This window comes from Pyrus communis, chromosome 1 (genome assembly GCF_963583255.1).
Source record: "Pyrus communis chromosome 1, drPyrComm1.1, whole genome shotgun sequence".
Taxonomy (NCBI): domain Eukaryota; kingdom Viridiplantae; phylum Streptophyta; class Magnoliopsida; order Rosales; family Rosaceae; genus Pyrus; species Pyrus communis.
The window spans coordinates 38,235,882-38,305,399 of record NC_084803.1 but is presented as its reverse complement, the minus strand read 5'-3'; the positions used below and the strand labels follow the sequence as shown (position 1 = coordinate 38,305,399).

The window sequence follows — 69,518 nt, the reverse complement described above, 5'->3', positions numbered from 1 at the left end:
GATTCACGCGAAAAAGATTATAGGCAAATCTCTATGAGGGGAAGAAACTCTACAGAGATGAAATATGCATCACTTACTCTTCCTCAAGGCCGTAGTCAATGGACTCCATGGAAAGGTTCCTCTTTGCCTGGACCCGAATCCCACCACCCATCAAAAGAAAAAGGTAACACAATTAACAAAAACTCTCTGAATGGAAACAGTTAATGGGAAAATTCAAAGTCCGTTCCTGGATAACATAATCTAGGAAGGTATAAATAATGATGAAAGGCCTAATAAGCAAAAGACTGTATCACCAATCCAGTAAACATAGACTTACAGCGGTACGTCCCCAACCAGTACGATTCCTGCCATGCTCAGGTTCATTAGATATAGTTGAAGATTTTTGGATGGATCGGGATGGAACGGGTGGCTGGTTCAGTGAACTTATTTCTCTAGAAACCTCTTCTACTACAGATGACTCATTAGCCTGCTCTAGCGCATTGGTTTTACTTAAGCTCAGTTCATTCTTACTGCTCTCTACAGCATGTTGAGGCTGCAAAACTTTAATTGAGCTTGATGACAATTTCTCGTGAGCTTTGCCATCATTGCCTCCATGAGGAGACTTCACACCTAGTCTTAAACCGTCATCATCCTGCAAACAGTGAATATGTTATACATGAATCTCCAAGTTTTTCTGGCAACGGAAACAAACAGTAAGACATGAACAAAAACCAGATTGCTAATGACTGGCACTTGAAAGCACTAAATCTCAACGACAAGGTCTTGCACTAATATATTGAAGGACTAAGTACGTAGGACTTTTAATCATCACACTGAATGTATAGTTTGATGTAGAAAAGTCATGGAGTATAGTAACGAGCCTTATCATCATGCCGATCCTTGTCTTCAGATTGACCACTCTCACTGCACGTTCCATCTCCATCAGAAACAATTTCCACGTCTTCATCCCCTGTTTCTGCATCAGTTTCATCATCTTCATAGTAATCGTCATCATCAGTTGCCCCCTCGGTCTCACTTTCACTATCTTCTGTGTCACTGTATAGTTCCTGGGACAGGGGTCCACCTTCCTGCAAATACATGGAGAAAGAACCGACTTGGTTCAACTTCCAAATTATGAAATATTCTCAACATCATAACTATACAGAAATCCGGAGTCCCAACTATTCATGTGAAATAATTCACGACTCTAGAGTGAGCTAGTCGAAAATCTTTTTTGAAGAACAACATTATGAATAGAAAATCTTCATAGCTCAAAACCAGACCAGCGCAAAGTAGAAAGTGTTATCATTAAAGTAATGGTATAAGGTAAAAGGCTTCTTGGAGCGTACCCCAAATATGTGATTATACTCCTCCAACAAAGTTATAACAATCGCTTGAGCATGATTAGCGGCAGCAGCTGCTTGCAATAGTTGAACAGAACCATCACCCCCCACATCAATATCATTGTCAACTTCACAATCCCCAGCTAAGAGTGGACGAAGAAGCAAGGGAGCCATACAAGCTGCAACAGCTGAGCAGCTCATCCGGTTCACAGCTTTCTGAGCAGCCACACTTTGCATCATCAAAAGAATTCTGAACGGAAAAATACAAATTAAATTTGAAAAATTATAACCGGGCATTATATGAATGCAAGATAGTAAAGCGAGCGAGATAATACTAGGAACAAAAAGGAAATCTCCCAAAACTGGTTTCCAAAGATAACTGAAGTTTATGCAAGCAAATGGCATAACTACCGCTAGGAATCTTACTAAAAAGATAACTATTTCTAGTAATCTTTGCTAGCACAATAATTTGGCACCGCACAAGCATGTTAAAACTTCTTTTAAGAGAACGCCTGATACTTAAAGAAACGAGGAAAACAAATCTAAAGGTCAAATTATTAACAAACGAAAGCAATAATCTATTCAATCAAACATGGAAAAAGATATCAAAGCTTTAGATCAACTGCACGCGCAAAACACACTCATAGAAAAAATGAACGAAACCAAAACTCAGAAATAATGAAGTAACATAAAATAACCTTTGCAATAAATGGCGATTTGGCTCCGGGAATGTATCACATATTGTTGTGCGCATAGCATTGACTCTACCACCACGATCATTACCTAATCAATGGGAAATTTGTATTAAGAAAGTAGAACAACAGTAATACTAATATAACACTGTAGTCTTATACAACAAATCTTGAGTAGAAGATGGCACGCACAGACTTAAAGGCCAAACTGGAACGGTTGAAAATTTAAAACCTCCCCTCTCAAGAAAAACCCATTGACATTTAGGCATAACTTAAGTCAAACTCTGGGAACTTTTGTGTAAACAAGGATCTCCAATTTATCTTTCTATATCTGAGACGACAACCAGATAGGAAGGGATGGTTCATTCATTCCATTGACAGAAGTCTAACTAGAAAAAGATCTCTCTATTACTTTCAGATGTGGGAAAATGGACCTTCCTTGAGCAAGTAGGGTCAATGGTTTGGCAATAACAAAACATTAACCCAACAAGCGCTCACTGAACCCTCACTAGGTTTCAAATAATTTTCACCATCACACACCACTCCAAATTCACAAAACAAAAACAAAAAAATCCAGGAAAAACTCTCCAGTAACATCGTGCTTTTGAAGCTCGATTTCTCTTTTCTTTGTTTTCCCTGTTAGAAAATAGAAACTCTACTGATTGACTTCAAACATACAGCCAGGCCAAGAAAGAATGTAGATCAAGGTAAATGAGGCTTCATTGAGTTCGCCCTAATAGATAGATAGCATGACAGCATACGTACGTAAAACTTTATATACATATATATCTTATTTTCCGGTATCAGAACAACAAGAATAATTCTATTTAAAACAAATGACAACACCTATGCATATCATAAATTATAAACTGATATTACAAGACTGTTAAAAGAATCAGCGGTTCTATGTGATAGTTTTTTAGCCCAACCTTATGACACAATAAATATCATAAAATTAATTGAAAAAGTACTAAGAAACAGATGATATAGTTTAAATCAGATGTACCGTACCAGATTTACGAAAGGCATCTAGTAGTGCATTACAACAAGACGCAGGGACCGGGGAAGATGGCAACGCCCGGAGGACGTACTGGAAGTTTGCATCAAGAAAGAAAATATAAAACCAACTTTCAGAACATTCTATAATCAACACGAAGAAATCAGCATTTATTATCAAAATAGATACCTTGACACAATCAGCAATAACATGTGCATCCTCCTCAGAAGAAAACTCAGTTTTCCCTGATACATAAAAATACAACCCGAAAATATTATAGATATAAACAAGTCAATGCGCATCATGGAACTATACTATACGTCCCTTGGCTGGATCAAGCAGCGGGGTTCCTTCAGAAGCTCGAAAAAGATCAGTTTTTAGATTTTTTTTTTTTTTTTTCCATTTGTACAGCTCCACAAGCCACCAGTGATAAACTGAATTTAGATTCTAGAAATTAATTTAAAACAGCCAATCCTGAATAAAAATATAAAATTTGGATCATTGAAAAAATTCGGAGATATATAATTCATAACCTTACTTGAGGGATACCTCAATAGAAGGTGACTGTATATATAAATGGTCCATAACAGCTCCATTGAACGATAAATATATAACTTTGAAAAAATGGTGACGAACACCAAATATTATTAAAAATGAAGGTAACACTAACCCTGTTCATACGCTCTTATTCGACTCTCCACATCTTCAACGTCTGCAGCTTGTCGTAAGATCCCTTCTACTTTGACTCCTATTTGTATCAAATGATCAGATACATATTTCGAACAAGAAAAGACATTAATCTATTTCAAAACCAATAATGGAAGAGGTCATACAGACTTAAGATTGCTCATACTCGAATCAAAACCAATAATAATAATAGATCATACGATCATAGCACTGCTGAATAGAACCGTATCCCATATATCGTATAAAAAAGTTTCCAGTTGAACTAAACAACTGAGTCCGGGGAGGACTAAAAATTTTGCAACGGATATGCATTAAAATATAACATCCAAACAGAAGACTAGCTGTCAACTAAGGTTTCTCAGATGGTGCAAGCATCAAAAACGTTCCCAAAAGCACGCGAAAAGCCAATCTACTACAAGAACTGGTATATATGTATATTATTAGACCACCAAGGTAAGTTGAAATGACATCTGATAGCGAGATATGAAGAACCCACCATATTCTTCCACAAACCTAAGGGCTTTTTCCAAGAAGGACGGAGCTCCATCAACATCTTCCAAGGCCAGCAGAACAGGCACTCCAATGACTGTAGATTTCACTGGCTTCTTATCCTTCGCTGTAAAGAAAAACAGACAACAACAATATTTCAATGAGGTGGTACAAGGATAGCAAGAAAAAGTTGAAAAAAAATAAAAAAATCCAATGCAAGACCCGATCATAAGAAAACTTGTCTTACAGATACTAGCTAAACAATCTGACAGTGGCGAAACATTCTACATATAAAAGCACAACTCGTCTCTTTGTATTTTTAACTGGCTAATTGAATTTGTAAAATGGCTTGAAGTTACATCAATACTTGACTAGTTTTGCTATCTTACCATATTGTTTTGCGCTTGAACTCTAAGTTAAATAAATATACTGAAGTTTTCTCCATTTTTCTTACAAAGTACAAAGTTTCGTTTCTGGTATACGGTATACCACATAAAAGAGATATAATAGACGATTAGGTAATGTATGATTTAACACCAAATACTGGTTTAATGAGACTATGGGAACAGCTGTAAGAAAAATGCACACTGGATGGCATAAATATGTGCAGTATTAAACACTATGTCTTGAGAGACACTGTAAGAAGAGCATACACTGATCCGCAGAACCATCAACTGCCTCAGTCTTATCATTCCCTAAGATTCCATTTTGCCCCATAGCATGAACGCCACCACTTGGGGATTGTGACAACGCATTTTCAAGTGCAGTCTTCCACTCATGTAGATCCTCCAATGTTTCAGCCTGCAGAAGAGGTACAAAAAAAAACAAATCAGCAGAAGATAGAAAGATCAACATCGTCCATATATAACTTTTGGTCGAAAGGATTTCTAACAAAACTTTGTTTTTAACCAACTTCTCAATGTTTTCCATAAAAATAAACGCATTTTACTTTTATAGAAAAGAGTATATCAATGAACTCCTATGAAATGGTCTCATGGAATTTCCACACAACCAATGCAGTGTCCCTAACAAGCAGTGCCTCATAAAGTCCTGACTTGGCCACACAACCAATGCAGTGTCCCAACAAGCTTGAAATGTGGTTATGATAGAATACGATGACACCAAATAAGACCTAAAGTCAATTAATCAACAAACATTTACCTTCTTTAAAGGGAATGTATGGAAAAAAATTGTATTCAAAATACCATCAAAACAATAATTCATCACCCTTATAGGAAGACAATTTTATCATGCAAAGAATACAGGACAACGAACACAGAAGATTTTACTGATGGATCATCTTTATCCATGAGCGAACAGCAGATTTATGTGAGGAATTTGTTTTCTGAGTCAGTTGAATATATTCTTTTATGAGGATGTTATCAATAGAAACTGTTGTGACTTGCTAAAATTAACTTTCTTATTTCGGGAAAAGCAGTTGTAAATCTAAAAATTCCACCAAGGAAAAAGGAGCATTTCAAGTTTTCAACCAAGCAAAATAATCGGGATAAAAAGGAAAGCACACCTTAAGTGTGAAGGCTCGTCCATCACGGCCATCTGGAAAGAGCACTGTCAAGAGTTTCTTGTCTGCTTTGACAACCACACTAGAAAAATTGTACAATTAAATGACGTGAGGTTAGCAGTAATACAAGAGCAGAACAGCAGATCATTATAATTCGAATTACAAGCCAACCTGCCTGAATTGTTGAGGTCAATACCACCCAGGGTCAAATTCACTTCACTCCCCTTTAGAGCAGCACTCTGGCAATGTAGAATAATTGTAAATGAAACATTCGGGGAGAGAGGGGGAGAGAGAGAGAGAGAGAGAGAGTAATATTGTCTACAAGAAGAACAGATGCAAGCACATGCACACTCTTTAGCAGAAAAGAATTACTTACTGGATCACTTCTGAAGAAAACGAGTGATGTGCGGGTTAAGATAAACCATCTTTTCTTCCAGGACGTCCATCCAATTCCTTTGGATGATATAAACAACGGCCCACTCTTGAAAATCTGCAAAACAGCTTATACTTCAGAGTGCATAGTTTTACTTTGGTTAACCAAGAGATAACAAACAAGATATTACATGGCAATGAATAGCATAGGACATTATTTCACCCTCTTGCATATAATTACTCACGAGCACTAGAGTCTCGAGTGCGTTTGTCTTTTTGCAAATGGTATAGTTCTATTCTAATTGTCAGTTGAAAAGCTTAGGTTGCAACAACACAAAAAAAAAAGCTACAATTCTCTGGCATTGCAATTTGCAATCATATGTTGTTATTCCTTTTCACAGAACTTTGTCCTTGACATTTTAGCTGCAAGAAATATATGCTTCCTACGAGGTAAATTAGCAGGATCTGCCAAGCATAGGGGCCGAACATGGTATTGTTGAATGATGAAAATGAATATTAGATTTATGTAAACATATTCAGCCACGATGAAGTTATGATTGAATATAAAATAATGACATTACCGTGTTGCCACCACGAGAAGGCTGAGATTCAGGTGGACCAGGGCCACCAGATGGGGGAGGAGGAGGAGGAGCATCGCCTTCTCCCTGAAACACACAACAATCCGATAAATTTCCTTTTCACCACGCCACAATTTATGTACATTCAGATTGAGTCTGCCCTTGTCAATTTGCCTAACAATTAATATGCATGTGCAATATCTATGTGGATTCCTGTAGAGTGAAGCTATTAGAAAAAGGAAAGCGGAATTTGTAATTAAACCAAAATATATATACCTGAGGCGCATCGGTGATTCGGTTAGTCATCCTCTGAGGGATTCCAGAGTCACAGAATCATATCCCACACGGATCAGCACCACCGGTGCCTACATTGATCAAAAACTAAACAATGTAATCCAAACGATCAAACCCAGAAACCAAAACCAACACAACCCCACAAAAGCAACACCATTTCTCATCAAACAATCAAACCCATAATCCATTTTACCAATAAGAAAAAACCCAATTCACCAAAATCACAAAAAAAAAAAAAAAAGTACCTTGTATGGAAAATCGAAATGCGGGTTGTTGTTGTTGGATTGGAAAGAGAAAGGAGACGATGGAATCTCTTTCTTTTTCTTCTGATTTTTTTTTTTTTTTTTTTTTTTTTTTGCTGAGAGATTAGATTAAAGAGAGAGAGAGAGAGAGAGAGAGAGAGAGGGGGGGAGAGATTGTTGTGTTGTTGTTCCCAACAGAAACAGAAAGAGACACAGACACAGAAACAGAAACAGAAAGAAACCTGGGGTGTGGTGGTGGGTGGTCAATCACGAGCCCAAAGAGAACGGGGCAGTTGTACACCGATTCCTGGTCTTTCTTCCTTCCAACGTGTTGGAGGGAAAACGGTGCAGGCCCTCTTTTGGTATTTCACCAATCCTCCTCTCTCTCTCTCTCTCTAAGTTGGTATCATTCCCCTGTTTTTAAGGTTTTCACGGTGCCGACACGTGACATCGTATTTCCCTTAATCATGTCACATTGCCAACTTGCTAAAACACATTGTTGTCCGAACTGTCTGTCTTAACATTTCGGGAATGTGAATATAACGGTTAACGGTTTGATTTGGTTAAACTTTTACAGAGTTAATCTTTAAGGAATGAGAATCAAGAAAGTAAAATGAAACGATTCAAGTTAAAATGTTAATAACATTTCCTTGCTAATTAATAAAGAAAATAAATATTGTTTCAAAAGTTTGCTCTTCTTACTATTTTTCTTTGCTGGGAAATTCATAGTCTAGTTCAAAATATGCCTGTTTCTTTTTATACTAGCGTTATTGTGTGACAGAGGATTTGACCTCATAACTGCAAATGCAAAAAAAAATAATTAGGTTAACTAACTGAACTATAAATTCCTTATTGAAAATATCGAAATTAACTAGATTTGAACAAACTAATAATATATTGAAAGATGACTAACATGCCCGGACAACATTGGAATGTGGGTAAGCAACATTTGAAGAATAGGGACAGTTCAGGTACGAGTCGATAAGTCTCAATAGTCAAATTTGATTTAATGACTCGAATTTTATTTAAGCTAACCACTTAATTTTGTTGACATATATGTTAATTCATAAATATGGTTACTTTCTGAATTTAAAAGGTACCCTATCACATATTGATGACAAATTAATTCTTCTTCTTATGTAATTCTGATTAAAGTGATATCTTATATTCTAAAGAGACTAATTTTGTAGACAAAGTTTTGGAAACTAAAGAACATATAAGTTGATGATTGGTTTATTATTTAAACATTGATAAACGTGTTTATTCCTATAGGTGACATATCATTTAGTTTGCAAATTTAGTTTGCAAATTCATTTGTACCGCATCCATATTAGTTACTTATTTGTTGAGGGAAAAAATAGGGTTTTTATCACTAATGGTCCATCAGATTAATCAAACTCATCATTTTGGTCCTTTACTTTCAAAATCAATCAATACCGTCTCTGACACTTACTAAAGTAGATCAGTTTGTTAATCTACAATAGTAAATGTCATGGAGGGATGACATTGATTGATTTTAAAAGTGAAATACCAAAATGATGAGTTTGATAATTTCATAAACCATTGGTGATAAAGATCCAAAAAAATATTAGTTCCTTATTAGATCGTGTTATATCATCGCATAACATTATATTTAAGATAGAAAAAGAAAATTTTAAAGCTCTTTTAACTATAAATATGTTGGTGCGTTTATGTCATTGTCACTTGTGAGTTGGAAAAGTGACTCCAAATTTGAGGCGCCAGTGCGCAACTTTAAATGACAAATAAATGTTTGCGCTGATTTTGGCAATTGCCCACACCACTAAGTCCAATGGCCCTGATGAGCGGTAAAACCGCATGCTTTGATGCAAAATCCACCGTGTGCCTTTTTTTAGAAACAAAAACCTACGTCCGAATTTAGGATCTCTTCTAATACTATAAAGAAAAATATCATTTACAATAATATCAATAACTTACTAATTTAATATCAACGACACAACAAATAAACATCACCGATATATATTGATTTGATGTTAACTACATTTTACACCTTGGGGGGAGGGTTGATGATGTGGCATAATTTTTACCATCGAATGAGTTTGGAAATATTATGAATGGTTGTGGATGGAAGGAGGGCACTGGAGGGGAGGGAGATACGAAGGAAAAAAAATCTGGAACCCAAATCAAAAGGGTGTAACGTGAAATTAGTCTTAGAAATAATAAATGAATCCTTTCATCTAGCAGAAGCCATTGCCATGAGTGCCCCCTTTCTGCTCATGGTGGTAAATTTGTAATCAATTGGCACGTAAAGAAGTCCGAGCATCATCATTCAAAAAGAGACTCCAAATTGGGGAGTGCACACAAGTACATTATGATCAATTATCAATATCTCCTCTTTAAACACCTATCCAAATTGGGAAGTGATAAACATAAGACTTACCATTAATTAAAATTTGGATGTTTTTTTTATGTGAGACCTTGTCCCACTGCATGTCTCCTCCTCCTCCTCGAGCTCCATAAGATTGTGGGAGAATCGGACTGTTAAGAATGATCAAGTTCTGCAGCTGTGTCTTCCATAGGAAGTTGGGTGGTGTTTTCAGCATGCGACGTGATCGTTACAAAGAAATAAACATAAGATTTACAAATGACTTCTTAACACTAGCACATTCCTTGGCCACACATAGAAAAATTGGCCCGCGACGTGCCTAAACCACCAACCATTTTCTTCCCATGTGCACATAAATGATTCTGTTTATTGTAATTCACTATTTCAGTCTTTTAATAATAATAACTTCGGAATTCACCCAATTTTCTCTCCTCTAGAGCAAGGCACTAAGCTGATTTTGTAGTAAACTTTTGCGAGTTGTGGGGAAAGTAGTTTTGGTTTTACACAATATTGTCCAAACCACACCTACAAAAGTTCCAAACCAGCATGAATAGAAACATGCCTATGCTTTTTTATTTTTTATACAAAGACTATATATACAGTTATAATTGGATTTTTTTTTTCTTTCTCCAAATGAATCTTTTAAGTGTTTGTTTATAATTATACACCAAGGGGTTGGTGTTACTAATGGTCCATTAATTTCCAAATTATGAAATCTGGAACTCTTAAGAATATTGTTAGAAGATCTTAGTATTTCAAAGGTCCTCTAGACTTCCTCTTATCACAGTCCCTTGCTTATTGAAAATCTTAATTTTCCCACGATCGATTTATTTCAACTCTACTACTGTTTCCTTTGGTGTCTTTATAAGAGGAATTTTGCGTTCCTAGTGAATAACTGTGCGTGTGCGTATGTTACGACAGTAAGTAGTCTCAAATATGAACAACTAACTGACCATCTTGTTGAATTACTTTTATTACTAGAGGACATATGAAGGTCCAGTAGCTTTTACGGGCTGAGTGATGGATCAGGTACAAGAACCGATCGATGGATTCAACTCAAGTAGGTTTTTGGTTTGGAACCCAAATGACATCCTCGACTTTAAGAAAATGGTAGATGGGAACGGTTCCTGGCTCAACTTTGAGCTCTTTGAAAGCATAATGATTAGGGTTCCATTCAGATGTGTCTTCATGGCAGGCTACTACTACTTTAGCTCTCGTCCCATCAGTTCCTTGCAGCGGCACCATATAAGTCCTTTTTTTTCAATTGCATGGCAATAGAAGACGGCATACGGATAGCTCATCTTATGGCACACTATAAATTCTTTGCCTGCCAGCTCTTTCACTCCAGGAGTTGTTATAGTGTACTTCTGTATCAGGCCAGCTCCTTTTTTGTCCACCTCCGTCGCGATTGCCAGAGCATTTTTTCCCAACGTGGAGGTGGCAAAGTCAATCATCGACTCTAACGAGGTGGCACACTGTTTTGCTTCATTTCTCGCGCCTTGAAGTTCACAATCTTGAATAGTATTGTTTATCATATCCGCTGCCTCAAACTCCGGTTTCACTGCGAACTTGTTGAGAATTTCTAGCAGTTTGCTTGAGCTGAAAGGGGATTAACTCTACAAATTTGGGGGACATGAAAGGTAGTAGGCCGGTCTAGAGATTTTTGAGATCCGGGGCGACGTAAAAAAATGTGCTCTCATTTCATATAAAAAAAATATTTGTTTTCACACGTAAGACATCGATAAAATTATATTTAGAAAAAAAACTTCAAACTCAATAATTTAGAAACATGGAATAATTAATTTATTTTGTATCAAGAGAAAGAAACTAAAAAACTTCGGGCTTTCAAGTAGATAGATTATGTGTTTTGTTTTCCATCTGAACTTTTAAAGTGTTTTTGTAAAAATCGTGAGTTATTTTTTCTTATTTACTAACCTCGTCAATATAAGACTAAAAAAATATTAATGTTTTTGAGTCTTTAAGGATATGTATAAGTAATGAATGAGCACTAAATTAAACCTTTTGATGACACGTAATATCATTTGCAAATTTGGTCTAAAAATTTAGTCTACTCATCACTCTTTGTTGAAGATTAGACTTGAATTGGAACGGATATTTAAAAATAGCAACCCATATAGCTACTAGCTAGTAAATAAATTACCAACCAAACAAAAATTTGTAAAAATTGAAAAAAATAAACATGCACATAGCATTTCGAACTTAGAACCTCTCGTTAATTTTAAACAACAAAAACCATTGCTTCTAATTAAACTTCTTGATCATTTAGCCAAATTTTATAAATTTATACTGTTATGAAAAGAAATTTGTAAAAATTGGAATGTAAATAAGCACACATGGTGTTTTGAACCTAAGACATCCTCATTCATTTTAAACAACAAAATCACTAGTTCTAGTTAAATTTATTTGTCACTAAACCAAATTTTATAAATTTATACTCTTATAAAAACATATATAAATATATCACCCTAATAATTTTGATGCCCCCAATTTTTTTGGGTCCCGGACGGTCGCCCTGCCCGCACTAGGCCTGTGCCGAGCCTATGGTACTTGAAGAATTTCCTGCTAAGAGGTAATTCATTGTCGTGCCAAGATGAAGGTCTTCTCTAAGAAGAAAATTGCTCGGGTTACATTTTCAAATGCATCCTTTGAGTATTTAAATGGAGGATTCCCATATGCACCATTTGAGTATCTAAATGAAGCATTCTCATCTGCACCTTTTGAGTATTTAAGAGCGTTCTCATCTGCATCTTTTGAATAAACCCAGTTCTCTTCCTTTTGAACTTAGTTGTAAGGATAACTCCCCATTTGCCAACACTAATGAAGTCTGCGGAAATTTTCGCATCATAAATCGAAAACAAGTTAGATATGCAGCAGCCAGCACTCAGTAGGGAGTCAAACATTTTTCGAACTTTACCCTAAGCTCTTTTTAAGAAAAACCAGAAAAAAAATGAAATGAAATTTTCAAACGAAAAGGTGTGCGCGAAAAAGAATGGAAATACATACCAATTTGCTTTACATGCTAAAGTTGAACAAAATTGAACTAACATGACGAAGTTGCAACAAAATTAAAAATGTTGCAAGAGCGAAAATGAAAATTCGTGCAAACGGCAAATATATGTACTAACCGGGCATGACGAGTTGGCTGAGAGATTTCGGCATTGGTGTGTTTGGAAGGACGGAGTTCCAGTAAAGTTGAGGTGGTGGTACAGGTAAGGCAGCAACATGACTTCCCACCATTGCGAGCTGCATGCAACATTTGAGCTCTCATTAGTAAGAGATATATAGCGAAAGTGAGAAAAACTAAAATCATGTACAAAACTACAATTACAGAGCTCACTTACAGTGAGAAAAACAAAGAATCTGGAGAGGAGGAACCCCATTAAGATTGACTCAACAAGTTTTGTGACACAATTGAAAATTATTGGATGACGAAACAATAGCAGATGGTATTTATAGAGGAGAGAAATGCTTACGACACTTTTAGCAGGATTCTTGTCACCTCATAATTTGCATTAATTTTTGTGCTACCATTTTAAAATATTATGTAAAAAACATGAAGTGACATAAAATTCAAAAAGAGTCATTTTTGAAAGAGTTTACGTAACATTTCTCTTATAGGGGAAGTAAGAAATGAACTACTAAAATTGTTGTTACCAAAAAAACTACCAAAATTTAATGGGATTAGGTGTAAAGGGAACCGGATCCCCTCCGAACACAAGAGAACTGAGCATACTCATCAAATGATCCAAGCCATTGAAATTTGATTCAACGGCTACAAACATGAGATCCTCTAAAATGATAATAATTGTAGCCGTTAGATCAAATTTTAATGGTCCGGATTATTTGATCATTAGGTTTAGTTTCTTTGGATCCGAAAGGGATTCGGTTCGGTGTAAACCATGCAAGTCCATTCCATTGCCTCAAGTAAAGTTCCTCCAGTAAGATGAACCCAAAAACGTTGAGCATGCGGTGCCCCGAGGAAACATTTCGTCTTTTTAAATTGTACTTTTATGGGGAAATGGAGAATTTAATTCAGTGCACTAATCTAAGTTGCATTTTTTGCCTTTTAGGTCTTTTACACTTGTTGAAGTGAGTCTGATATTTATATATGCGAATTAGATATCGTAATTCTGATTTGTGTTGCACTACTATCACATTGATGTGAGTTTGATACGAGGTTTTATATATTAAATGAGGACCATCTACTCTTTTTTTTCTTCTTCTTTTTTTTATTTTTTATAATTGACTACTTATTTTCTTTATCTCTCTTATTATTTATTGTATAAATATCGCACTCATACGCAAATATATTGAACTCCAAAATAAGAATCACTCTCATAATACTCAGATTTTTCGACCAATTGTAGGAGTTTGATTCTTATTTTATTAGTATCACACTTCGTTTTTTGGTCTAGTGTGTAAGGCCTTAAGTTGTATTTTTGTAAGAAAAATGAAAATTTAAATTCCGTATTGCTGTAGTAAATAATATATACTTTGGAGAAGGAAAAGAAAGGGACGGATGAGAGAATGGGTTCAATTGTTTAACTTGATTGATTTCCCTTTGGTCTTGCTTTTATTTATACTAATCATGATGAACTTTTCTTGCCCTCCAGATAATACAAATCATACAAGAAAAAAATCTTCTAAATCCTATAGGACTCCTACATCTAGTTCACACAATCACATTCCTATAATAATATTGACTGCAACACTGTTCCTTGAGCATGTAGAACTAGAGAAATGGTCGCATAAGGTCTTCGGGCAAATGTGGAAGTATTTGATGAAGCCTTCTTGTTAGGCACATGCAATGCATATGAGGAAATTTTATTTAAACTCATATAACTTCAGTCTACACCATCAATTTGTGGTTGAGCAAGATTTGCCAAACATTTGATTAGGTGTCCAAATACAACTTTACAATATTTTAATCACCAACGATATTCCAGCTCACCTCATCAAGGACATCTAACTTGACAAACATAAACCTCCGGAAAATAAATATTATTTGATAAAACAAATGAACCACCGTCATTTCGTGTGAGTGGGATGTATTCCCTTCCACGGAACCAAACGCAGCCTTTAGCATTAGTCCTCCTCCTCATGAATGATTCTACATGTCATGAATTTACGGATATATTGTTACGGTAACGAAAATACATTATAATAATAAAATAAAAATATACGTAAATTTAAAAATTTACATATACACCACTAGAGGAACATATCCTCTCCATATTTGAACCATTCGGATCCTGTGGACCTCCCTACCATTGGAATTAGATTCTTTCTAGAGATCCCGCGGATCAATTAATAACAAATGTTTATAAAAAATCGTGTGGCCAGTTTTTTCTTTTTTATATTTTTCATGTAAAATGAGGTTGTCTTACTGTTGAAGATATAAAAAACAAAAAAAAATTGTGGTTGAACAATTTTTGACGAACAGTTTGTATTAATTGATTCCTAGGATCCCAGTGAGGAGATCGGAGAGGATCCAATTCTCCTACCATCACTCACTTTCCCCGACCCAATTCCCACTGCATATTTCCCCGACCTTCAACCCCTCCCATTTTTTTTTTCTTTCTTTCTATTTATTCGGTACTGCTTTGTCGAAAAGAAGGTAAGGATGTTGAGGAGAAAGAGAGATGAGAAAGTTAAAGAAGAAGACTGATCTCAGCCGTACTATTTTAAGCGAGCAGCTGATATTATTTGGTTTGTAAAATTCGAAATGTTCGCATTAGGAGAGGATCTGCTTTGTTTCTACCAAAGTACTTTTCTGATTTTCTGATATTAGAGAGAATAAAAATTCATGTAAATTATTTTATTATTATTAAAGTACGTCGCGTATTGGTATATATATGTAATACAAATTGTATCCCCCTTCCGCTTCGAAAACCATATCCCACAAAAAAAAAATATATATATATATATAATAAACTATTTTAAAAGATAGAAAAACACCGGAAGAAAACAATAATATCAATAACTTACTAATTTAATATCAACAACACAACAAATAAACATTGATGATATATATTGATTTGATGTTAACTACATTTTACACCTTGTGGGGGAGGGTTGATGATGGAGCATAATCTTGACCATCGAATGAGTTTGAAAATATTATGAATGGTTGTGGATGGAAGGAGGGCACTGGAGGGGAGGGAGATACGAAGGGAAAAAAAATCTGGAACCCAAATCAAAAGGGTGTAACGTGAAATTAGTCTTAGAAATAATAAATGAATCGTTTCATCTAGCAGAAGCCATTGCCATGAGTGCCCCCTTTCTGCTCGTGGTTGTAAATTTGTAATCAATTGGCACGTAAAGAAGTCCGAGCATCATCATTCAAAAAGAGACTCCAAATTGGGGAGTGCACACAAGTACATTATGATCATTTATCAATATCTCCTTTCACACACTTATCCAAATTGGGGAGTGATAAACATAAGACTTACCATTAATTAAAATTTGGATGTTTTTTATGTGAGAGACCTTGTCCCACTGCATGTCTCCTCCTCCTCCTCCTCCAGCTCCATAAGATTGTGGGAGAATCGGAATGTTAAGAATGATCAAGTACTGCAGCTGTATCTTCCATAGGAAGTTGGGTGGTGTTTTCAGCACGCGACATGATCGTTACAAAGAAATAAACATAAGATTTACAAATGACTTCTTAACACTAGCATATTTCTTGGTCACACAGAAAAATTGGGCCGCGACGTGCCTAAACCACCAACCATTTTCTTTCCATGTGCACATAAATGATTCTGATTATTGTAATTAACAGTAATAACTTCGGAATTCACTCAATTTTCTCTCCTCTAGAGCAAGGCAATAAGCTGATTTTGTAGTAAACTTTTGCAAGTTGTGGGGAAAGTAGTTTTGGTTTTGCACAATATTGTCCAAACCACACCTACCAAAGTTCCAAACCAGCATGAATAGAAACATGCCTAGGCTTTTTTATATTTTATACAAAGACTATATACAGTTATAGTTGGATTTTTTTTTCTTTCTCCAATTGAATCTTTTAAGTGTTTGTTTATAATTATACACCAAGGGGTTGGTGTGGTCCATTAATTTCCAAATTATGAAATCTGGAACTCTTAAGAATATTGTTAGAAGGTCTTAGTATTTCAAAGGTCCTCTAGACTTCCCTTTATCACAGCCCCTTGCTTATTGAAAATCTTAATTTTCCCACGATTGATTTATTTCAACTCTACTACTGTTTCCTTTGGTGTCTTTATAAAAGGAATTTTGCGTTCCTAGTGAATAACTGTGCGTGTGCGTGTGTTACGGCAGTAAGTAGTCTCAGATATGAACAACTAACTGACCATCTTGTTGAATTACTTTTATTACTAGAGAACATATAAAGGCCCAGTAGCTTTTACGGGCTGAGTGATGGATCAGGTACAAGAACCGATCGATGGATTCAACTCAAGTAGGTTTTTGGTTTGGAACCCAAATGACATCCTCGACTTTAAGAAAATGGTAGATGGGAACGGTTCCTGGCTCAACTTTGAGCTCTTTGAAGGCATAATGATTAGGGTTCCATTCAGATGTGTCTTCATGGCAGTCTACTACTGCTTTAGCTCTCATCCCATCAGTTCCTTGCAGCGGCACCATATAAGTCCTTTTTTTTCAATTGCATGGCAATAGAAGACGGCATGCGGATAGCTCATCTTATGGCACACTATAAATTTTTTGCCTGCCAGCTCTTTCACTCCAGGAGTTGTTATAATGTACTTCTGTATCAGGCCTGCTCCTTTTTTGTCCACCTCCGTCGCGATTGCCAGAGCATTTTTTCCCAACGTGGAGGTGGCAAAGTCAAATCATCGACTCTAACAAGGTGGCACACTGTTTTGCTTCATTTCTCGCGCCTTGAAGTTCACAATCTTGAATAGTATTGTTTATCATATCCGCTGCCTCAAACTCCGATTTCACTGAGAACTTGTTGAGAATTTCTAGCAGTTTGCTTGAGCTGAAAGGGATTAACTCTACAAATTTGGAGGACAAGAAAGGTAGTAGGCCGGTCCAGAGATTTTTGAGACCCGGGGCGACGTAAAAAAATGTGCTCTCATTTCATATAAAAAAATATTTGTTTTCACATGTAAGACATCGATAAAATTATATTTAGAAAAAAAAAACTTCAAACTCAATAATTTAGAAACACGGAATAATTAATTTATTTTGTATCAATAGAAGGAAACTAAAAAACTTCGGGCTTTCAAGTAGATAGATTATGAGTTTTGTTTTCCATTTGAATTTTTAAAGTGTTTTTGTATAAATCGTGAGTTATTTTTTCTTATTTACTAACCTCGTCAATATAAGACTAAAAAAATATTAATGTTTTTGAGTCTTTAAGGATATGGAAAAGTAATGAATGAACACTAAATTAAACCTTTTGATGACACGTAATATTATTTGCAAATTTGGTCTAAAAATTTAGTCTACTCATTACTCTTTGCTGAAGATTAGACTTGAATTGGAACGGATATTTAAAAATAGCAACCCATATAGCTACTAGCTAGTAAATAAATTAACAACCAAACAAATATTTGTAAAAATTGAAAAAAAATAAACATTCACATAGCATTTCGAACTTAGAACCTCTCGTTAATTTTAACCAACAAAAACCATTGCTTCTAATTAAATTTCTTGATCATTTAGCCAAATTTTATAAATTTATACTGTTATGAAAAGAAATTTGTAAAAATTAGAATGTAAATAAGCACACATGGTGTTTTGAACCTAAGACATCCTCATTCATTTTAAACAACAAAATCACTAGTTCTAGTTAAATTTCTTTGTCACTAAACCAAATTTTATAAATTTATACTCTTATAAAAACATATATAAATATATCACCCTAATAATTTTGGTGCCCCCAATTTTTTGGGTCCTGGACGGTCGCCCTGCCCGCACTGGGCCTGGGTCAGGCCTATGGTACTTGAAGAATTTCCTGCTAAGAGGTAATTCATTGTCGTGCCAAGATGAAGGACTTCTCCAAGAAGAAAATTGTTCGGGTTACATTTTTAGATGCATCCTTTGAGTATTTAAATGGAGGATTCCCATATGCACCATTTGAGTATCTAAACAGAGCGTTCTCATCTGCACCTTTTAAGTATTTAAGAGCGTTCTCATTTGCATCTTTTGAATAAACCCAGTTCTCTTCCTTTTGAACTTGGTTGTAAGGATAACTCCCCATTTGCCAACACTAATGAAGTTTGCGGAAATTTTTGCATCATAAATCGAAAACAAGTTAGATATGCAGCAACCAACACTCAGCAGGGAGTCAAACATTTTTCAAACTTTACCCTAAGCTCTTTTTAAGAAAAACCAGAAAAAAATGAAATGAAATTTTCAAACGAAAAGGAGTGCGCGAAAAAGAATGGAAATACATACCAATTTGCTTTACATCCTAAAGTTGAACAAAATTGAACTAACATGACGAAGTTGCAACAAAATTAAAAATGTTGCAAGAGCGAAAATGAAAATTCGTGCAAACGAAAAATATATGTACTAATCGGGCTGGACGAGTTGGTTGAGAGATTTCGGCATTGGTGTGTTTGGAAGGACAGAGTTCCAGTAAAGTTGAGGTGGTGGTACAGGTAAGGCAGCAACATGACTTCCCACCATTGAGAGCTGCATGCAACATTTAAGCTCTCATTAGTAAGAGATATATAGAGAAAGTGAGAAAAACAAAGAATCTGGACAAGTTTTGTGACAGAATTGAAAACTATTGGATAATGAAACAGTAGCAGATGGATTCTATATTTATAGAGGAGAGAAATGCTTACAAGACTTTTCAAATTAGGACTCTTGTCACCTCATAATTGTTGGAGAACAATTCAGAAATAGATAAAAAATAACAGAAATAAACAAAACTTGAAATTCTAATATTTTATTAACCAAAAATACTTGATGTGTAGAATGAAATTATACAATAAATACAGAAACTAATATAAGAATATTAATGATACTAACTTGATCACATAAGATAGAGGCTAGCATAAAAGCCATATCCTTTGAACAGTATTTTCGTTCCACTCTTGTGCTTGTGGTTCTACAACGTCTGCTCGATCAAGATTCAACTACCTAATTCTACAACCCGCACTGAATTCTAGAATTCTAGCGAATTTGCTTTGTGTGCTTACTCTCTGGAAATTTCGTACGGAAGAAAAAGAGGAAGAAAATATAATCTCACTTGGATATTGTGATTGGAAATATATAGGCTATTTCACACCCTTTCAAATACATGTTCAGTGTATTTGAAAGTACACAACTCTTTCTAATAGTTGTGTCTTTTGATCAAAATGTTTTTAATTAATAAATTAATTAAAAAACTTAATCCGAAAATTTAAAATTAATGAATCTAATTAATTTTAAATTCCAAGGCCCCAAGTGCCCTGTCTTGATTAAATAATATTAATTGTATTTAGGGTATATTATATTCAAGCCTAATCCACACAACCATAAGGCACAAGCCTTCAATTCATTTCCAAATGGTCCAAAGTTCTAATTACTAAGAATAAGAAATAAGCCTATATAAAGGCTAGTGAAAAAATACTGTTGCCCAATGTGGAACAAGAGGGTCTCAAACTCCTACAATAATTTGCATTGATTTTTGTGCTAATATTTTAAAATATTGTGTAAGAAACATAAAGTGGCATAGAATTAAAAAATAGTCACTTTTGAAAGAGTTTACGTAACCTCTCTCTTACAGGAGAAATTTTTAGGTGTACCGGGTACACCAAAAAATTTTGGTGTACCCTCACTCATAAATCCTCACTTATCCCTCACTTATTTTTCAATAAATAAATAAAATCAAATTCTAATGAGTGAGGGTACACCTAAAAATTTCTCCTCTTACAGGGGAAGTAAGAAATGAACTACCAAAATTGTTGTTACCGAAAAAACTACCAAAATTTATTGGGATTAGGTGTAAACGGAACTGGATCCCCTCCGAACTCAAGAGAACTGAGCATACTCATCAAATGATCAAAGTCATTGAAATTTGATTTAACAACTACAAACAGGAGACCCTCTAAAGTGATAATAATTGTAACTGTTTGATCAAATTTTAATGGTCCGAATTATTTAATTCTTAGACTCAATTTCTTTGGTCCGAAGGGGATTTGGTTTGGTATAAACCATGCAAGTCCATTCCATTGCCTCAAGTAAAGTTCCTCCATTATGATGAACCCAAAAACGTTCAGAATGCAGTGGCCCGAGGAAACATTTCGTCTTTTTAAATTGTACTTTTATGGGGAAATGGAGAATTTAATTCAGTGCACTAATCTAAGTTGCATTTTTGCCTTTTAGGTCTTTTACACTTGTTAAAATGAGTGTGATATTTATATATAAGAATTAGATACCGTATTTCTGATTTGTGTTGCATTATTATCACACTGATGTGAGTTTAATTCGAGATTTTATATATTAAATGAGGACCCATCTACTTTTTTTTTTCTTTTTTTTTTTTTATGATTGACTACCTATTTTCTTTTTCTCTCTTATTGTTTATTGTATAAATATCACACTCATATGTCAATATATTGAACTCCAAAATAAGAATCACTCTCATAATACTTAGATTTTTCGACCAATTGTAGGAGTTCGATTCTTATTTTATTAGTATCACACTTCGTTTTTTGGTCTAGTGTGTAGGCCAAAATGAGAAAATTTAAATTCCGTGTTGCTGTAGTAAATAATATATACTTTGGTGAAGGAAAAGAAAGGGACGGCATAGAGAGATGAGAGAATGGGTTCAATTGTTTAACTTGATTGATTTCCCTTTGGTCTTGCTTTTATTTATACTAATCATGATGAACTTTTCTTGCCCTCCAGATAATACAAATCATACAAGAAAAAAATCTTCTAAATCCTATAGGACTCCTACATCTAGTTCACACAATCACATTCTTATAATAATATTGACTGCAACACTGTTCCTTGAGCATGTAGAACTAGAGAAATGGTCGCATAAGGTCTTCGGGCAAATGTGAAAGTATTTGATGAAGCCTTCTTGTCAGGCACCTGCAATGCATATGAGGAAATTTTATTTAAACTTATATAACTTCAGTCTACACCATCAGCTTGTGGTTGAGCAAGATTTGCTAAACATTTGATTAGGTGTCCAAATACAACTTTACAATATTTTAATCACCAACGATATTCCAGCTCACCTCATCAAGGACATGTAACTTGACAAACATAAACCTCCGGAAAATAAATATTATTTGATAAAACAAATGAACCATTCCGTCATTTCGTGTGAGTGGGATGTATTCCCTTCCACGGAACCAAACGCAGCCTTTAGCATTAGTCCTCCTCCTCATGAATGATTCTACATGTCATGAATTTACGGATATATTGTTACGGTAACTTAAATACATTATAATAATAAAATAAAAATATACGTAAATTTAAAAATTTACATATACACCACTAGAGGAACATATCCTCTCCATATTTGAACCATTCGGATCCTGTGGACCTCCCTACCATTGGAATTAGATTCTTTCTAGAGATCCCGCGGATCAATTAATAACAAACGTTTATAAAAAATCGTGTGGCCAGTTTTTTCTTTTTTATATTTTTCATGTAAAATGAGGTTGTCTTACTGTTGAAGATATAAAAAACAAAAAAAAATTGTGGTTGAACAATTTTTGACGAACAGTTTGTATTAATTGATTCCTAGGATCCCAGTTTGGAGATCGGAGAGGATCCAATTCTCCTACCATCACTCACTTTCCCCGACCCAATTCCCACTGCATATTTCCCCGACCTTCAACCCCTCCCATTTTTTTTTTCTTTCTTTCTATTTATTCGGTACTGCTTTGTCGAAAAGAAGGTAAGGATGTTGAGGAGAAAGAGAGATGAGAAAGTTAAAGAAGAAGACTGATCTCAGCCGTACTATTTTAAGCGAGCAGCTGATATTATTTGGTTTGTAAAATTCGAAATGTTCGCATTAGGAGAGGATCTGCTTTGTTTCTACCAAAGTACTTTTCTGATTTTCTGATATTAGAGAGAATAAAAATTCATGTAAATTATTTTTTTATTATTAAAGTACGTCGCGTATTGGTATATATATGTAATACAAAATTGTATCCCCCTTCCTCTTCGAAAACCATATCCCACAAAAAAAATAAAAAAATAAAAAAAAAATATATATATATATATATATAATAAACTATTTTAAAAGACAGAAAAACACCAGAAGAAAACAAAATACAAAACCCCTTAATCTTTTAATCAATCGCATGTTGTGGCATTGCAATTTGCAACAGCAACTGCCGACCCCGACAATATCTTCGGATCCAAACTCCCATATCTTCTTCCTTCCGACCTCGTCAGCGATCGAAGAACTGCCGCAGGATCTTAATTATTACGAAGCTCGCAGCCATGGAGGTCGAGGTCGTCTCCGGCTCGAAACCCTCGGCCGACGCGAAATTGAGGAGAGTGGATTCGCAGAAGGATCAGCTCCGCGTGAAGAGGAAGACTCTGCAGGCGGTGCTCGAGCAGTGCCAGAGAGCGCTCGAGTCGCTCGGTACAACTGGGGGTGCTGACGAGGAGGATGGTGGAGATGATGGCGAAGAAGACGATGACGATAACAGTTCTCGTGGTTCGGCCGTTGACGACGAGCGCCGACAGGGCCGGGGATCGACTAGTTCACGGGCTGATTGCGAGGCCGATGAGGTATGGATTGTTGATGATTTTGATGAATTTAGGATTTTGTGTGGGAATTGAGAGGTTTTGGGAATTGATTTGGGTTGAAATTTGGGGTTTTGGGGATAAATTGTATATATATAGCTTGAAATTTAACAAATTAGTTTGGAGTTTGAAATTGAGATTCAGTTGATTTTGAAAATTGGCATAAATATTGAATAAAATTGGCAATCGAGCTGCTTCTGGTACAATCTGTAGTTAATTTTGAGTTAATTGCAAGCTTCGGACTTGATTACTATGGTTACTGGCGATTGTCAAGTTTGATAACAGTGTCGGTGTGGACAGTTATTTCTTATAAGGTCAAAGGATGTAGCTTTTCATGAACGACTTAATTGCTTTGATTAGTTCTGTAAACAATAAATGTGCCAAACGATACATAATCTGGCATGATGCAGCGGACGTCTGAGTCCTTGATCCAATCTTTTTGTGTGTTATGATATCTTCACTGAAGAAATTGGTGTGGTCCGCAAAAGTTGTCTAGTCCATTCTGAAACCTTGTATCACTAATTTTGCTTTTGCTATTGATTTTTTTTTTCCCAATAAGGGGGACGGTTACTCTTTATTATGCAAACTTTACATATTCTGAAGTAGACACATTTTGCATCTTGATGCAGTTATGCGACCTTCTTAAATCGAGAGTTGAATGCCCCGACTTCCTCCAAAAGCTAGAAAGTGCACAAGCATCAGCTTCCCAAAATATACCTGGTATGCATCCAAAGATAGTTGCATTTTAGAGATCGAGTTCTCTATATGGTGTACATGCTAAACTGTTATTGTGTGGCAGCAGAAGAAGGTAATTCTTGGGATCTGGTTAGTAAGAATGATCTATGGGAAGATGAGGATAGCAACTCTGGCGAAGAAGATTATGTTCTTGTTAGGCAAGAAGATATAGTAGAGGGTATTGCGTGCTTTATGGCTGCATACCTGTTGTCCCTTAAACAGACTAAGGTATCTTCAAACTCTGCTCAGCTACTTCATTTGATTTTATACTATCGCAACTATGATTCACACACTGCCCAAAAAAAACACTATGATTGACATACTGAGAAAATTCAACCTATATGACTGTCTAGCGGAATAGTATATCCATCTTAGTTTTTACAAAGAGAATGAAGGAAAAGAAACACAGGGATTGATTATGTATCCTGCTTTGTGGATATGCTAGGGTTAAACATGCATAATGCTAATTGAAAATTTTGGTCCCACTGTTGGTCCTAGTTTCATCCTAGTCTAGTATTTGGCATTGACCTGTATGGCCGATACTTGGGCATGTAGTATGTTATTAACTTTTTTATTACTTGATCCATGTTAGTCTTGGTTGGCTTTTTGATCTTTTACATTTACTTCCACTATTCTTCCTTTTTGTTAGGGTGCATCTATGCTGTAGCCGGTTTCTTGTGTCTTATGAGTTATTACTCTTAGATGCCACTCCCAATGTTTCACTACGTAGATTTTTACATTTTTATTCTCATCACACACATAAGACATCTTAGCATTATTCTGGCTTTACATGGATGTGATGCTAATACATAGCCATAGGCGTAGCTTCTTGTTATTTGCACCTAATTGGTTCCACTCACAATCTGTTTATACCAACTAGTCTTTTAAATTGATCCTTTCTGATTACTCCTATCATTTTCATCTTAAAATTCTCATCTCTGTGAGGTGGATATGGATCTCTTGCTTTTGCTTTAGAGCCCATCATCATCCTTTAAAAGAATGGTTTTTTTCTCTTAGGAGTACCATACAGAATAGCTTGCTTATTGACAGTTTGTGGAACTTTTCTTTTTAGTCCATCTAGTAGTCTTTTATAAAGTAGGTTGGTGTGTGATGTATGACCTAATGACATGACATACCTAAGAGATTTGGCTGTCACTGCATTTGTAGTTTCCATCTTTTATTGCTGCTAGTATTTCCACATATCATTGACCGTGTGGATCAATGCAAGTAGGTTAGGAGGTCAAACCATTGAATTCATTAGTAATGAACCATTAGACTTTAGCACTAGTGTCAGAATTTTTAACTTGTCGAATTGACATGTCAATATCTTCGTTCTATGATTGTCAAACCAGTATTCAGGCAGATTTTTAAATTGTGCATATGTAGCCTCTTTTTTGTCAATTGGGCATGTTTCATATGCCAAATTGGATTGGTTGGAGGTATCCACTCTTTTTAATTGGTTGCTGTTTGATTTGCAGGAATTGACCCCTAATCAACTTCAGGCAGGTGAGTCTAATATCTGTTTTTAAATTACTTCTTAAGTTTAAGCGGAATAAAAAACTCTCGCTTCAAATCGGGTAGTGCCATATGCATTTTGTGCTTTATTTGATTAGATTTGGTGTCCGCATTTTACAAATGGAATCTTAGATGTCCTATTTCTGGTATAGCCCTTAGCAAAACATTCTCAGTGAAAACGAAGAAGGGAAAGCTTCGGAAGGCATGGGATGGAAGTAAAGTTATCTATAATGTAGCATCGTGGGGGGCAACTGCCATTGGGTAGGTTACTCTTACTTCAACCCATTCTCACCTAATCTGATGGTTTTGGAATTTCTCACCTTCATCATGCAGCATGTTGTGGATTACTCTCTAATCAAACAATTTGTTTACTTACCGAACTTTTTACTGGTGTAACTTTATACAGAAATCGTTGTCTCGATCTTAATTTGAATTCTCTTATTTGACCCTCTCTTTTCGTTATTTACAGGATATACCAAAACCCTGTGATCATAAGGGTTGCCTCGAAAGCCTTCTGGACATCTTGTGAAGTTATATCAAAGTTTATCTAATTTGTCTCTGCTGCCGGGAAAAGCAGGATTTGCTTCTTGTATTTAGTACTTTGTGTACTTCCAACGCAGCTTCGTGTTTCAAAAAGTGCGTAACATTACTGGCATTCTTTTCATGATACCGAATGGCGTGATTCCTTGATGATTTTAATCCTGTAAATATTTGCTTCCGATTGAAGAGTGCAGTTCAAATTTATGTAACACAGCATTGAACATGTGTCGGACATTTTAGATATTTATTTACTTGTGCATAATGTCACCAATGATGTTTTCAATCGCATTAGGCTAACTTTTCGCATAGGAAAATTCAAGATCTGTTGCGTTCTATCTCGGATTTTGAAATTAAGCAAAAACGTCTAACGTACCGAATGTACGTTTCTCCAAACGTGTTGGCATTTGGTATTGGTAAGGAATTCTCTTACTCAAGCAATTTGGACAAGTCTTTGTCCAACAATCTTACACACAAGAATCGTGGAAACATAATGGAAGGGCTTTCTCATTTTCAATCTCATTGTTATGTAGCTACCTACTGAACATAAACATTGCTTGTTCGGGGGAGAACCGTGTGCGTCACGCCACCCGGCCTCATAGATTTTGAATCGGACATCGTTTAGTCATATAAATGTATTAGTTTAGCCAATTTTACGGTTCTATGGTATTCCATTTCACTTATAAGTGAGAGATCTTAGGTTCGACCTCTGCCAAAAGGGAATTCGAATCAATTATTATGGCTAGCCTATTGTGAATATCGTGCCTATCAATTCAATCAGCTGTTTATCATGAACGTGTAACTTGGTACATACACTGTCGATTTATTTGATATATTTGGGTGACTTAACAATCTCTTATTTGAATGATATTTTGTACGGATGATCTTCAAATGAAGATTAAGAAATTGAACGATTCCCATTATGAAACTTCTATAGCAAAGATACTTGTGGGACCATGATTTACCCGGGCTAGAGTAAGGCGGATCGGAATACGCATACCTCAGAAGTCCGGTCATGAACTCAATAGCCTCCATTGCGGAGTTGACTAAACAGATATTCTCCGTTTATGAATTCAATGGTTTATGAAGTCCGGTCATGACCTCCTAACCTACTTAAGGTATGCATAAACTCATATCATCAATATCTGATTCTCATATATGTGTATTAAAACTTACCGCCGTTATGCGTAGGGCATTAGTGTAGCTTCGATTAGAATATCGCTTGTAAGAATATAATGGCCATTATTTTTGTAGCTTAAGATTTAGAGACTTTATTAATGGTTTTGCAAACTAATGGTTTAAATGTTTACATCTTATGGTTTGGCATTCTCTTCTAGAATGCCCAACTGCAGATTTCGAGAGTGTTGAAGGCAACCTGCCGGCGCATGAGGAAAGAGTTGTGGTGTTCCCCGGGATATTATTATCAACGTTATTATGAAGTGATGTTGGAGGCAGTTGATGCCGATGAGGTTAAATTTTACCAAGCACAAGTTGCAGTAGATTCCGTTGATGACAGAATGTGGTTGGAAGTGTTTTGTGTCATGGATGATGAACATTATTCTTTAAGACTATATCATCACCTAGGTAACCATACACTTATCCGATTTACACCATGTGGTTGCTTTGATCATTGTCATATTACGCGTTTAGGGCGAGGGCTGGTATGTTACGCCTGATTATGTATTAAAATTAGTATTGATCATCAATTATTTGTTTGAAACAGACAACTTTTTTGATGATCGACGCTTCAAACTCCAGAGGTCCGGATCTCTTCGTATATCTTTGTTCAGGTTTGCATCTTCTTCTTCTTTTATTTGGTAACAATTCTCATTTGCATTTTTAATGCGCAATGTTATGGTCTAATGTGCACAAGTGATTTCATCGGTCACAAGATTTTCATTGTTGAACCCTTGTGATGGATTATTCCCCCACTCTAAATTCTAAACGATTAAGAGGGAGCTTCAAACTTGGGTGTAGAAGGAGGATCGCCCTGCTCAAGCTTACTTGGTTGCATAGACGATGTCCACCTTTTTTCGTTTTCACCAAGTTAGGTCTAAGGTTGAATTTCAACTCATTCCTCATCTTAAATGATAAATGTAACTAATCGTAAATAATGAAATGTTCACATTCACTAAAGTTTAACCCTTGCGTAAACAATCATCAATCCAGGATTAAACTTGATAGTCAACGATGTGTAGGAGGTTACACGAGTGGAGATGGGAGTGATAGAGAGCATGTTTTTTTGTTGTATTTTATTTTTTAACTTTTCAATATTTATGTTTCTTTAGTAATAAAAAATGGTTTTGATTTTTGACTAATTTTAAATTTTTGGTGGGGCCAAAGGCTTGCCATGTCATTGTTTAATGAAGGACTTAATAACTAAACCAACGAAAGTATGATTTTAGGAACAAATCGTAACTTTAAGTATAAAAGTGAGACGAATAAAACTATAGGTATCAATGTGCCAATTTATAATATTTGAAAGTAGTAAAGTGAGAACTACCGTCTAATGTAATATTCTTTATTATTTAACCTAATGAGAGAAGTATCAGTCATAAAAGCATAAGGTAAGGGACAAAAAAGAATTGAGTATTTATTTAATTATATTTGTTTGGACGGTTGTTGTCAAATGTGCATAAAATATTACAAAAGAAATTGGATTTGCCGCATTTTTATTCGGACGAGCCCACCCGAAAATCGAAAAGTTAGTTTGTGTCGTGTCGGCGCCCCTACGGATGGGACTAGCGAGTCCAACTCAATTTAGTCACTTTAGGAGTGTATTATTAGCGTTTGTCATTCGTGTGATATCAGGAGAGTGCAACCTCTGCTCCCTCCGTCCCAGACAACCGTCGTCCTCCCTCTTACAAATTTACAATGGCTGCCAACGGCATGATCAGCGCCTCCCAAGCATCTTGGCTAAGATCCTCTTACTCTGGAGCCCATCTACGTAGACTGCCGCCATCGTCAGTTGGGTTTATCTCTCTGTCTTCATCATCATCATCATCAGCTGGTAAAATTTCGCAGAGCAGGCGCGTCTTTTCTCCGGAGCAGGAGGCCGCCGGAGGAGGAGGCCTGACGTACAAGGATGCTGGTGTAGATATAGATGCTGGAACGGCGCTTGTTGATAAAATTAAAGCCATGGCTCCTGAAATTGGATCCTTTGGGGTCATTGTCCACGATGAGATACTCGGCGGTAAGTATGATTAATCAATGTATATAATTAACTAATTAATTAATGTTTGATTTTTATTCGTATGCTGTTTGTAATTTTAATTGTATGGTGATGATGTTGAACAGATGATATATATATGCCTTGTTCACGGGACAGATGGCGTTGGAACTAAACTTAAGCTTGCATTTGAGACTGGAATTCATGATACCATTGGCATTGATTTGGTAATCGACCACCTGTTTCTAATATACATATTGTTTTCAATTGATAATTGCTTTTGCAATACCTCGACTATAATCATTATATCTTCGTTTGTTTGTTCCTTTGTTCGTCCGTTCGACTCTCAGGTTGCCATGAATGTCAATGATATCGTTACTTGTGGGGCGAAGCCATTATCTTTGCAGGATTACTTTGCTACAGGCCGCCTTGATGTTGACATCGCTGTTAAGGTACAGTTCACAGACAGTGTGTATGCCCACTAACTGCACTATCGCTTATTCCAAGTTTCTTCTTCTGCACTGTCGTTTAGGTTATACAAGGTATTCGCGATGGTTGCCAACAATCCGGCTGCAGCTGTAAACTGTCAGGCGGAGAGGTATTCGTAACTAACTAGTCTTTTTGAATCGCGTCATTAATTGCCTGTGACTCTGTGAGCTGGAGATTAAATCTTTCCGAACATGCAGAATAAATCTTAATGTTTGCAATCCTTAATTTATACAAACTTTTTTATAAGGTATACACGTCTTGCTGATAACTGCGGACGTTTTTAGACTGCAGAGATGCCGGGCCTTTACAAACACGGGGAGTATGACCTGGGTGGCTCTGCTGTTGGAGCTGTGAAAAAGGATTCGATCATTGATGGGAAAAACATTGTTCTCGGAGATGTCATCATTGGCCTGCCGTCCAGCGGCGTTCATTCCAATGGTTTCTCTCTTGTGAGAAGGTTGGTGCTTCAGCCTATTACAAATTTAAAAAAATTAAAATAAAAATTAACTTTCAGTTTTTGTTAGCTACGACACTATTGTAGTCTATGGCAAGTAGCTTGCAGTATGCGATTAAATTTTGTCTCGCTGGCCGGTCGGTTGACTCGCTGACTCATTACAAAATAGTCCTACCTTACTACTGTTGCATTCATATTGTTACAGGGTTCTGGCTGATGCTGGGGTTTCTCTCAAGGACCAACTGCCTGGTGGAGAAGGTATTACATTTGGCGAAGCTTTGATGGTCCCGACTGTGATATATGTTAAGCAGGTAGGGTCGACATCGATCAAACCCATTATTATACTATGCAGATACATGTTTGTGTTTAACTAAATAACTAGCTGCTGAAAATCAACGTGCAAGTGCTCCCATCATTGAACTCTTTGTTAACTTATTATTGCTTTGCACCAAAACATGCAGGTCCTTGACCTAATAAGCAAGGGAGGTGTGAAAGGAGTAGCTCATATCACAGGGGGTGGTTTCACAGAAAATATACGTCGAGTGTTCCCGAAAGGCCTAGGAGCGGACATTTATAAAGACTCATGGGAAGTCCCATGTATTTTCAAATGGATCCAGAAGGCCGGAAGAGTAGAAGAGGCTGAGATGAGACGGACTTTTAACCTGGGAATTGAAATGGTTCTTGTTGTGAGTCCGGAGGCATCCCAGAGGATACTTGAGGAGGATAGGAATGTTTACCGCATTGGTGAGGTTGTAAGCAGTCATGATGGGGTGGCTTATGTATAGTTGATTTGACGGAACCACAACTTTTCTTGTTCCAGTTTTTATTGTCACTTTGATAAAAGAAAAAAAAAGTCAACGTTAACGCGCTTTCTGTTTCTTTGATGGTAATATTTAATGTGCTTTCTGTTTAGTTTTACGCGTAGAAGATACATAGGAAAAATTAGGGATGTAGAAGAGTGGTGAAGGAGATGGTGATTGTTAAAAATAGGGCCAACTACGTTTTAGACTTTTTAGGTTTCAAGTAATTTTCAAAATTAGTCACAAACATTGCATCGATGGTTTGAAATCATTTCAATTCATGTCTTTTGTTTGTTTGTTTGATTGATTGATTGTCTAATCTTTTGGTAAATTGATGTCTTGACAAGCTAGAGATCTATTTATAATTTGATGTGGAAGCCACACTTACACTCGGACTAAGATGAAGAAGTAACTAAGCGACACGTACGCTTTCACAATTTTTAAAAAATTAAGGACTTGTCTGGTATCCTGTTTGAAAATTTTTACATTTTTCAGAACATTTCTTGAAAACAATTTTCTTTAAGACTCAAAAACTTGATTTAAAATTTTTAAATCTTACGACTTAAACTAGATAAAGAGATCTAAAAAGAGAGGGTCGCAGGAGAAGGAGAAAGAGGAGAGAGGAGGAAAGAAAGTAAGATATGATTGAAGGAAAGAGAAAGAAGAGAGAGGATCGGACGAGATAGAGAGGAAGAGGATTGAGAGAAAGAACCGAGAGAATGAAGACAGCAGATTGAAAGAGAGACGAGAAATGTAAAAAAAAGAGGAGAGAGAGAGAGAGAGAGATTTGGAGTGAGAGGGGAGGAGTGAGAGAAATGAAAAGATTGAATTTAAGTTTAAAAACTCTAAAAACTCATTTTTTATGGTTTAGAAAATAAAATATATTTTTGAGTTCAGTTTTTTAAAATAATCTTACGAAACAAGTTTTTAAGGCCTAAAACTTAAAAATTATTTTTGAATTTAAAAAGTTGTATTCAAGTAAAGTACCAAACAGATCCTAATATTGTATATAAAAAAAAAATTCAACTTTTAACACGTAAGTCAATTTTAAATGAAGCCCAAGACAAAGAAGTAAGGGAGACACAAATATGTGACGACCATACAGTTCCAAAATCCAATGTACTAGTTCTTCAAAAAAAAAATCCAATGTACTTACAAGGGCAAAAAGGTAAATAAGGCATAAGTCAAAAGCTGTTTCGTTGACGGGAGAATTAACAAAACAACAGCAACAACCCTAGGTGGAGCTTCAGCTCGCGTTTTATTCCCGCCACTCTCTCTTTTTGAGCTCCGTCGCTCTCGGCAGAAACTCAGCTATTCAGTGACTCATCTGTTCAGTTGCCATGGTCTCCTCCTTGATACCAAACACTCAGCTCTCTCGCTGCTTTCCCACTTCGCCCAGACCCTCCTTCTCCAACGCCAACCCCGCCCAAACCCAACTCTGCAGACTCTCACCCGGGTCTCACTCCGCTGCCTTCTCCCCCCTGTCCATGTCTTCCTCTGCCGAAACTTCCCGGAAAAGCCACGTGCTTTCAGCTTCAAAAAACGAGTCCGGAGAAAGTGGTAGCGGGAATGTCGGTCTGACGTATAAGGGCGCCGGTGTGGATATTGACGCCGGCGCGGAACTTGTTCAGCGAATTAAAAAAATGGCTCCTGGGATTGGAGGTTTTGGGGGTCTTTTCCCTTTCGGTACGAATATCATGCTAGCTGTTTGAATTTTTTAGTACTTGGGGTGATGAAATTTTTGTGCACTGTTTGTTTGAACTTTTGATTACTCGCGCTGATCAAGTTTTGTGGTGATTGCAGATGATAAATACCTTGTTGCCGGCACAGATGGCGTCGGGACGAAGCTTAAGCTTGCTTTCGATACTGGAATTCACGACACCATTGGTATTGATTTGGTAATGCTAATCTTGTTCGAATGAATTGTCATGTGGTACACAATGTGTCGTTGAAAACTGCTGCTCTAAATCAGTTTCGATTCTCAGGTTGCTATGAGTGTCAATGATATTGTTACTTCTGGTGCTAAGCCGTTATTTTTCCTTGATTACTATGCTACAAGCCGGCTCGATGTTGATCTTGCTGAAAAGGTAGAGCTCACAGTGCCTGAGTTTCTTGGGTTGTGTAAATACATATCACTAATTGAAGCTTACTCACGTTTTTTGTTTGTTTTACCTTTTTCTAGGTTGTAAAAGGTATTGTCGATGGTTGCAAACAATCTGACTGTGTTCTTTTAGGTGGAGAGGTATGCTAAATAATCAATTCTTGTGTTAATATGTATATCAAGCATTTTTTTGCAGTTAATTTGAATGAATAGCATTTTACTTTCACGCTCGCTTTATTAATACTTTGACAAGGTATGGATCCCTGAATTGCATATGCCGAGCATGTCTTCTTGCGGTTAATTAGTATATATATGGTGTTTGTGCTTATATTTGGTACACTTGTTATACATATTTTGGCTAAGGGAGGGCTCACTGAATTGCATATATTTTCAGACTGCAGAGATGCCAGATTTTTACGCAGATGGTGAGTATGACCTCAGTGGTTTTGCTGTTGGAAGTGTGAAAAAAGATGCAGTGGTTGATGGGAAAAACATTGTGGCTGGAGATGTGCTCATTGGCTTACCCTCCAGTGGGGTTCATTCTAATGGTTTCTCTCTCGTGAGAAGGTTGGTGCTGCTCAAACAACATTAGTGTGTAGTGGTTTTCATATACTAAATGTAACGGAAGCAATCAACCTCAAGAATTTTTCTGGTATATCTTTACAGGGTTCTGGCTCACAGTGGTCTTTCTCTGAAGGATCAGCTGCATGGGGAAGATATTACGTTAGGTGAAGCTTTAATGGCCCCAACTGTGATATACGTTAAGCAGGTGAATGCTAACCCGCTTCCAATTCTTTTGCATTTGTGCTTGTCTGGTGTTTTGCTAGTTGCTGAAAACGCTCTCCTCTTTTTTTCCATGCACCAATAACAGGTTCTTGACATAATCAGCAAGGGAGGTGTAAAGGGGATAGCCCACATCACAGGGGGTGGTTTCACGGACAATATACCTCGAGTATTTCCGAAGGGCCTAGGTGCTGTCATCTATAATGGTTCTTGGGAAGTCCCAGCTGTTTTCAAATGGATCCAAGAGGTATAAATATATTACATCCAGCAACCAATTTTGGAATTCTAATTTTTGTTAGATATATCGCTTTGAGCTGGCATCTTGAAACTACGTAATCTAGTTTTCTGACTGTCCTTATTTCTAACCCTAGGCCGGAAGAATAGAAGAGGCTGAAATGTTGCGAACGTTTAACATGGGTGTTGGGATGGTTCTTGTTGTGAGTCGAGAGGCAGCCCATAGAATACTTGAGGATGCAAATGGAGCTAATAAAGCTTACCGCATTGGTGAGGTTGTACGTGGTGAAGGAGTTAGTTATAGTTGAAATGAGATACGAGGTAATGTATGCTCTTTTGAGCCTATTTGACGAAGTGAGATGCAAGGTAATGTAAGTGCGGCTTGGATTTTGCAGTTTATGTATCTTGAGTCTTGACGTTCACAAGTTAAATGGGATTTGTCAGAGTTGTCATGAAAGCTTGAGTTCATTAAGGATGGGAGGGCTCTGTTTAAGTTATCAAGTCCGTTCTCTAATCCGTTTCTAATACGTGCTTAAACTATAATCGCTTTCACCGCTAATGATCCAATTTTGATTCTGAATCTTCTGTTCAATGTACAAAAAGTACCTCATCCGCGCTGATATGCCTTTGCGTTTTTCGTGTTGGTGTGCATGGAAACGGTGGTTGTACAGAAAAAAGGTCCTGAACCTGTTTTGGTCGATGCTCGCAAGCCAACCGATGAGCACCATTTACAGGGATTTGCTTGCTTGTAAGATTAACGACTTGCTCATTTCACAAGGATTTTACCGATCAGATTTCTAAGATTCAACTTGATTTTAACACACTAAAATTCCGTCAGGGAGTGCAGACGGCCAAAAGAGGAAGGTCAAAATCGGTATCGTAACTTCTAAGAACAAACTCAGAAATAGTTGGATAAAATCGTGAAAAGGAAATCTATTAAGCCAATATTTGGTCAATACAAAAATTGTTTATCAATCCTATATTTTCGAGCAAAAACATGTGAAACATTGAGTTCTCTTGTGACTCGAGAGCAGCCGAGTTGCTTGCTCCCTCTACAAAAATAAGCAGCACCCGGCTTATACATGTCGATACAAAAAGGCAATCTGTCTCCCCACCTCATACACTTGCACCTAAAAATAGTAGGTATTGTCCTTCGGATTGGCAGCATCCTTGCAAAGAATAGACCGGACTTCCATTATGGATCTAGGAGGCTGCACGTCCTTCTCCTGCAGTGTGTTCCCCAACAGCTGCTGCATCTGTGATGCAAATGTATCATCCAGAATCTGCAAATACGAAAAAGGTTGCACATTAGAAAGGAAACAACCATACCAAGAAGAAAAAGAGGCAACGAGGTTGGAAGGTTTCAACCACTACTTACAGAGACAGCAATGCGAGAACCCTTATACCACGACTTATTTTCTTTTCGGTTCTCTAAGAAACTCAGAACATCCTGCGACAGAAAAAGAGCCGACATTAGATGAGCAAAAGCATCAGCACAGAGCCCTGAATTCTTGAAATGCTAGATTGAAGAATTTACCTGTCCCATTCGGTCCCAATAACCTCGACAAATTGCAATGAAGACGTGAGTCCCAAACACAGTATGCAGGTGAGTAACTGTGGTTGCCAGCTGGTCTTTCAGAAGCTGCATTCTACTTCTCACATCAGATTCTACCACGGTTTCTTTTGAATCTTGCAGAATCTTCTTCAGTTTTGTAGCACTCTGCAACTTTGACTGCAATAAACATGAAAATCAGTGACACTTGACAAAAATCACTACTTAATAATTTTAAGCATCCACACAGGTAGTGAATGGAAGCAGATAGTGGTTGCTTACTGCAAACATGTGCAGAAGCCTAGCAGTTCTTTTTATATGTCAAGTAATTCAGATCGTTACACGAATATACCAGTAATTCAGATCTTTATACACCAGAACATGTATTAATACACGCTTTAATTATTCTTCGATGGACAAATTAGGCATTTTGTACATTATGACAGATTGGCAATTAACATGTTTAACCTTTACATCCATCTTATCTATACTTAGATCATCTCCCGAGCCATTTTCTTTTTCTTTTAACATATACTCATTAATTTTGTAACACTATCACACAACAACTAATTCAAACAGAAAGGTGCAAACCACAATGATACTCACATTCTCTGCAAGTTTTTCAACAACTGCATGTATGTAATTTTTGAACTTGGCTCTCAACATTACAGTGACTTCACTGAGACGCTCTCCAGGAACTGTGTTCCCACCATCCGGAATGCAGGAACCCCATGATTTGAACTGAACTTCAATTTGGGGACGAAGGACATCAAGCATTCTCTTCAACGAATTCAACAGAATTCCCAACTGAAATGCAATCATCAATTTTTAGTTTTATTTTTTAAAACATTGAATACACACTTGAAGATAACCCCAAAGTTCTAATAGTCAACTAACCTCTTCAGGGACTGTATAGGCGCTCACAGACCTTTTGGCAAGCTTCTGAACATACTTGAGGCCAAATTTCTTTGGGGCCAAATTTTCCTTTAATGGTGACAGGATGTCTGCATACTGCTTGTCTAGAGATTCTATGATTGCCTTCTCGACATCAGCAATAGCCTTTGTATTGAAACGTACTTGGAATTACCAAACAAGCTTAATATATGTATATTTATTTCTATTTCTAATATGATAACGTCATAACGCACAAGGACAATTTTCTGGATTCAAATTCTAATGTGGAATATAAGGACAAAAATGATGCATAAAGAGAGATTCACTCTGAACTAAGCAAGCCAAGAAAATAAGAAGCCATAACCGGATGACAAGAAACTCAATTTGTAAACCTCCAAAAAACCAAAAATAAAATAAAAATTATAAAATAAGGAAACGATTATTTTTTATAAACTGGATACAAAAATATGTGGATGAACAAGACTGTTATAACACTAAATGTCATATTCCTTAAGCAAAACAAATAGCTCTGTATTCTATTCTTTAACCATCATGTTTAAAGTATGAAAAAGATTAATTAATTAAGCAAATGAATGAAGAAGGTGGATCCCACATTCATGGATGTGGTACATATGTGTAAGTCCAACAATAAATTGTTGGATAAGTTCAAAATGAACGATGGTGATGAGAAAAACCAAAGTAGACCAAAGACGACATGAGGAATCCAACTTACATTCTCCAGAATGCAGGCATATTCAGGCCATCTGGAAATGATGATCTCATAGTCACTCAAAGTTGCTTTCAGACGATCATACATTTCATCCACAAAAGGAGTCGTCGAATGCTGTGTCCTAACTCCTGACCATTTTACCTACAAGTGTATAATCTTTAGATACCTTATTGAACGTACACCAGTTTATATGAGTGAGGATATCTTTAGAAGCATCGTTTAGCATAGCCCTCCAAAGATGCAGGTATAAAATTGTTGATAAACCACCACAAAAAGAGTACCGACTCATTTGAGATAAATTTCATACACAATAACACTTAATAACATAAGTACCTTGTCTAATTTGCATGCTTCGAGCAAAGATCCACGCTTATTTTGAATCCACAGCATAATATAGAGGTGGAACAATTCTTTTGCATCAACGCCAGCTTTAATATGACTGAGATAACAAAGAAAATGAATTAGGACAATGCAAACCAAATAATATAATTAAGTGTTAACAATAGTAGTAGTAACAAAATTAACATTACCCGATGTTCCAACTGGAAAGGTCTCTTTGGAAATCTGATGTGGCTATAACAAGGTCTCCTACAGGGGATGAAGGACCCGTTGGGGGGCAAGCAATGAGGAAAGCACGCAATCTACTGCATAGGTCTGTGCTGTAAATTGATGCTGACAGATGTGGGAGGTCTACAAAACTGTGCAATGAAAAATAAAGCATCAGAATTATATCTGTCCAACATCAAACAGCCAAACAAACCACTGCACTGGTTTGAGTAAACAATACAGCTTTTCTATATTTTCACAATCACAAAGAAAGTCAAATTAATATCTTAACTATGATCAGCCATGTCGTAAGAAATATTAAACAAACTAAAGCATATATTAAAATGTTAACAAAGACTTAAATCAGTGGTTTTTGCATCTCAAAATGTGAGGAAAATGACTAATAAAACTCTTCTTAATAATATGGAGATTTAGTTGACACTATTCATACTAAATATAAAATATCAAAAGGGTAATTTCTAGTTTTCCTTTCACCTAGGGCCTAAATTTTCAAGGGGCATCCTCTCACATTCCATAGCAAGATCCATTGACCAGAGATAGGGGAAGTGTATCTATTTTGAGCTATTCAGTTAAACCAATGGATCATTAGTGTACAGCAGATAGCATAAGAATTTCACCTCAGAGCACCTATGCACATGAAATAATTATTTTTGCTAAAGATAGTGTGATAGGAACAGGATCATATATACATAAGACGTCAGACCTCAACACAAGATTCAGCACCATATGTCAAAATATCAATTGGCGTAGGTTTTCAATAATGTAACCACAAGTGATAGCTTTTTATCATCATTTCATTTCATAACAATAAAACAAGCAAACTGTTTACAAATACTAGATAGTGCCTCTAATGGACAAATATTTTGCCCAAAAAAAAAAAAAAAAAATGAAATCAGATTTGAGAGAGTATCACTTGACGGTTTCACCTGTGTACCTGGGGAGTATATGCTGATTATGGATCTCAATATCAGTGTGGATTTCATTCCTAATGTTAAGGCACAAAGATTTCATTTTCTGGTAAGCAGTCGCCATACTCAAACTATCAAGCAATATACCATCGCTATTGCTAGTAATATATTCATCTGTCTCAGCTAAGTGCCTCCGTGATCTCTTTCTCGCAGCAACCTGGCCAGTCACTTAAAACAATTAGAGAAAAGAACAGATATATCACCCACGCAAATCATTGTTAAATAAAGGGAAATTTCTCAAACCTGGAAATGGTGGCATAAAGCAGTCTGCGCCTCGGGAGACAAGATATCATGAAGAAGCGTGTAAAGTTTGACAGCAGGCTCCAATGCAGGTGCAGCATGCCCAGTCGCAGGTCGAAAGACCTCCATAATTCCTGAAAGTGATGACTCATCCAAGGACTTGTAATTCTCGAAAGCTAGAGCAAGACTTTGTTGAATCTGATCCTTAGTTTCTCCTAAGATTCGGTTCTGTGAAAACAAAAGTATTAGACATTTTGTTATGATAGAAATGACAAGAAAGTAAAATGCAATAAGCAAAAAGCATGCCACAACATAAAAGTTAATATCAAAAGCAACAATGATTCAAGAATACCTCTTGGTGACTCAGCGTGCTCTTGTTATGGCCTTTCATCAAAACAGGCCTTAGCAAATCGTACACCAAGTTGAGGCAATCAGCTGTTGGTGTAGCTACATCCATAACATAAGAGAGATACCTAATCAAGATGTTCATATTAGAAGCAAGACTCGGATATGGAATCAGTGAACAAAAAGAAGCAGCTTATAACAATCATTCACATGGGCATATCATTTTAACAGAAACAAGCTATCAATCCAACAACATTCCATTACCTCAGCTTGGTGTATACATCAGAAACACCATAATATGTTGCAAACTCAGTTAAAAGCCATTTCCATGGACCCTGCACCACTAGATTCCTTTGTTGAAAATGCTGAACCTTCATAGCAGCTTCTAAAACAAGGTCATATGCAACTGTTTCTGCAACAGAGCCACACTGAACCACAAAAGCAAAACCAATATCACAAAAGGCATTTTGCAATACATCGTATATAATGGAAGTATCCATGTTCCCACATTCAGCTAATGGATTAATAATCATTCTTTGTACGATATTAAAGTCCAAATTATAAATAATAATAAAATAAATAACTATATACTTTCTTCCCTTTTCTTGTTTTTTTTTTTTTTTTTTTTTTTTTCCTTATCCTTTTTTGGCCCAGGACTGGAACATGGTGGCTAATATACATTGCTGAGGAATAATACGAGAAATCACTCAAGAAAAGATTCAAATCTTATCATTCCTTCATCTTTAGAAGATTACAGCACAATATTTAATGAGGGTATACATTATTGTGCTATTGGAAGAAACCCTTGAGCTAAATACTGTTATACACCAGTTAAAACTAAAATTGAAGAGATTCTCTTCTAAGGTCCTGTCAGTCATACCAAATATATACTATATATCTATGGATCCTAACACCTGATAACAAAAAGCAATCAGACGATCATTTCTACATCCACTTCTTGAACCCGTCAAGATACAAGTGTGTAGTTAACCTTGTACGACAATTAAACTAAGATTTTTTTTTTTTCTTAAGGATTACCATTGTATTAGATTACAAAAAAAACTAATTCATAAATGAAACAACAAATGGAGAAACTCTTTATAAACAAGGCTAATATATCTTTAAGGATACTAAAGTAACAAATAAACACCTTGGGATTGTCATCTGAACTTGTTGAATAATATGTAGATAGCTGCATCTTTCCCACAGGTTCATGTTCTGGTTCACGATAGACAGAGAACCAGCGTTGCTTGTCAGCCTGCAATCAACAATAAAATTAGCCTTTCTGCCAGAACCATTATAGCTTTTATTTATCCTAAAGCTACCACCCTAAGGATTAAGAAGGCATTACTGGGTCATCAACAACTGTTGCCACTTGAACAATGACTCTACCAAAATGCTTTCCCTTCGAATCAAAGACTTCAACTATTAGATCATCTCCCAAACTATCTGGAAAGCTGTAAGAGGTGTCAGTACCTTTCTCAACATTCTCAAGCAGATATTGCTTAGTAAAAAAGAACAAGAGAGCATACAAGACATGAGTTTCACCGGATCCAGGTTGCATCTTGACAGCATCTTCTTCAGTTGAACTTTTCAGTCTTAACAAACAAGAGTACGTTTCTGATGCCAGTTAAAAGTGAAGGTTAACATTCCAGTAATTCATGAAAGACATTTGGAAAGAATTATGTTATATACACTACAAAGTACAAACACAGCAGACTATCAGAAAACTGTAGCATGCAAAAAAGAAACAAAATGAGGCACCCTTATAAGTGGCCATAAGTTACGGATACAAGAAATGCTAGTCACAGTTTAAAAGTAAACACTTACAAACTAAATCTATGATTTAATGACAGAATAAGCACATAAACCTTCAAGGCTTTAAGATAGTCTCGATATACAGATTAGAGTACACCAATTGTCAGGAAGCACTAGGGCATGGAGTTTCATTGCATATTTCTATATCTATATCTATGGGTTTCCCTCATCTAAGTTGTACGAAAGGTTGCACACTATCAATTATACTCCTGAAGACAATAGATCTTTCCCTGTGAAGTGGGATATCGAGATTATTGTAAAAGATGGTGCAGGTTGAATGAACGAAATTTTATCATCAATCCTTGTGGTACAAGGGGCATTTCAAAATAAAATGTAGAGAGAGAGAGAGAGTTGAATTTTCCATGCTCATACCATGCACAACTTCATATGAGGACGAACTGTCACGTAGACTTGTTACACCAGTTTTCAAAAGTCCAGACACCTGTTTTATATACTGAGTACCAGCATGCACATATGCCAAGCTTTGACGTGAAAAAGAACCATTTGCAGGTACCCGAGGTGCAACTCGAATCTTTCGAAGGGCTTGCCATCCAGAGGCAAGTGTAGACTGGAAGCTGGAGAGATGATAACGAATGGATTCCAGTTTGATTACTGGTGGCCTTATAGACGAAATACTGCACCCGGTAGGTGGGTCCAGGCCCATTTTAATTCTGCGCACTGTACAATGAAAAAGAATTCAGAATGATCTCATAACCACGCACTTGAATAGTAAGAATTTAAAAACAGGCGTTAGATGCTACCTTGCACTTTCATTTTGCCAACAACTTTCTTTGGTTTTGGAGCAGCTTTCTCACTTGCAAGCTCTGAAGTCTGCTTTGCCAACAGTTCTTCCTCTGATTGTAAAAGCACTTGTCGTAAACTACAGTTTGACAGCAAGGTTTTAATGAGATGGAGTGTCAATGGTGGAAAAGATAAAAGTAAAGAAGTTTTTCACATCATTCACTGTACTAGTTTAAGCTTTCAACACTAAATATTTTACTAATTGCCTGATCAGAAACAATGTCAACATCACTGAACTCCCATAAGGTTCAAACTTTTTTTCTCAAAACCCATCGTAACCTAATTCACTTCTGGCTTAGTCAAACCATAAACTCAATTATATTAATTTGCTATGTTGCATAACTTTTTTTAGAATATGAATCCATGTGAGGATTTGAACACAAAACTGGCAACAGACACGTAATTATACAGGGTCTAATAAGAATGCCATGAAAAGCCGTCTAAATTAAGTTTAAGATAGGAGAATAAGGTGATAAAGAGAATGGGAATAAGGTGATAAAGAGAATGGACTCACCTAAATGCATCTCGTAGAAGAGCACATTCATTTTCCAAGAACATGGGAGCTTCCATGCATTCCATTGCCCAAGCATGAAGGCACAAACGCACACATGCATCATATGCAATGACACCATGCCATGGCCCTAGAGCACTGATATTGGTTTATGGCACATAAAGTCAATACATTTTAGATGACAGAAACAAAGGTTAAACCTAAAAAACAATTATGGCATTGGTTAGAGATACCTTGCATAATATGTTGGGAGCCGAGCTGGGCATGATGGCGCAGCAGCTTCGGAACTAGTTGTAGTTCTGTGAACAGAGATTGACATAAGTTGGTCCAGTTACCGAAACTAAAACATACTTATGTGACAAACTGTATGACTGAGAAATGTAAAATAGCAGCATGCTTCAAGTACTTAAGTTTGTGAAACAAAAAGTTTCATGTTTCTTTCCAACATAAGCACAGATGCATGCCATTGTTTCCAAATAGGACTGCAGTAATATGCATACCTTGCAAACTGTTCAAGATTCCCATTTCCAGTAACAACATCCTGCTTTTTACCAGGGGTTGTTTTGAATTCAGATGGAGAAGTAGCATGCGGTGTCCTATGCACTCTAGTAGGACTTTTCTCATCATCTTGTCTAATTTCCTGAGTTGCACCACTAAAGGGTGGTGCACTGGGAACATCGTCATCAGGAAAATTTTTACTCTGCAGGTTTGTGGAATGCAAATTCTGCAAAATGGACAGGTTCAGAAAGAGAATCAGTGCGGTAGTACACCATTTAGATACCTTGAAAATTATTATGCTGCAATGCTGGTCTGTTAGATAGAGAGTCCCTCGATACATAAATAAAACTTTTGCCTTACCAATTTTAGCTTTACCAACTCTTTTTAGTAGGGGTGAATAAAAGGAAATGTTATCCAACAGTTATTAACTAACAATGATTTAGTCAGCATAACTTTAGAATCTCAAGTAGGAGTGTAAGTGATAGCATGCTGTCTTGGATGTCAAACAACAATCCAGATACAATTAAAGATATAAATTCACAAACCTTTTCAGCAGCACTTTCCAAGTTCCTACGTGAAGTAGAAAACTCTGAGCTTGCAGCTGAATCAGATGACTCGTCCTCCATATAACCATTCTGCGCAACTGGATACTTCCTCGCTCCCCTCACCAATCTCTCTGCCACAGGTTTCTGTCTCCCCACAACAGTGTCCATCGAGGAACTGACATCTGAGTAAGTATAATCACTGCCATAATTGGTCTGCCCTTGCGACGGCTTCCCATACCTATGAGCAGCAGCACTGGGAACCCTATCATCTTGCGGTGACGAATCCAGCGAGTACCTGCCTCCATAAACTCCATCTTCTGAATCAGTGGTTCTGTCATTATCAGAAGCAGACCCACTCTCATCCCCATCGGCTGGAATTGTCCGAACCGGTATGGCATTGGAGGGCAAGTGTCCACTTCTAAATTTAGACGGAGGGGGGAGTCCAAACCCCCTGCCGCCACTACCATTGCGAATGTGCATAATCGGATCAATCCTGGGCCGCAAATTAGAACCCGAAAATGGAACTTCCTCCTTCTGATAAAGCAACACAACCCATAAATCCAAATTTCAGAATTCAGAACAAAATTTTCTGACTTTGAAGCGCACATGCAAAATTAACACAAACCCAGATCCTAAATTCCCAAACACACTAGAACAAGAAGCAGCATTCACTCAAACAACAGTATAAATCAAACTCTACTTTATTATTTATTTATTTTTACTTAAAAAAAAAAAAAAAAAAGGAAAGAGAGTATGATTTATCCTCACAAACCTCTCTAACCCAACGAAGGGCGCTCCTATCAAGTCCTTCAGTGAACATCTCTTCTGGATTCTTCCCTTACCTGATTCAAAACCCACAAACCAAAAATTTAAAAATAAAAAAAAATCAACTTTTTTTCTCCAGAATCTTCCCACCACCCACAAACAACTTACATATGGCAATGCAGAAAACCCAAATGAGAGAGAGGGATTTCAGAGAAGAAGTAGTAAAATCAGCGAGATTTTGGAAGAGAAAAGTGCTTCTGCGAAAAGCTATTTCAGAAGACGTGCTTGTTTAATGATCTCTGTTTCTTCTGGGTGTGGAAATCTGCCACTCACACTGTGAACTATATTCTGACTTCTTTCTTTCTATTTTCTTTTCTTAATTAATTTAGGATTTCGTCTTTTGCTTTCCTTTTCTTTGTTATAGATTTTCAAAAATCCCAACGAATCTCGTACGCGGTCGAATAGGCAAGAATATTTTGGATTTGGAAGCCAAAACGGCGACGTAGAAGGAAATAAATTGGATTGTGTAATTAATTAATCTTCATCAAAAAAGGTTATTTATTAAATTAATTAAAAGTTCTAACGTTAGATTATTAATGGAAAATAAAATGCTTTTCCGACGTAGCCGTCAACAAGTAACGGGTAGTCGACGTGGCAGAGCGGAGCCCGGAGCTTTTGTTTTTTAGCTTTTTTTTAATTATTTATATCAGCCGAAAAAAATAATAATAATGTTCCTAAATTCCGAACGTTGTAATGGGAACACGCTTTTTTGGTCTAATTTCGGGATCAGGATCCTCTCTTAATTTAAGGATGAGGATCCTTATGATCATGGGATATGTATCGTTGGATGAAAATTCAACGATTATAATTATTATAACTTTAAAAAAATCATATTATTTGTAACCGTTAAATTTTCATCAAACGATCCACATTCCTTAATCATGAGAATCCGCATCGGAGAGGATGGTGGTCCTAATTTCGCGCTAAACCAGATTTTCCACTCACATGGATTGGTTCTGCAGTGGGGTCCCACATGCCATACTTTTCTTCTTTTGTAATTTTCTTTTCAATTTTGTTATTATCGAGAAGGGAACTATTCGGAACTATTACAAATGAAGAGGATTGGAAGTTTAGAACGTAGGGCACATAGGTAGAATTTAATACGGTATTTCGTAGGATATTAGACTGCATGCAAATCTTTTGTAATTTATTGGCAATGAAAAATACCTATTTTTTAGGTGAAATCAATTTTTCTAAGTGTTAAATTACAATTCGACTAGCCTTTATGCACGCACGAGAAGATATTTTTTGAATCACGGCATGCTACGTGCGGCTTACACGTTTTAAATGAATAATATTAGACCATGCGAGAAGAAATCTCTCATAAATCAATCAAAGTAGCTGAATCAAGATAATAAAATTAGTCTTTCAATTTTGATCCATATTCGATTGAATTTACATTAAGAATAAAGGAAATAATATTTAATAAAAAGCTGATTGAATCACATTATTACTAGGTACTAATTATAAATAATAATAAAAAAACACTGTACAGAAAAAAGTTACTTATTAAAAACATTGTTTATATGATGAAAATACCCTTACCACATTTGATGTATTATTTTGAACTGTTTTTGAAGTTTTTTGTTTGAATGGCATTTCTATCCACTTATTTTTTATGAAGCTTGTGATCCCAAAAACCACTGTTCAAAAGCCCTACTGGTTTTATATATAGAAGATATGCATGACAAGAGATTTTTGTGATTTTAATTTTTTTTTTTTATACATACATTGTGATTGTGATTTTGCGGCATGCAGCTAAACAAAAATTATGTTAATTGTAGCGGAAATAGGCTTAGTCAAGTTAACTGTAACAACATAAATAAGTTAGTGGTATAGTGAAATCAAACATTCTTATAGCCCTCCTCACATCGACAGTCTCCCACCTTTTTTCCTCCTTCCCTCGAACCCAATTAACTATATTTTTTTTCTGTCAAACGATAGATTTGTTGGATTAGATGTTAAATTAGAGAGTCGAATGAGTTCGAACCACACTATGAAGGCAAGACTTATCTCCACCACTGTAATAGATGATCACTTGCTATCATTTATGTAATTATGTTTGAATCTTTCTCTTTATCATTTAGATCAATTTCATATAGAATACCTCTTGACATTAAAAAACTTATAACACTGAATTTGTAACTTTATTAAATTACTTTAGTGTATGTAACTGTAATTTACAGAAAAGCAGATGACCGACTTCGCTTGGCTTGTTTTGGGTCAACCGTTAAGTCATTGGTGGGGTCTGGGCACTTTAATTTGAAACAAAAAATTATACAACTTGAGATTGGAATTGACCAACCCAGTGCTTAATGACTAAATCTACTAGATTAGTGGTGGTTTAGTGCCTTAACCCTTAAGCTATTTCTGCATGGGGTGGGAGCCACCGGCCACATGCTACTCACACTGCCAACCAAACACCCTCAAAAACTTTTAGTTCCTCTCTGTCCTTTTTGTCTGACATTGTACGCATATGAGCTGTACACTTATAGAAGCCTAACTCTAAAACTCACTCTCCTACCAAATATTTCGCAATTTTCCTTGTACTCAAATATAAAAACGGGTACGGGCGATATGAAACAACGTCAACAAGTTTGGAAGAAATATTATCGTGCGCATGAGCCGTGACACAACAGTAAATCGTAGCTATATTCCTCTCAATCTACTTTTCGAATCACATGAGGCAGCAACATAATTTTAGCTCTCAAGTCAAACAGTATGTCAAATTAGTATCAGGGTCTCCAAAAAATGGATATGTTTGAATTTGCGGAAATTTGAACTCAAGTGGGAAGTTTCAAACACTCACTTGCTTTCCACTAGATTGACTCCTTAGAGATTATGCGTATATGTATTTTGGATTAACTTGACAATTATCTTTGGTGATACACAGAAGCTAAACACATAAAATGAATAGTAGGAAGGACTTTTTGGTTCTAGTTCGTCAAGGAAAAGATTTATCTCATATATGAATCATTTTCCAAATCTTATATCTTTGATTATATTGGATACCATATTGATGTAGCATCTTTAAATCCTAATCGGCTAATCCGAGTGCAAGTAATTTGATGCTTATTTTTATTTTATAAGATAGTGAGTTTCAAATTTACAATACATTCAATGCGAAGTCAGGAGCTGATATTTTTTTCCTTAAAGTGTACAATAACTATAAAAATCATAAAATCGATGAAAGATGCTACTACATTATGAAAGGTGAGAGAATATTTGTGTACCAAAAAAATTGAAAACATAATAAATTTTTCTCTCTGCTTACAAGGACATAATAATTGTATGCACATGATGGAATTTCGCTAAAAATTAACTTTGTCCCACAATAAAGTTTAGAATTTGTTTGAAACTATTTTTTTAATGACTAAAAATTTATTTCAAATAACTAAAAAAGGGCTAAAACTAAAATATATTTGTCCTCATAAACGCATTTAGAACCATTAGAAAATACTTATATAAAAAATATTTATACTCATAAACGCATTTATTTAAAATATTTTCAATTAAAAAACGCTTCAAGTACTAAAAATCAAGAGTTTCAGTCGGTTTCCACAAATAGAATTTTCAAATAATTGGAGACAATAAGCCTTAATTAGGCGTGTGCTGGCTGGCTTAAAGGGGAAATAATTAGCAGGCAACAGTTGGAGATGGACAATGACCGACTGATATTGACAAATAGGATTTGAATCTCTCCGCATTTGATTATGGAAATTTTAACAAAAAATTTTCGGTACTGTTGAATTTAAAGAAAAATTATATTTTTATATTAAAAAGTTAATTATGATACTATTCATTTTACTCTTTATTTTGTCTTTATCGTTAAAACTCAAAGTTTTCAAACATTTTTCATTAATTTTCCTTTTGATTATTGACTATGACTGTCTGTCATTTTCTAGTGCTGGACAAAAACCATTTGAATATTCAATCCTTCATTCCATCAACAAAACTTTCATGTGCTCTTTTCGATTAGAAAAATGACAAACACACATTATTTTCAATTTTTTACACACTTTTGTTTAATTATATCTGTTATTTTTATTTGATTTGGTCATTCAACAATCAAAAATAAAGAAAATTGTAAGAGACGTTAAAAATAATGTATGAAAATAAAGAAATTCTAGAGTCGGACACTTGGACCATGCGTCCTTGCAGATACTAGACACCAGGAAATTTCCCTACTCACCCCTCATTTTGTGTCACACCTCCTCCCACCACATCCATGACCGAATGAGGATTCTCTCCAGATCCTCTTTACGAGGATCTTATGAATCAATTCATCTTAATCGTTTATCGTACATCGTGCAACCAGTTTTCGTTAGATATTATTTATGTTCAAATTTAAATAAAAAATCAAAATAATTTCTGACTACATAATAACTAACAAATGAATAAGATGAATTGATCCTTAAGATCCTCACAAAAAAATCCAAATAGAATCATGTTCTTCCATGACCAACCACGTCCGACAGTCTCACATAAGAACAAAATAATGCACCAAGACAATTGAGTCATTGGAATGTCTGCAATTATTATTACTATAATCAAATCAACATTAGAATATAGCACTAACACAATTAGCGTGCCAAAACCGATAGTGTGCAGAAAATGTTGACAAAGGAGGATGATTTAAAGTATAATATTCTGAAATAAACCACCATATTATTCCTAATTACATCGTCATCGTTTGTGACACGCTCAAAACGACAAGCCGTAAATGGAATTTTATTTCCGGGTTAACTCGACCAGATTCGCGATTCCAAATAAATTGTTATAGTTTCTTCTCAAAAGAAAAAAAAAAATACAAGACAAAATACAAAGGGAAGAAGATGAAGTTTTCCGGATGTGTAAGTTCCAATACATGCATAATACAGGAAAGCACACAACTTAACCGTACAACGCATCGACATTACACTCCCCGAGGAAAACTTTGATGCTTCGCGGCGAACCGCAGTTGCCTTCAGCGATAATTGCTCTGTCATTGGCAGCCACGTGAGCGACGATCTTGTAGATCATTTCGATCTGAAGGAACCAGGTAACAACGTTAGTGAAAGAAATGAACTGCACAGTGAAACAGATTTTTCTGTTAAAAAGGAAGATATGAAAAGGGGAAACTGGTAAATACATCTTCAGTAGCGTGGCACCGGTCAGCTACTTCTTCAAGCGTCAATGGTTCGACAGGTTCCTTGCAGCTGAAACACAGATAGTGGCGGTGAGAATTAGAAACAAACAATGACAACCCCGGTCACATTGCTTATGTGACACACGGTAGAAGTGGTCCTTCATTCGGATTTGTTTCTTTTCCAATCAATGACAACCCCGGTCACATTGCTTATGTGCAACAGATAAGACCTTTCTCACAAGGATGTGACAGCAAAAAATTTCCGCAGCAAATTGCCACTCCTTTTATTTCGTAAAAATACAAAATTATTTGATCCGGATTCTCTGTAAGAATCTTTCAAATAATGATCCTGTTGTTACAGTTCCAGAAGTTTTCCTTCATTTGGGAAATGCTTGTAAGAAATTGGTTTTGTACCTTAATTCAGTGAAAATATAAAATCATATGCAAGGACGATGAACAGAGAATTGCGAAAGTGTTCATTTCAGAACCTATGCATAGAATGAGCTGGATTTCTAATAATTTGACAGCATACCTGGCCTCATTGAGCACTGCTAAAACCCGCTTCTGAAGGGCTAATACTTCTCCAGCTGCCTTTTTCCCAGCTTCAACACCTGAGACAACAATTAAATACCGAGGATTAACAGAGACAAAAGAAGGTAACTCACGTCACATATCAATAACAAATGAACGTTCTCAGTTACTACCTATATTGGGGACAAATGCATAATGCACAAAAACTAAATAAAACAAATAACCTTTCATTTCTACTCATTCACTTCCAGACCCAAGGATGGTCAAAACATGTTATTTACCAGGTTGATGGTACGCGTTAATGTTGACAAGTGAAGCATATATCCCGACCGCTCTCTCATAAAGTGCTATGAGAGCGCCAACAGATCTTGGTGTCACTTCTTCCACAGTAACCGTAATTGACTCCCGGTCATTTGAATAAAGAGCTGACCTTGTTCCCTGAAAAACCTCAGTTTAGAATCTTAACATTGATGCATGTATGCTAGGAAATAAAAACGTAGCAAACCAGTTATAGCTAATAAAACAAAAAAATAAAAGGAAGTGACACCCAACAGGTAGTCACTTATAACCGGCTCTTATAATGAATCTAACCTGCAGCATTCCGAACAGGTAGTCACCACATGTGACGCCGGGTTCAAGCTCCCAATCATGACCTGGCGGCCTATCACGTAGTACTTCAATGAATGTCACAAAGAAATTGTGCACACCGTCTCTCAGTTGTTGAATGTAGCTGTTGAAACAGGTTCATGAAGCTCACAAATAGTATACATCAATTTATGGATCAACTTAGTAATGAAAATTGAAAACTTACGCATGCTGATCTGTGCTCCCTTTATTTCCATAGACAGTAAGTCCTTGATTCACCTGTGAAAGAAAGGTGCGCACCAAAACTATCAATTACAAAATATTGACCCAAAAAATAACCCACCGTTGGAGCACCTCTAACAGATACTACTAATTAGGGCATGAACAGTCTTAAATAATCTAGTATGTTGATCATCAAGAGGGTTCAGAAAGCAATCTATGCTAAATTCCTATGTAATCAACTAATGGAGCTACACACATTATGAGAGGGATCAAAATTCAAGGAGCAGGACTTACAGAACTTAATAAAAGCTTGACACTATCTGCAAGGCTACATACACAAATTCAAAGCTTGTTCACATTTAAATATCGTATTATTCCACGCTAGCACTAAACACATCACATATGCGAACCAGTCTAAGTGATGAAATATTGAAGCCTGATCGCCTTGGAAACTTATACAAGGGCAAAAACATGGTACGGAAACTAAACTAGACTCCCATTTTTTTAGTGCAAATACCTACCCGCAGAAGGCAAAATCTAAAAACATCGCAAAATCCAAGTCGATCTTGGAAACTGAACTGAATGGTTTCAGGTTATCAACTTTTTCCCACTCAAAATAGAAGTAAATGAACAAAAGAATGGTATACAGATTGTTGCGCATACCCGATTTCCATCAAGGTCAAATTCCTTCCCAATAGATTCCATGACCAGCTGTTGTAAATACCGACTAAATAATAATAGGCTATCCTTGTAAGGAAGAACAACCATATCCTGACAAAGTGCGAAGAGTGAACATTTAGAAACTTCAAAATGAAAAACATCATAAAGAGATCACACTAAAATTTGACAGTATTTAAGGAGTAGAATAGAGTGAATAAAAAGTACCTTTGATCCCACCCCATCAGAAGCCCAATACCAGCATAAAGCAAGCAACGCAGCCGGATTATTCCTAAGCTGAACAAAAAAGTATGAAATACATTGGTTATTTGTTTTCCACTCCTATATCGGTTAGGGGAGTACTAGCCAAACAACATAACTAGTCATTACTCATTATTTCCCACTCAGTTATGCAATTTTACTCTCATGGAGTTCAACTTGAGGTCAGACTGGAAAATCATTCACCGTTAGGGAAAATGACTAACTGTATTACCAAAAACTAAACAGAAGAAATAACTTTACTGCTGAGAGTAACAGAAATAGCAGCAACAGAGCAGGTAAGTCAATGACTTTTCCAAAGAGAACTATCAGATTTGAGGAGCCGGTGGTGTAAGGCATGTAAGTACACTAGAATTGACTTCACTGAAGGTTCTCTGAAAGGTGCAGCTCGGCCAGTACTTCTGTTTTTATTTTTTTTACTGCCAGCTGGGTAATTCTTTTTCATTACAAGGTAAAGGAATAATTTCCAACCGAAAAGGTTTCACACCTATATTCACAACTCCTATTACATCAAGTTAAATTATAGAACATTTGCAAAACAGCAGAATTATCCATCAAAATAGATAAAATGATTTTTTCAATATGTAAACTATCGTATACAACCCCACTGACATTGTGATTCAGAAAATTCGCTCTGACCAACCAGGCAGCACCATATCCAATCAACCATAAAAAACAGAGGTAGCGAACTGATGCTCACCACAGTGGTTCGGTTTGCCTCATCCATCAAGTGTCCACCAGTGAGCATTTCTTTAATATCAATCCCCTGAAGAGGATCAATTATATAAGAGTTACCCATGATAAAAATGAATGGTGATCATATCAAAACCTGAATTTAAGGTCTCCAACCTGCAGTGCTGCCGGAAGAAGACCAACTGCAGACATTTCGGATGTTCTGCCACCAACCCAGTCAAACATGGGGAGTCTAGCTAACCATCCCTCAATTCTGGCAGTGTTGTCCAATAATGAATTTTCTTGAGTTATAGCGACACCCTACACATACACATAGCAATACATGACAAGTTGACGATTACACTAAGAGAAGAAAGACCTAAATAAGAGTACTGGCAAAAATGAAGCTATAAGTTACATCACCATATAGCAGCAAGCACTGCCCAACACTAAATATGAGGTGAAAGGTCGATCAATGAGGTTCTATCTCACCTTTAAAATAGGGAATCTGATGCAGACAAACAGAGAAATCCTAATAGCTCTAAAACTCCTTATAAATTATGAAAAGAAGCCAGCCATAAAAATTGATTGAAATTAAACATCAAATGGTGGTGTTGTGTAGACAACTAAGGGCTGGTTTGGTATTGCTGTGCTTTGAAAAAAAGCTACTTCTGCTGTGCTGTGAGAATAAGCAGCTGTGAAATAAAGCAGCAGAGTGTTTGGTAAACTTTTTTGTAAAAGTGCTTTTGAAAAAAAAAAAGCAGTATTAGAGTATTTGGTAAACTTTTATGTAAAACAGATATGAAAAAAAGCCTGTTTTTCAAAGCTAGGTTTTGCAGCTTCTTGTTTTTGGCTTTTTTTCATCCAAAACTGTGAAAAAAAGCTGAAGCTGAGTGTTTACCAAACACAAAAACAGCTCCCAGCTTTTTTTGATAGCAACTTTTTTCAGAATCACCTCAGTACCAAACCAGGTCTAAGCCCTTTTGATTAATGGTCCACAGCACTCATTAGAATAAGAGGTTAGAGGCTGAACCATCACTTTAGACAACAGGAATTGCAAGGGATTTGTGAGAATTGTTGGCTAAAACTGGTAAATCAGAACAAAACAATAGTGTTTTCAAGGAAAGGTTTTTGAAGATACAGCCAATAGGAACAATATACCCTGACAGGTACCTATGCTCCCCATCATCTTAAATCATAGAAAAGGAAGATGATCAATGCAATTTCCTAATGCATGTGGCATGTTGGTCAGTCAGAATGTTGGACACCATAAATGATAATAAATAAATAAAATAGAGCCCTTCTACAACCTAATAAACCTAATATCATACTCCACAACTCTAGCTCCAATAGCGCCATCACAGATTTCTAGTTTTCTATAATGACGAGATTTAACATTTGATAAGTTGACTGTCAGAACATTAATAAAGCAGAAAGAAAAACCTGAGATCAAAACCTGTTTTGCAAAGTTCAGGCCAGCCTCACGGAAGGCCTTCTGTACTTCCAGTAACCCATTTCTAGTTTCAGGAGTACCTCCACTCTGAAATTAATAATTTGAAATTGACATCATATCAGCAACTTGGATTACAACATAATCAAGACAAAGAATTTAGAATACAAAATTAGATGGAAATGTACACTGAATGCACACATCGTGTCTCCTCTCATATTAGTTTCTCACATTTATGGTACCAAAAAAGGCTTATTTTTTCTTAAATCTGGGGATCTAAAGAAATACGACTGACGATACAGACAGAACTGCAGTCCATGTGGCTTTGTCAGGAAAGTGTGGATGAAGTGAAATTGTTTGTTATAGCGTAAAGTAAAAAATATTCTCTTAGGTTTATCAATCACTAATTATATGTGTTTTAAACCATACCATCACACCTATTTCACCGGACATGTAGTAAGTACAATTAATGCATAATAACAGAAAAAGGGCAAAGAGATTTTGTATTCAAACCTTTGAAATCACAATGACAAGTGTTGAAGCCAGCTCGGGCCCAAGCTGTGCAATCTGATGATCAATTCCTGCTGGATCGGTATTGTCAATAAATCTTATCTGCAAACAAGACAAAAACAAAAATAATCATTTGCACAAATATATAAAGGATCAAAATAGGAGGGGATAGAGTGATTGGCATTGAACTACACCCAGTAGCTAGCATATTTCATACCAGAACCGAATCTTAGCATTCTTCAAGCATGTAAATATGGTACACCGATTTTGGTTCGATAGGGGAAGTCTATCATGTCACAGAAAAGCTTGCATGTGGGCAGAAAGTAGAATGCACTTATAAATGTACCTTAAGAGGAGGGTTATCCGGAGCTAATGCCTCAGCAACGAACTGTGGTCCAAGTGCTGAGCCTCCAATTCCAACTGATAGTACCTGAGTAAACCGACCTTCCGGCGAAGATGGCGGCTTAATCTGCAATTTCCAACAAATCACATTTCATCAAATTACATATACGAACGTATCTATTTATCAAATTATCAGTAGCTAATCAGATTAACCAATTAACGAACGGATATTAAAACACAAAAATCTGACCTTACCGCTGACGACGTCGTTCGAGAACTTCAGAAGTGCCTCGAGGGTGTTCTCAATCTGCAACCTGAGGAACGAGGTGGGGGCGAGCTTTGGGTTTCGAAGCCAGTAATGGCCGACCATGCGGCCCTCATCGGGATTAGCAATCGCGCCTTTCTCCAGCTCCTCCATGGCCTTGAACGCCGCCTGGAACCGGGGCTCCATTTCGGAAACGAACTCGTCCGTGAACCCGACCCGACTCACATCCAGAAACAACCCGAGCTCCTTGTGCTGGTACAGCCAGTCAACGTACCTCCGCCACAGCGCGTGTGGGTCCTTCACCAGCCCCTTCTTCTTACTCGGAGCCCCATCGGTGGTCTTCGCTAACTCCGCCGAGACCTCCCGAGCCACCGACAGAGCAAAGCCGCGATCGGCCGATTTGACCCGGCCGGGAAACGCAACCGCAACCGAAACCGAAACGGAGTCCTTCCGCAGCGAACTCGCCGGTTTCAGCTGGCGCTTGATCGTCGGAGAAGCAGAGTAAATGCCGGAGATTGAAGCCATTGGAATCGCCGATTGAGGAACTTTTGAGGATTTTGGTGCTCCCACACTCAGTCACACCATGGATGTGTGCTCGGGAGTTGCGGTTGAGAAATGCGTTCGGCTTTTTGGCCCTTTCTCTCTCTCAGTGTATTTTAGGCGTGGGCGGGCGGCGTTTGACATGGTTCACACATTGATTAGTTGGCGGTTTATTATTTCGTTAACGGAAACGGCCTCCGTTGGTGGTGTTATTACGGGAATGCCCGCGAATAATCTTGCGTTTCCTATTCATCGCGCTCTTTTGTGTTCTTGGTCATTTGCCGGCGCGCGGATCTGGCTACCGGATGTCTCGAAAGGACAATTTGGTCAAAAGGCATTCATCCGCTTCAGTGCCGTTGATTATTTAAATCCTGCGTGGAACCAACCAAGAGTTCTTTTGTTTGGCCAAATTGCACTGAGAGGCCCTGTAGATTATGGAGGTTTCCACTTGAGTTCTTGTAATTTTGTCTTTTTTCATTTTCGTCTATTGGTTTCCAATTGAGTTTTCAGTTTCCATTGTTTGACAACTACTTTTGATTTTTTAATTCTTAAATAAAAAACATTATGTTGAGAGTTAAGGACTCAAACAATTTTTTTTAGCTAATTTCCCTCGACTTCTATTTTCTATTCATTTCATCCACATTGTCGTTAAATAGGAACATTGCACACCATGGAAGAGTAATTTGATCATTTCGCTACTTCAAAAATGTAATACCCAGTGTATATTTAGGTATATGATTTAGTTATTCATTTTTATGATTACGTGGAGGAAGTTGAAGACAAATCAATTGATGGTTATGAAATTCAAATGAAGAGAAATGTGAAATCCCGTTCCCGGAGAGTATTATTAAATTAAGTATTTTGTATTCGTATTTAGAGTTACGATGCATTTATATTTATTATTTATGGTGTATAATTTTTTCTATAAGTTAAAAAGACGAAAATGCCAGTAATTGGTTAAATAGAATTATGTGGGGACATACTTTATCCTTCCATGTTTCATCATATTTCTTGGTATATTTGGATAGAGCTAGATCACATAAGCGCGTACATGAAAACTGTTTGTAAATCGGAATTATAATGAAGGATTTATAAACGAGCAAAGACAAAGGCAAAATGGTCATTGGACCATTAATTTCTAGAAGGCTCCAGCTTGCTGGAGCAGTATTGTGGTAAAGAAAAGCCACGTGTGTGGCTGTGATTGGAGAAGGGAAGGAAATGAGAGAAATGAGAGAGGGAGTTGCCCAAGGAGGAGAGGAAGAAATGAGGGAAATGAGAAAAAAAAAAGGGAGAAGGGGGAGCCAGCACCCAGATACCTTTGACCCACGTGAAACCCGACTTCCAACCTGGTCCTTGGCGAAATTTTCGAAGTCATTTCCATCGATTTTTCGACGAGATGAAACCACCCATCACCACCACACTACTCACCGACCTCTCCTCTTCAATTTCCACCCAAACTCGACTCGGTTTTTCCCCAGTTTCATGATGAACTCCTTTGGCAAGTTCGTGGATTTCGCGATGGCGATCTGCCCTTTTTGAAGGTTATTCCCTTGACCACCAACACTAGTAGATTCCCCTTGAACCCAGGAACAAGTCCTAAGCATTGATTGAGGCGTTGGAGTCCAAGTGGATGACAATTCAAGGGGCACCAATCCTAGGGTTTCCGGCGGCCTCTGTGACTCATGAATTTTAAGCAAGAGCTATTAGATACTAAGGTGAGTCACCACTCTATTGCTTGAGGTGTCGGATTTTTACGAAAAACCTAGGTCTAGCTGTCATGCGTTGCACTTCCAACCAATTAAATGGCTTAATCTTTGCCGTCTTCTCCTAGTATAAATAGGAGCTTTGCACCATTGTTTTTGGAGCATAAAAAGAAGGAAACATGCAGAGCATGCATCGAAGGTTCAACGTAGAGAATGGGAGTAAGGGTAAAGAGAGAAAGACCCGAAGTTCCTTGATCAGATCAGAACCTGAAGTTTCTTGATCCTTATCACATAAAATGATTGGACCTGAAGTTCCATCATGCAAAAAGATTAGGCATGAAATCCTTAGACCCTCAAGATCGGACATGAAGTTCCTTGATGAGTACCTTAAGTTTGAAGAGCCGAAGTGCCACAACTTAATTGTAATAAAGGACATAAGAGTCTCAGTCCACATACTATTAAATAAGGACCAGAAGTTCCTTGATGTATGTAAATGATGATATAATGCATATTTGTTGGAAAGTTTACATCTCAACGTCTTGATGATTATTGCATATCACTGGGCATTGATGTTGAACGCCATGTTCCTCATGTCCATACCCAAAAATGGTTCAGCAGAAACTTTTATTAAGCGGATGAAATTGATTACCTGCGCTCTGCTCATGAAAAAGAAATTGCAAGATGGGTACATACCATTTTACATAATTCATTATTAACGTCGGTTGAGACCAGTTGCCAACCATCAATATTTCTCAGTACAACTCGTGTTTGGACACCAGCTAAACATTACACATTTACGAGTTTTTTGTTGTGTTATCCATGTGCATGTTGTATTGCCACAACGTACTAAAATAAGGCATCAATACAAACTGGGAATTTATGTTGGATTTGATTCACCATTTATCATTCAATATTTGGAACCCTTGACTGAGGATATATTTACCGCATAATTTACGAACTATGATTTTGGTAAGACAGTTTTCCCGTCTTTAGGGGAAAAAATAACATCGTTCCAGAAGAACGATGAGAAAATATCATTCCAGAAAAATGATGAGAAAAGATCATTCTAGAAAAACAAAGATAATTTGTCTTATTTTGATTCACGAAGCAATCAATGAGAAAATGAAGTAAGAATAATTGAATGATGCAACGAAAGTGATAAAATCAATATACCTGCTACAAATGTGCCTACAAGAATTGATGTTCCTGTTAGACAAAATAATGTGGTAGCAAATGATTTATCTGTTACACGCCTGAAGCATGGCAGACCCTTAGATTCAGAAGGTTCAATCATTTGAAAGAAGAAGAATATGACACTACTGAACTATTGCATTCTTGAAACATAATTGTTGCATGCCGGAAGCATGACGGTCGCCGCATGCATACACGTCCTAGAAAGGACAATTCGCGGACAGGGGAATTTTGATATCTCATGCATGAAACATGATAGACGTATAGGTTTCAATGACTCAATTACCAGAAGTGGAGATTAGAATTCAAGTTCTATAACCCTCCAAATGAGGTTAAGATTCACATTCTCTAAATTATGACTATCTTGAAAGAGATAATGTAATGCCCTTGAAGAGGCAATGGATATCCAAAGAAATGAAAAGATTTTATGCATGCGCATGCACATGAGAATATGGGATCTCGGATTGATGATAACCAATGGTAATTTTGGTTTTTACAAGTAGCTACTAAATTCATCAATGAGCTGTGTTGATATTGAGCTGCGTTCTTTTGTTCATCGACAAAAGAAAAAATTATTGACCAAAAGATGGAGAAAGGCAACTCCATATCACTTTACCAAGAACATGGAAAATGGATCTATTGTACAAATCGCCAAATGATGTTGAACCCACAAGGTTACATAGGGCATTTGTAATACAGTGAGCTACACTCAAATGATATGACACAAGGTTCTTAGTTAAAACCTGAAATTGTAATACACTCTTGGAAACATGATTTCTCATTATGAAGCTTGTCCATTTAAATGGAAAATTATATATTACACAAAACTTTATGAGATGCTTGAAGCGTATCTCCACAAGTAAATCCCTCAAGTGTATGTAGAAGCAAGTTGCTCTGTATAAATTTCAAAGGAGAATGTGTCATGAAGTGTAGAAAATCCTTGAAGGATTCAAATTGCTTGAAGTAAGTCCTAAAAGTGTAAAGCATAAATTATGTACTCAATACCAATGGATGATATGAATTACCTTGGTGAGTACTATCAATATGGTATTATTGCAACATACTAAAATCTCTTGATATTATTAAATTGGAACTCCGAAGAGTCAAGAGAGATTATAAAGTATTGAGAGAAATATTATCTCGAGCTGCAGATTGAACAATATGCCAACACGAATTTTATCCATGATGTTTATGGTATTAAAGAACCATATGGATTGATAATCATGAGTTGAACACTCAAGTGGTTAATTAATATATAGACACTAAGAAAAATCATTCATCCTCATGAGGAAAAGATGAATGGATGTTTGGTCCAGAAGTACCACATCTTAGTGAAGTTTATGCTTTATTGTATTTACACAATACATTGGATGAAATAAAGCTTATCTATTAATATCTCCGAGAAATTACATACACATGAGTTAAAACAAACAAACAGGAGGGAACCTTCACAAAGGTTGCTCATGTGAAGCCTCATTACTCGGAAGTACCTCAGAAGGGGAAGACACCAGAGGTTGATTATTTGGAGCCTCAATACTTGGTGAAACTCCAGACGGCTGAGACAATGGGTGTCTTTGGAATAAAGACTCGAAACCCTGATTGTCATTTTGAGTCTGACCTTCGAATTCCAATAGCTGGTCGAGCTTTCTTTTCATGTTCGTCGAGTAATTATTTGCAAGCATGTGTAACACTCTATTCTCGTGCTTGAGCCTTCTAATCTCTTATTTAAGACTTGCCACCTCAATCATCAATGATTCAACTTGGTGAGTTTGAGTAAATAGGCGTTGACTCATATTAGAAACAGAGCCCGCACACTGAATACTGAGAGCCAATGAGTCTTGAACGGCCGACTCATCAGACCTGTTTGAAAGGATTTTGTTATCCTTGGGAGTGAGAAGATTCCTAGCTACCACTGCAGCGGTTAGGTTATTCTTCATCACAGAGTCCCCAACTGTAAGAGGACCATTATAAGATAAAAATGACGGGCGCCATATATTATCCTGATGCGGCTCGTCTGTACCACTCTTAAGACTCAAATCTAAGCAAATGTTAGATGGGCAAGCCATTTTTCAGAAATGATGAAGGAAAAAGGAGGTCAGATAAAATCTCAAAAGTACAAGAAAGGGAAAATTCTACATGCAGTAGTTTTTCAAGCATACATTTTTAGCATAATTGATGCCTTTATAAAAGAAGAAGCAACATGACCACTTGTTCAAAAATCGAAGAGACACCGCTCTTCGAATTTCAAAAGCCAGATTTTCAGGATAAAGTTCGTCAACATTTCTCAGACGCAATCTCATCTTTTGGATATCATGTGCAACTTTGTCAAAGATCTATGATAAAGTTGAAAACGCGTGAATCTTACTGTTCTAATTACACCACAGTTGTTGACAAGAGCAAAAGCACATCACCACTACCTGTTATTGGGAAATCCCTATATATGTCGACCTCTATCTTCCATAACAAGGCAGACCTACAACAATATCTAACTCTTCATCCTTTATGAGAATGCATCTTCAACAAAGCATCTCGAAATACTCAATTTTCTTTCTCTCCAAGAATACCTCTTCAAATAAGTCACACTAGAGCAAGAATATATCATATCATCAGGGACGAGAGCAAAAGTATCTCATATCATGCAATCTCCCTGTCTTTTTCTTTGTCCTTATTCTCATCTGGAGGACTAAGGAGAAAGAAAACAATCAGTCGTAACTTGAAATCAAATTTCCAGTCAAAAACCGACTGCCTGGAAACTTTCTTGATTGCTTACCTAGCGTTGCTCTTGAGTACTCATTTTCAAACTGCTGATATGATGATTGGAGCTGCCAAGCATGATGAGTCATTAAGAAGTGATATTCTAAAGGACCTTTCAAATGCAAGGTTTGCATTCCACTCATGCATCAAAGGACAAATACTGCAAGAGAAGATGTCAAACCTGCATAGGGAAAATACCACTTCTGCAAGGGGAACAGATAAGGCAAGCGAAAATGATACATTGAAGCATGTGGAGACAAGCACAACAAAACACGAACTGATTCATCCCCGACGGAGCCGAAGATCACTTGTCATGTGGAGCTGCTCATGGTTCTATTTCATTTAAAGACAAGTCCCAAAGATCTTGAAGAAATCATAAGTCCGATTCAAGATCAAGTGTCTACCACCCTTGAATCAAATTCCGTTCCAGATCAAGTGTCTAGCAGAAAGTCCTACAACCCAGTTCAAGAAAAAACCTGTGGAAAGTTAACAAGTAAAACACCTTATTCGGCAACTCTCTCCGCTAAGAGACTAAAGCAGAATGATCAATAATCAACCTAAAGAATTTGAAATCAATGGGAGATACTCATCAGGGGGAGCATCCAAAACAGATCAAGATTTTAATAAGTTAATTGAAAACTTGTGGTCATCCAAGAGGGAGTGTTGTAATTCACAGGCCATTCATTATGGATGGCCACTTATCCCACTACCAATCCATTGTTCATCCCACCACAACTTTGTCTAAAGCCTTGTCTATAAAATGGATGAAAAGAAGGAGAGCAAATATACACAGATAGACATAAGTTTGGTAGAGGAAGAAAGAAGAGAGGAAGAAGAGAAGAGATAATAGAAAGAGTTATCTTTGTAATCTTATTATTCCAGATTATAATGAAAGCACTACTGTTGGCCCAAGGACGTACTCCAGTTACACTGACTGTAGAAGAATCTCGTAAATTTTGTGTCTTATTTATTTATTCCACTGCACACACCGTCAATTTTACAACAATATACTAATTGTAACATTTTTAACACTAAAGGAATGTATTTAAAAATAAAAAATATTTTATTATTGAAATAATTAATGATGTTATTAATACCAATGATCTTGATCAAAAATTAAAAAGGAATAAGGTTTTAATCAATGGAGTAAAAAAATGAAGGATGGGAACCTAAGCCCATTTTTAACAAAATGGGCGCAAATGAGATGAGAAGATGAGGAGTCTAATGAAGAAGTTCAAGTAAGGCGCAACAAACAAAACAGAGTAGCAGCCATGACTGCGGCCATGGTGTGTCAGCCAACTAAGGAACAACCTCATTGGGGTGACTCTATTGCTGGTCATTCTTACAACCCACGAAACAGAGCGATGTCGTATGCCAATCTAATAAACAACTACTTTAACCCCAACTCAGTCACAGAAGAGGATTTCAGACGTCGCTTCCGTATGAGGCGTCATGTCTTCGAGCGTTTACTTCGTGATGTCCAGCAGGTTACTGTTGCACTAGTTTCTTACCTCATCAGAAGGTTACTGTTGCACTCTGAATGATGGCCTATGGCTCCCTAGCTGATTCGATTGATGAAACCCATGGTACGTCTGAGTTTACATGCCTTGATACTCTTGAACAATTATGTAATACAATTGTTCAGGTTTACAAAGACGAGTACCTCCGCGAGCCAAATCAAAAAGATCTGAATCGGCTCATTCGCAAAGCTGAAGACCGTGGGTTTCTGGGCATGATAGGATTATTAGACTGCATGCATTAAGATTGGAAGAACTGTCCCACCGGATGGCAATGAGGCTTTAGCGGAAGGTCGAGAAACCCAACTGTTGTGTTAGAGGCGGTTACCTCATATGACACATGGATTTGACATGCTTTCTTTGGAGTCCCTGGATCCCAAAATGACATTACAGTTATTGGGCGTTCACCCTTCTTCAATAACTTGATGGAAGGTAAAGCACCTTAACTTGACTACTACATCAACAACCGTTAATACAATATGGGGTATTACTTGGCAGATGACATCTACCCAAAGTGGGCGACACTTGTCCAAGCAATTCCAAACCCTAGGAATGACGTAGAAAAGTTGTTTACCTTACACCAAGAGGCATACCGGAAAGATGTTGAGAGAGCTTTCGGTATTTTACAATCACGGTCGAAGATCATTAGCGAACCGGCAAAAGGGTGGAGTCGAGAAAATTTGGATTCCATCATGATGTCTTGCATCATATTACACAATATGATAGTGGAGGATGAGCGAGATGGGTATATTGATGGAAAGTCTGATGACGACCAAGAAGATCCAAATAGGTCAAAAATGACTCGTGCAAATATATATGATGAGCCTAATTTGCCTTTCAATCCAAGAACCTCTATAAATGAGTACACGAGGTGCTATAGAATGATACGTTCTTGTGCCACAAACAAATACCTATAACAGGATCTTGTTGCACATCTTTGGGCCAAAAGAAGCATGGAGTAGGTGTTTAAGTTTTATGTTGTTAAATGTTTTTAAAAATATTGTTTAAGTTTCATGTTGTTAAATGTTTTTTTTATGTTGTATAATTTGTATGTTGGTTAATGTTATTTAATGTTGTTTCATATTGTTTAATGTTGTTTTATGTTACTTAATTTAATTTAATGTTGTATAATGGCTTAGGAAGTTATCAGAAAAAAATATAATTTAAAAAAAATATGAAACAAATTTTGTGAAATAGAAGTTATAGGAAAAAAATAGAATTTAAAATAAAATGAAACAAATTTTGTGAAATAGAAGTTATAGGAAATATTTTGTAAATAAAAAATAATAATAAAACTGTAAAAAAGCCAGCCAACCAGCCCTCCAACCCTTTCAGATTTCGTAGGGTCCTCTCAGATTCCACGAGCCTTCTGGCCTAGCCCTCGGTTGAAGACGATTTTCGGGCTATTTTCGATTCTTTGGATCCTTCAGTTGGAGATGCCTAATTTCTCCTTTTCTCTATCATTTTTGTGGAATGAGTTTTATTTTCCTCCAAATATTTCTGGTTCAAGTTTTGACAAGAAACATGGACAAACTAGTTCAAAGATATTTCTCCATCAGTTACCGAAAAATCCACACTTGGCTTTTTCTGGTTCAGAAAATATAGGTCTGCTTATCAATCCACAACCCAACAACAAAATCAATCAAATTATCTTTCAATTGGATATTTTGAACACCCACAATAGTGTTCAACAATTTTTTTTTTTGTTCAAATAAAGTCAAAGTAAGGATCCCAGTATTTGTAGCTCCATTCCCCTTTTTGTGTTTGGTCAAAGGTAATGCCGTATTATTCACAATTTTTTAATTAGTTTTTGTTATAAAAATAAAAAAAAATTAAAACAAAGGAAAAATAACACACTTGTTCTCTTCGACCAGAGAGTTCAAAAAATTATACTTTCCTCTTAACTATTAAATTAGAACGTACGATTAAATTAACATCAAACGGTGAGCGACCGCAACTCGGAAAGGGAAGCGAAGCAAGGAGGTTACATAAACGGATAAAATATTAACATTTTTACCAATTCACGCAGCCTCTTGTCGCCATAAACAGATAGGGAGGAAAAGCAATAGCTGGACCACCTCAGATTCATCACACAAATTAAATTCACACCATTATTCTCCCCCATTTCTCCCCCATTTCTCCCTTCTCCCAAAAACTCAGCTCAAATCTCTCTCTCTCTCTCTCTCTCACCGAGACACCGACAACACCAGCATGATGTGGGACGAGTGGGACGACAACATTTTCTCCGACGCCGACCAACAACAACAACAACAACAATCCGACCAGGATTCCCACCTCAATTTCGATTTCTTCTCCGACCTCTCCAAACCCAAGGTCTTCTTCTTTCCCCCGTACAATTAGGGTTTTCTTAATAATTTGTTTTCGAATTTTTGAGCTGGTAATTTACTTAATTACATGGTTATTGCTGTATTTAGGATTACTACAAGATATTGGAAGTGGATTATGATGCCAATGACGACGCCATTCGCTCCAACTACATCCGCCTCGCCTTGGTTTGTATTTTCGATTATTTTACACTATATTTTTTTGTTTTTTATTACTTGGGTTCCTTTTTTTTTCTGATTGAAATGCTTAAGTTTGCGTCTTTGTGATTTGTGTGTGCAGAAATGGCATCCGGATAAGCACAAGGACCAGGACAGTGCCACCTCCAGGTTCCAAGAGATAAACGAAGCTTACCAAGGTCAATTTTACATTCTTGCCCTTTTGCATTTAGCCATACTTTTGAGCTAGCGACGGTTGCTTAGAGTTTTCAGATTCTCGCTGCAAAATTTCAGCTAGAACATACTACTTGAGTGGAGTAATTTGTGTGCTAATTTAGGACCATATGTGCACATTGACACAATAGTTTTGATTTCGGAGTAATCAGAGACTTCGTTATCAGATACGGTGATGTGGGGTTTAAATTTTGGGCTAGGAAGTCTGGGGCGGTGTTAAGTTTTTTTTACGGAACTGTATGTTAGTGAAGAGTGTTGTTGAGTGTAAACATCTCTTGTTTGGTGGATTGCTGCAACTACAGTCGACCATTTAGGTAGTTGTAACTGGTCCATTCTTAGAGAACTCTGTTGTAAAAATTAGGTGTCACCAGCTTCCCTGAGTCACACCACCATTTTTAGCAGGTGTTTCAATCATTATCTCATCATCCTCGTAGCTACTTTGATTAGTCTCTGGTGTGTCCAGATGACTTTTGACTTTGTGGCCAGATGAGATTTCGAGGAAGGTTGGCCGTGGCACTTGCAGCAAGCATTTCATATGACAACTTAATTTAGAGGTGTAGACTTGTGGCTTATCTAGTTCATGCTGTAGTTGATTCAAACCACCATCTGTCAGTAATTTAATCGAATCCATCTGTGTTTCATCAATTTTCCATGGCTCACCAAACATATTATGACAGGCTGTATGAAAGTAGTTTTTGAGCCCTACAGTGATAATAGTCCAATAGTTGTCCGCTTGATGCGTGATTGTTTTATTACCAATTATACGAGTATAATCTGGAGTTTTTAGAAAGCTGAAGGAGTGTGAAGTTAGTATTGGGTACTGAAATTACTGTATAATTAGAAATGACCTCTGGATGACAACACATCAAACGAAACATGGACAATATGGGGAACTACTGGAAAGGCATGCAAAAAAAAAATACAGCAGGGGAGCAAATTTTTGCAAAAACGGATTTGCCAGCTTGTTCTTCTGTGTTATTGTTCATCCATTAAGTTTTCCAACTTGACGAAAAGGTATCTGGGAAATACTATCTAGATATGAGTTTCCTGTTGGCCATATGTATGTTAACTGTTAACCTTCGGAAGGCATGCTTCCCAAAGGCAACATATTGACTATGCTGATTGATGATAGGATATGCTACACTAAAAAACATACAAAGTCAGAAGAAGAATATTGTAACTCAACTGATTTACATTAAACTTATTTTAGCCGAGTGAGGCCTTCATGCCTTTTAATTTTCCTTGTACATGTATATATCGATTTCTCCTTGGTACATTCCCCAAGAGAACTCAGATGTCACTTGGCTTCTATGTACAATTTATTTTTCGTTTTTGGTAGTTCCACAAATGGGTTCTTGCTTCTTGGAGAAACCATAATATAACTCTAATGAAATGTCTAGCAAATGATTTGAATCTGACCAAGAGTTTTGATTTTATTAAACAGTTTTGAGTGATCCAGCGAAGAGAATAGAATATGACAAAAAAGGGATGCTTTACGTCTACGATTATAATATAACAGTAAGAATTCCCTCTTTCTGTACCATCAGATATGTTTCTTTTTCTGCATCTACATTACATTTCCTTCCGTGGTTTTCTTCCTTCTAACTTACAGTTTGTTGACCGCAGGAGTATCTAAACCGCTACAAAGGTCTTATATTGACGTGCAATGGCCTCGGGATAAGGACTTCAATTTGGTAAGACAAAACAACCTGCACAGGAACCCTTTTCGTTAAAGCCGGGAAAAGCTTTACAACGTGCATGGCACATATTTGCCCGACACTGCAAGCGGCATCTTTGGGGAAAACAAGGACCTGTGGCTTTGGTTGTATTTTGAGGTTGCTACTATCATGTGCTCGTGTATAAAATAGAGAAACAACATGTTACCATCGTTCTTGTAGAGTTGTATTTGTATAATCTTCTTCTTGCCCTCGATGCGTATCCACTAATTATGGAACTGTTCGGTGGTCGAACCCGGGACAAACCTTTTTTTGTTTGTTTTGGGTACTGAAAAATGTACGTGGGTGACATTTGAGAGCACATGGAACTTATGGTCTTGCTTTTTAATCTGTTATTTTCATTTCAGTGGAAATCTGAGGGATCTAGTTTTGGTACGTGCCGTGCTTGGACGGTCGTTCCAACTCATGCTTGTGCGGCCTTTAAAACGTGTGGGAATGTTAGGATCCAATTGCCCCATGTTGCAAAAATTGCATGTCTTGGCGTGGTTTATGACATCTTGGGCACTCTTTCCTTATAAGCTGGGGTTTACGGTAAAATTTACCAAAATTGATGTTCAAAAGACTAAATTGCCTAGATTAAAACTTTCTCTTCTCCTTATGTGTTTCTCCTCTCTAAACTTCTCATCTCCATTTCAATTATTGAATTAAACTACTCGAGGTCTTGAATTCCTCTCCCAGACACTCACACATCGCTCAATGACAATTACAGCTCGGGTAGCAATCATGAAACTCGTCGTGCGGTGAAGGCCCTTACTTGCAGGTTTTGAGGTAAGGAAAAAGTGGAGCTCGGTGATGTGCTGATCTCTTGGTTTAATTGCTTTTGAGTAAAGCTAACAGAGTATTGTGGTGGTGCCTGAACCCCAGTGGTTCAACAATAGAGATGAGGTACAAAGTTAAAAAAATCACAATATTGGGAGGAAGAGAGAGAGTTTTAGTCTAAGGGTAATTAAGCGATTTTGTTTAGTTTTATAAGAATTGGAAAAACTAGGTGATATTTCGAGAAGTGCTCTTCAGAATGGTTATATTTCCAAATTTTCCGATTTTTTTAGTGACAAGTTTTTAATTATTCCTTATAAGCTGGTTTTTAGTGACAAGTTCTTAATAGTGGCTCTCTTTCCTTATAAGCTGGTTTTTAGTGAAAAGTTCTTGATAATTTCTTATATAGTTGATATTAAAGTTTGATTATACCATGTAATTAGGCCTAGTCTTCAAAAGATACTATCATGTAACTACTAATGTCACATGACAAACATCTATTGGATAGTCTGTGTAATTTTTAAACACGCGGCAAAAATTTAATGGACGAGTGACGCCACTGAGACTATGCATTGGTTACAGGAGAGAATCTCTTCTAATCTTCGTGAAAGGGACAAACCTACAGGTTGGATGTGGATTAATATTATGTGCGTGCACATTATCAAGTCAGTTGAATAATTGTAGTGTGATGGAATGTTACAATCCAACAGTCCCACAACGAAAATAAAATGTCTTGGGCAGTTTACATCTTTTTTGTCACAAGCCAGTTTTTAAAGGCAAGTTCGACCATCTCTCTTTCATCTCTTTGAGCAATCCTACAGACTCAAGCTTGTGCGGCCTTTAAAACGTGTGGGAATGTTAGGATCCAATTGCCCCATGTTTTAAAAAATAGCATGTCTTGGCGTGGTTTATGAAATCTTGGGCACTCTTTCCTTGTAAGCTGGGGTTTAGGGGAAAACTAACCAAAATTGATGTTCAAAAGACTAAATTGCCTAGACTAAAACTTTCTCTTCTCCTTATGTGTTTCTCCTCTCTAAACTTCTCATCTCCATTTCAATTATTGAATTTTACCACTCGAGGTCTTCAATTCCTCTCCTAGACATTCACACATCGCTCAATGACTATTACAGCTCGGGTAGCAATCGTGAAACTCCTCGTGCGGTGAAGGCCCTTAATTGCAGGTTTTGTGGTAAGCAAAAAGTGGAGCTCAGTGATGTGCTGATCTCTTGGTTTAATTGCTTTTGAGTAAAGCTAACAGAGTATTGTGGTGGTGCCTGAACCCTGGTGGTTCAACAATAGAGATGAGGTACAGAGTTAAAAAAAATCACAATATTGGGAGGAAGAGAGAGAGTTTTAGTCTAAGGGTAATTAAGCAATTTTGGTTAGTTTTATAAGAATTGGAAAAACTAGGCTATATTTCCAAATTTTTCGATTTTTTTAGTGACAAGTTTTTAATTATTCCTTATAAGCTGGTTTTTAGTGACAAGTTCTTAATTATAAGATAGTGGTGCTCTTTCCTTATAAGCTAATTCTTAGCGACAAGTTC

At 36.7% G+C, this 69,518-nt stretch overlaps 7 protein-coding genes and 2 pseudogenes across 8 annotated transcripts in view; 4 read left to right on the top strand and 5 right to left on the bottom strand.

The window, feature by feature from the left end:
- LOC137708105 (rho GTPase-activating protein REN1-like) overlaps positions 1–7,310 on the bottom strand; it is a 10,014-nt gene extending 2,704 nt beyond the window's left edge. The window contains exons 1-16 of the mRNA XM_068447101.1: positions 7,199–7,310; positions 6,936–7,024; positions 6,663–6,746; positions 6,086–6,199; positions 5,881–5,948; positions 5,713–5,791; positions 4,841–4,988; positions 4,195–4,314; positions 3,682–3,759; positions 3,201–3,256; positions 3,026–3,104; positions 2,021–2,105; positions 1,329–1,572; positions 861–1,067; positions 317–631; positions 78–127 (exon numbers count right to left, since the gene is read on the bottom strand). Coding sequence (XP_068303202.1) covers positions 78–127; positions 317–631; positions 861–1,067; positions 1,329–1,572; positions 2,021–2,105; positions 3,026–3,104; positions 3,201–3,256; positions 3,682–3,759; positions 4,195–4,314; positions 4,841–4,988; positions 5,713–5,791; positions 5,881–5,948; positions 6,086–6,199; positions 6,663–6,746; positions 6,936–6,965 — 1,757 coding nt within the window. The 5' untranslated portion in view covers positions 6,966–7,024; positions 7,199–7,310. The remainder of the gene's footprint in view (positions 1–77; positions 128–316; positions 632–860; positions 1,068–1,328; positions 1,573–2,020; positions 2,106–3,025; positions 3,105–3,200; positions 3,257–3,681; positions 3,760–4,194; positions 4,315–4,840; positions 4,989–5,712; positions 5,792–5,880; positions 5,949–6,085; positions 6,200–6,662; positions 6,747–6,935; positions 7,025–7,198) is intronic.
- Positions 7,311–10,616: 3,306 nt separating this feature from the next.
- On the bottom strand, positions 10,617–11,164 carry LOC137727321 (BURP domain protein RD22-like; annotated as a pseudogene).
- Positions 11,165–17,009: 5,845 nt separating this feature from the next.
- On the bottom strand, positions 17,010–18,780 carry LOC137727311 (BURP domain protein RD22-like; annotated as a pseudogene).
- Positions 18,781–22,790: 4,010 nt separating this feature from the next.
- Positions 22,791–26,366, top strand: LOC137739589 (uncharacterized). 2 transcript variants are annotated; one of them, XM_068479222.1, is made up of 6 exons: positions 22,791–23,273; positions 23,918–24,008; positions 24,091–24,251; positions 25,502–25,529; positions 25,691–25,799; positions 26,008–26,366. In XM_068479222.1, the coding sequence occupies exons 1-6, from the start codon at positions 22,980–22,982 to the stop codon at positions 26,087–26,089; spliced, it is 765 nt and encodes a 254-aa protein (XP_068335323.1). In that variant the 5' UTR covers positions 22,791–22,979; the 3' UTR covers positions 26,090–26,366. The 2 variants fall into 2 exon arrangements, with proteins under 2 accessions (XP_068335323.1, XP_068335316.1); XM_068479215.1 differs by having other exon boundaries at positions 24,088–24,251.
- A 2,583-nt stretch (positions 26,367–28,949) lies between these two features.
- On the top strand, positions 28,950–30,972 carry LOC137717824 (phosphoribosylformylglycinamidine cyclo-ligase, chloroplastic/mitochondrial-like). The gene is made up of 7 exons (XM_068457349.1): positions 28,950–29,277; positions 29,383–29,471; positions 29,595–29,696; positions 29,777–29,842; positions 30,018–30,190; positions 30,393–30,498; positions 30,649–30,972. Exons 1-7 carry the CDS (start codon positions 28,950–28,952, stop codon positions 30,970–30,972), a joined length of 1,188 nt encoding a protein of 395 aa, XP_068313450.1.
- A 1,247-nt stretch (positions 30,973–32,219) lies between these two features.
- Positions 32,220–34,685, top strand: LOC137708077 (phosphoribosylformylglycinamidine cyclo-ligase, chloroplastic/mitochondrial-like). The gene is made up of 8 exons (XM_068447066.1): positions 32,220–32,673; positions 32,791–32,885; positions 32,973–33,074; positions 33,170–33,229; positions 33,483–33,655; positions 33,755–33,857; positions 33,960–34,118; positions 34,243–34,685. Exons 1-8 carry the CDS (start codon positions 32,328–32,330, stop codon positions 34,411–34,413), a joined length of 1,209 nt encoding a protein of 402 aa, XP_068303167.1. The 5' UTR covers positions 32,220–32,327; the 3' UTR covers positions 34,414–34,685.
- Positions 34,686–35,013: 328 nt separating this feature from the next.
- Positions 35,014–44,691, bottom strand: LOC137708068 (uncharacterized). The gene is made up of 23 exons (XM_068447054.1): positions 44,508–44,691; positions 44,347–44,416; positions 43,575–44,108; positions 43,032–43,255; positions 42,765–42,830; positions 42,535–42,669; positions 41,981–42,099; positions 41,592–41,897; positions 40,934–41,021; positions 40,753–40,858; positions 40,552–40,659; positions 39,666–39,829; positions 39,409–39,529; positions 39,060–39,284; positions 38,783–38,973; positions 37,812–37,979; positions 37,615–37,720; positions 37,285–37,422; positions 36,555–36,716; positions 36,264–36,464; positions 35,643–35,837; positions 35,484–35,555; positions 35,014–35,388 (listed from the first exon to the last, which is right to left on the bottom strand). The coding sequence occupies exons 2-23, from the start codon at positions 44,392–44,394 to the stop codon at positions 35,236–35,238; spliced, it is 3,630 nt and encodes a 1,209-aa protein (XP_068303155.1). The 5' UTR covers positions 44,395–44,416; positions 44,508–44,691; the 3' UTR covers positions 35,014–35,235.
- Positions 44,692–49,029: 4,338 nt separating this feature from the next.
- Positions 49,030–55,711, bottom strand: LOC137737596 (glucose-6-phosphate isomerase 1, chloroplastic-like). The gene is made up of 14 exons (XM_068477132.1): positions 55,026–55,711; positions 54,780–54,902; positions 54,437–54,535; positions 53,930–54,013; positions 52,651–52,794; positions 52,502–52,567; positions 51,751–51,819; positions 51,529–51,636; positions 50,870–50,922; positions 50,650–50,788; positions 50,340–50,496; positions 50,060–50,138; positions 49,531–49,597; positions 49,030–49,427 (listed from the first exon to the last, which is right to left on the bottom strand). Exons 1-14 carry the CDS (start codon positions 55,563–55,565, stop codon positions 49,293–49,295), a joined length of 1,863 nt encoding a protein of 620 aa, XP_068333233.1. The 5' UTR covers positions 55,566–55,711; the 3' UTR covers positions 49,030–49,292.
- A 9,165-nt stretch (positions 55,712–64,876) lies between these two features.
- LOC137745483 (uncharacterized) lies at positions 64,877–67,544 on the top strand. Its single transcript, XM_068485441.1, has 5 exons — positions 64,877–65,079; positions 65,181–65,258; positions 65,371–65,446; positions 66,925–66,998; positions 67,107–67,544. The coding sequence occupies exons 1-5, from the start codon at positions 64,957–64,959 to the stop codon at positions 67,176–67,178; spliced, it is 423 nt and encodes a 140-aa protein (XP_068341542.1). The 5' UTR covers positions 64,877–64,956; the 3' UTR covers positions 67,179–67,544.
- The last annotated feature ends 1,974 nt before the right edge of the window (positions 67,545–69,518 follow it).

Coding starts and splice junctions, on each gene's coding strand:
- LOC137717824 (XM_068457349.1), top strand. CDS start 28,950: ATGGCTGCCAACGGCATGATCAGCGCCTCCCAAGCATCTTGGCTAAGA. Junction 29,278..29,382: donor GATACTCGGCGGTAAGTATG/ATTAATCAATGT, acceptor AGATGATATATA/TATGCCTTGTTCACGGGACA. Junction 29,843..30,017: donor GTAAACTGTCAGGCGGAGAG/GTATTCGTAACT, acceptor GGACGTTTTTAG/ACTGCAGAGATGCCGGGCCT.
- LOC137708077 (XM_068447066.1), top strand. CDS start 32,328: ATGGTCTCCTCCTTGATACCAAACACTCAGCTCTCTCGCTGCTTTCCC. Junction 32,674..32,790: donor TGGGGGTCTTTTCCCTTTCG/GTACGAATATCA, acceptor TGGTGATTGCAG/ATGATAAATACCTTGTTGCC. Junction 33,858..33,959: donor CTGTGATATACGTTAAGCAG/GTGAATGCTAAC, acceptor CACCAATAACAG/GTTCTTGACATAATCAGCAA.
- LOC137708068 (XM_068447054.1), bottom strand. CDS start 44,394: ATGTTCACTGAAGGACTTGATAGGAGCGCCCTTCGTTGGGTTAGAGAG. Junction 38,974..39,059: donor CTTTATGCCACCATTTCCAG/GTTTGAGAAATT, acceptor GTGACTGGCCAG/GTTGCTGCGAGAAAGAGATC. Junction 37,423..37,614: donor AAGCATGCAAATTAGACAAG/GTACTTATGTTA, acceptor ATACACTTGTAG/GTAAAATGGTCAGGAGTTAG.
- LOC137745483 (XM_068485441.1), top strand. CDS start 64,957: ATGATGTGGGACGAGTGGGACGACAACATTTTCTCCGACGCCGACCAA. Junction 65,080..65,180: donor CCGACCTCTCCAAACCCAAG/GTCTTCTTCTTT, acceptor TGCTGTATTTAG/GATTACTACAAGATATTGGA. Junction 65,259..65,370: donor ACTACATCCGCCTCGCCTTG/GTTTGTATTTTC, acceptor TTGTGTGTGCAG/AAATGGCATCCGGATAAGCA.
- LOC137737596 (XM_068477132.1), bottom strand. CDS start 55,565: ATGGCTTCAATCTCCGGCATTTACTCTGCTTCTCCGACGATCAAGCGC. Junction 50,923..51,528: donor TTGACCTTGATGGAAATCGG/GTATGCGCAACA, acceptor TTTCTTTCACAG/GTGAATCAAGGACTTACTGT. Junction 49,428..49,530: donor GGTGCCACGCTACTGAAGAT/GTATTTACCAGT, acceptor TGGTTCCTTCAG/ATCGAAATGATCTACAAGAT.
- LOC137739589 (XM_068479215.1), top strand. CDS start 22,980: ATGGAGGTCGAGGTCGTCTCCGGCTCGAAACCCTCGGCCGACGCGAAA. Junction 24,009..24,087: donor AGCTTCCCAAAATATACCTG/GTATGCATCCAA, acceptor ATTGTGTGGCAG/CAGAAGAAGGTAATTCTTGG. Junction 25,800..26,007: donor TGGGGGGCAACTGCCATTGG/GTAGGTTACTCT, acceptor CGTTATTTACAG/GATATACCAAAACCCTGTGA.